This window comes from Rattus norvegicus, chromosome 17 (genome assembly GCF_036323735.1).
Source record: "Rattus norvegicus strain BN/NHsdMcwi chromosome 17, GRCr8, whole genome shotgun sequence".
NCBI classification, from domain to species: domain Eukaryota; kingdom Metazoa; phylum Chordata; class Mammalia; order Rodentia; family Muridae; genus Rattus; species Rattus norvegicus.
This window is the reverse complement of record NC_086035.1, coordinates 47,262,030-47,327,500: the sequence shown is the minus strand read 5'-3', so window position 1 is coordinate 47,327,500 and position 65,471 is coordinate 47,262,030. Positions and strand designations below refer to the sequence as shown.

The window sequence follows — 65,471 nt, the reverse complement described above, 5'->3', positions numbered from 1 at the left end:
TAACCATTCCTTTTTACCTGTGGAAATGGGGACATTTGATGAGCATGTCTCCATTAACTTTAGCTTGTCCTCACTCTAGACTGCCTCTCCATAGATGAGATTAAATGATAAACCCAATTTCAGATGTCTTCCAATTTGGAGCAGAGTCTCCTTCCCTTCAGCCTCTCCAAGTCATTTAATTAAAGTACACTCACCGTCTAGCCCCACAAGACACAAGTTTTTATTCCATTATCCGGTGTGCACTCTTGTTATGAATAAATCATTGTTGGCATGAAAGCATCAACGCTCTCTACACAGTTACTTTCTGTTCTGGAGTTCAGATGCAGGTGTTGGGTTTGCTATGTTCCACAGTTCATGGGACCATTTTCAGTCCATGTAAAAAAATCCCTGACTAGCCTCATTCAGCATGCAACCTAGGCAGACCTTGCGATTGAAGGGATCATCCTGCTCTAACTTCCAAGTACTGAATCATAGATGTGCACACCATCACTACTTGCTCTTAACTGGTTCCTCTTTATTCTCACAATGGACTATCTCTAATCTGTTTCAAAGTCTGTATGAAATATATTTGACGTTTCCATTTGTAACAGAATGTACTACTTCTTACAAAGCACATATTAATGTGACTTTTCTGTGATGATAATTTGTTATATGCTTCATTCTGCTCCTGCATTTACTTTCTCTTTTTTAATATTTATCCATAGGGTTAAATTTAGATACAATCCTTTTAAATACTGCATAATACTTTGGCACAAAATACATCCTGACTGCATACAAAATCCTTGAGTCTCCAAGTTTCCTTGAGTGTCTTATAGGACGGTCTCCTCTCTCTCAGAGCTGAATGACCTCCCCAGAACCAGAGTGATCATGTGTTATAATTTGATTGAACCAGAGTGGTCATGTGTTATAACTTGATTGAACCAGAGTGATCATGTGTTATAACTTGATTGAACCAGAGTGGTCATGTGTTATAACTTGATTGAACCAGAGTGATCATGTGTTATAACTTGCTCCCCACCTAGTTCTTTCATCTTCAGAGCCAAATAATTTTACAAAACACATTTTCTGGAGATCACACAACTTTAATTCCAGCACTCAAAGGGGAGAGGCAAGGCTACACAGTAAGATCACCTTTCAAAAGAAAAAAAAAAAAAGCAAACCAACAATCTTCTAATATTGAGAGCTGCAGTCTCAGCTCTGCCATGGCAGTGTGACTGACGGCTTCTCACTCAATGATTGCTCTCACTCTCTCTTACCAGAAATTTGGAACCATCTTTATTTCCTCTGGACAAGAACTAAACTCATAAGCATCAGAAGTTCTTTGTTCTCAGGACACGGAGCTCAACTCAAGGTGATAGCTAGACCAAGTAGAAAGGGCTGAATCATCTCTCAATCTCCAGGAAGAGAACTGAGGTATTTTCTCCTAATGTAAAATTAGAATGAACTAATAATTCTTCCTTTTCCTTTTTTCCCTATAAGGTCTCACTGCCAGTCTAGAACTCACAGTATAGCCCAGGATGGACTTGAATTCACGTAATCCTTCTGCCTCAACTCCACCTCACACCCAAGTGCTATAATTGCAGGCACAGACCACTACAGCTTCTTTCCTTTCACTTTTTTCTCCTTTTTATCATGTGAATGGAGAAACTACAACTTCTCCATCTGCCTGGCAAAGATACTCTTTACTTACTTCCCCTTAAGTTGTGGAAAGAGTAGATTGTTTTCAGTGACAGATTCGAGGGGGCTGAGAAAGTCCAATGTCAGGGGACTCTTTGTGGATCACAAAGCAGCTTGACAGGAAGCAGATGATTGACACCCTGGACTAATAATTGATATTTTCTAAATAAAGCACTGTCACCTCCAAAGATCCTATGGGCAGTACTATGAGCCCCACCCCAAACCTCTAGCTGCAGATCTGAATGGGACTGAGTGAGGGCTGCTGGTCGATAGCCTGAGCAGAAAAGACCCAGACGGCTTCCTAACATTGAAACTTAGAGCCCACTTAAAGGGCATTCAACTTCTGAACGTCCTCAGACGTATCTTTTTTTCTTGTTATGTTCACCTCTACAGCCCTCCTGACCTGTGAAATGAGTTATAGTGTATAGATATACAAACCAGAAAGCACAGGGAGCCTTTGGAATTGTAGTTTGTGGCTGCTGTGCTATACTGTCCCTGGGGAGACATGGACAAAGGTCTACTTACCACAGCACGGGGGGACAGCTCTGGAAACCTGGGAACCTGGGACTGGTTGTATGATTTGGAAGTAGCTATCAGGCTCTACAAGAGCCTCTGTTAAACAGCTCTGCCATCTCTGCTCCTTTCAGACAGCTTGGCGGGTCTGCTTTCTCCCAGGCCTGTCTGAGACTCTTCTAGGCAACTCAGCTTACCTGAGAATTTCTTTCAGTAAGTCTTTTTTTTTCTTTTCTTTTTTTTCTTTTTTTCGGAGCTGGGGACCGAACCCCAGGGCCTTGCGCTTCCTAGGCAAGCGCTCTACCACTGAGCTAAATCCCCAACCCCTCTTTCAGTAAGTCTTACTTAAATTTATAACTATGCTTGAGAAGGACCTATCATATCTGGTCAGATCCAGGGACTTCCTAAGGTCTTCGAGAGGTTTACTTTCTGAGCCAATGACCTTCCCGGCTGAAAACTGAGATTTGAAATTCAGCATTTGAGGTACCCAATAAAGCTAACTTAGAGTCTTCTAATTCTATCTAGAAAACCTTAGTTTACCGCCACTGTGTGTCATTGACCAGTTTATTTAGAATGGAGAAATCTAGGCATGTGGTGCAGACCTGTAACCCTAACTCCTCTGAGGCAGGGGCAGAAGGCTTCAAGGTCAGTGTAGCAATTCAGCTCAGTAGTAGAGTACTTGCCTAGCATGCTTAAGACTCTAGGCTAAACCATCAGTGCTATTGTAGAGTTTATATGCCTTCTCAGTGAGAAATCATGCCAGTGCTTAGATATTAATAAAGCAAACTCTTAACAGTGCACAAGTGGTTGTGGCTCCAGAAACAGAGCAAGTCTCATACAGAAAGCTCTGTCCTCTTATATGGTTTTACAACCCCACGTTCCACTTTGAGCAATTAAGGATCTTACACAAAGACAGAAAACAAGGTTTGGTTGTTCACTGTTATCTAGAGACAGACCAGGACAGTTTTTTGCCAGGCAGCTGTTTACCAGGGTCATTCTGTCTGCCTGGTGGAATTACACTGATAAGAAAACTAGGACTTCACTTTTAAACTCTACTTTGTGTAATTTAATATTCTTAATCATATTCAATAGATTCTACTTTATAACATCAATGTTCTCTGTTTTTAACCACATCGGTAGCAGAAGGAGATAATATGAAATTCAGGTCTTTAAAGTTAAGGTCACCTTAAAGGAATTATACTGCTTTGGTCTGCCAAATGTTGCTATTAGTAATGTTAAATGAACATTACTGTTAACATTAATGGAACATGAGTGAGAAGTTTCATAGCTGTTCTAAGCCAAAGACAAAGAATTAACGAAGTAAGCACAACTTCCAAGTCCGCGTAGAATGATGAAGAGTGTAGTTTTATTCATTTGGTGCTTGATAAAACCGTAGTCGGCAGGACTCGAACCTGCGCGGGGAAACCCCAATGGATTTCAAGTCCATCGCCTTAACCACTCGGCCACGACTACCTCCTTCTTATATGTTTCTGAAGTGTTAAGTAATAGAGAAAGCTTCCAAAGCGCTCTAGTAGTAAAGAATTTCTTAGTATACTTAGAAAAACAACAAAAGACCCCGCAGATTCCATTGCAAGAGAATGAAGGTCCCCCGAAAGCTGAACCCCTCGCTACTGACACATTCTCTGGAATCCGCAGAGAGGGTCTACAGTTCCAAGTCCACTCAAAGTAGCTTTAGGTTAGATCTGCCAAACGCAAGGAACTAGGGGAACTAAGAAGGATGAGGGAGAGACGGACAGAATCATTTTTAAAGTTGAGCTCTAAACCTACAATCCCCCCTGCCTTTAGTCTGCAGAGGGAATGCGGTGCTAGGAAGAAGGGGCGACTTGTGTTCTCAGATCTCCTGAAGTATTTACTCACTGTAGCTAAGACTACGTCCTCAGAGCCTGGATTCCGATGGAGGAAGGAACTTCGTGTAGAATTTCCGAGGATTTTGACTGTGAGCTCACTTCTCTGTCTTACCTAAGGACAAATGATTAAAGAAAGACATGAAAACTTCAACAAGTCAAGTGAAATGAATAGGGCTGACTTCTTATATGTCGGAGACTTGGGCGGTGGTTAGAATGATCATATGAAAAACTGGTATAATTTATTTTACCTCTCTTCACCGACAAGTTAGAAATTTGTATCCTGTGCTTCATCTCGTAATTTCGCGAAATGAAGGTGGTTCTCTAGAATATATGTTTAAACAGTAAACTAAGAGAAGTAACCTCCGTGACACACAGCACAGGGAAGCTTTCCTCACCTCTTGCTCCCCACCCCGTGACGGCCCCCCACTTTTTTTGTTTTTGTTTTTGTTTTTGTTCCTTTATTGTTCAGGTTTCAGGATAGGTTTGACTATAGCAGTCTGGCCTTGACTTTGTTATGAGTTCGTCTGTTCTTCAACTGTATGTCAGGGTCTTCAGAAGCCAGAAAAGGTTGTTGGATTTCGTTGCTGCGGCTGAGGTTATAGGTCGGTAAGAGCCACTGGCTTGGATGCTGGAAACCAATCTCAGATCCTCTGGAAGAGCTAAACCATCTATCTCTCCAACCTCCTTAATCTGGCTTATTTTTGAAGACTCCGGATTGTTGGACTTTTATGGGGAGACGGGGGTTAGGAGGATGGAGATAGAAGACAGTTCTATGAATTCTCTCTCTCTCTCTCTCTCTCTCTCTCTCTCTCTCTCTCTCTGTGTGTGTGTGTGTGTGTGTGTGTGTGTGTGTGTGTGTGTGTGTGTGTGTGTGTTTGTAGGCGTTGAACCTAGAGCCAAAGGAGGCGAATTGGTCACTAGTTAAGTTTTGGAGAGTTACATTACTTGAATTCTACTTGATAATTAGTCTTGCATATATATGCAGAAAAAGAAAGTTCAAAAATATATGGGGTATCCTTAAATCAAATTGTTGTCAGCCCTTTAATTATACAATAATAAAACATGCCCAGGAAATGTTATGATTCTATGTGCTGGGAGTGTAGTTCGTTGGCAGAGCACACCTAACATATGTGAAGCCCTGAGTGAGATCCATGTATGTATGACACTGGCATATTTTGCATGTATTCATTCAGACATCAAATGATACATTATTTCTATTCATGGTGTGATATTCCCAGCCAATAGTGTGTTGCACAGTTGAATTAGCTATGCATATAGAAACGAAAATTATTTTACCTTGAATCACACCCAATTTCCAGAATAAATATAGGAATCTTTTTACAGAAATCCAATCAAAAACGAACATTATTTTTAAAAGCACTTTTAGTAGTTTCAATTAAAATTTACAGAACAAACTCTGGTTAACTCTTTCTGTTTTCTCAACTGTCTGTAACTTAACAAGCATTTGTTGCCCATAGACTGCAAACTGTATCTTTTGCAAGTGGGTAGGGGACATAAACAGTTAATAGTCTTGGCCTGTTATTTGATATTTCCCTGAAGCATATTCCATATTTGCAATTACTCAAATTATAAAAAGCAACAGAGGGGAATGGAGGTCCAGCTTGTGATGCACAACATATGACACAGGTGTCCCCTTTAAAGATTTGATTACCAGTTTAGTTCCGTAAGTATCTGAGGAAAATGTGTAACTCTCCGTGTTTAACCAACCAGAAATGTTGCTGAAGGCACAGACAGTATCCAGGAGCATAAGCAGTAGATACTGCAGAAAGCTAATTCCCCAGTGCCATGTGAACATGGGCTCTTCTCCCTGCCCCTGCCCCCTTGATTAAGACATAAGATTAAGTGACGTCAAAGATTTAAAAGGAGTTATTTTGCAAAATTCAAAGTACATTTTAGTAGCCAGAATTATTTGGTTAAACTGCATCCAGCTGTTCACCTCATCTCAGCAATGTAGACTTATATTTCATTTATTTATTTATGTATGTATGTATGTATGTATGTATGTATGTATGTATGTATGTATTTAGTTTCAGAACTTTTGTAAGTTGGGTTTCCAAAACTTAGATATAATGTTCCGCACTCCCAAAGGATAGCCATTCAGGTTTTCTGAATTGTTTCCATAATTCACAATTCTTTAGATTATACCCCAGTGGTTGGATGTACCACAAGGATTCCCAGTATAGAATCTGACAAAATAGAAAAGCTAGTCTCTGAAAATATCTCTTTTTACCAGAACACCAAGGGTCTTCCCTGCTTTGAGGATGAAGGGCTGCTGCATATCAGTCTGCCACTAAATAATTATTTCTATTTAGGAGATCTCAAGTAGTTGAAGGAGTGGTGTGGGAGATAACAAATGCATCTCTAGTAGAAAAGTTCACCTTTAGAAAAACCAAATCTAAGCCAGGTTACTTATCCTAAATACATAGGTTACTTCCATGTAGTCATGGCCGAGTGGTTAAGGCGATGGATTAGAAATCCATTGGGGTCTCCCGCGCAGGTTCGAATCCTGCTGACTACGACAATCTTATTAAAGGACTGTAATAACCATGATTAACATATTCTTTATGGGGCTTGCTTTCACAACACCAAACAACTCATTACTACCTGAAAGAAATATAAGACTGTTAAAAACAATAGTTCATAGGCTGGGAGGTTTCATTTTCCTGTCGATGATGATAGTAATGTCTAAAGGTTTTATTATTTTGGTTCGAGACAGGTTCTCACACTCTTAGACTGACTTCAATTCACTCTGTGGCCTTGGATGTCTGATCCTCCCACCTCTGTTTCCCTAATGCTGCCTTAATTATCAGCCTTAACTACTGGTGGTATTTTTTGTTTTGCTTTGTTTACTGTTTTATCTTTGGCTATTTGTTTTCTAATTTCTTCTATTGGGATCATAGGTCATCTGTGCTTAGCTTTTCCTCTTATTTATATATTTAAATTAACACATCCATTTCAATACAGCTGAGCAAAGTTGAACAAAAAGTTCCGGAAGCATTAGCCGCAATGTCATTTTTTAAAAGACTTATTGTTATTCTTCGGGTATATGGGTGTTTTGCTACATGTATGTATATGCACCACCTGCTTTTAGTCCCCACAGAGGCTACAAGATGGCAACTGATCCCCTGGGTCAGGACTTACAGTCAAATGTAATCTTTCCAGTCCCAATACCATTCGTTTACAGTAAAATTTGAATTTCCAGAAAAATGGTGATGGTGTACGATATGAAAGGAAAATTGAAACGTGTTCATCCATTATCTTCCATGTCTTGGTATTTGTTTTTTTTTCTCAACTTTTTTGTTTGTTTATTTGTTTTGTGAGATAGGATCTTTTGTAGCCTTCAAACTCGATAATTAGCTGATGATGACCTTGAACTCCTGGTTGCCCTGCACTGAATTTCTGTAGTCCTCCTGCCTCTGCCTCCCAAGTTCTGGGATTACAGACATGCAGTACATGCAAAATTTCATATCTCGGTGGTATACTGTAGAGCTCTTTGTTGGAAAAACATGTTGAGTATTTGTTTTCTTTCTGTCTGGCTAGAAACAGCCAGACAGGGTGCCAGTAGTTCAGGGAGTCATAAAGTGATAGTCACACCAGAGTTTCCAAAATTAATGACCTGGGAGTGGGAGGAGTATTGCTGAGTAGCAGGAAAAGGGTCCAGAGGTTCAAGATCATCATACCCCATTACAGAATTAGCTGAAGGCTAGCCTGGGCTACTATAATGGAGTCAGGCCTGGTGCTACAGGCTTATTATTCTACTTGGGAGCCTGACTGAGAAGGTTTCAAATTTAAGGCTGTCTGAACTCCAGAGTACACCATAGGCAACTTTGTAAAACTTTTGCTCAAGATAAAAGTAAAACCTGGGCTGGAAAATAGTTCAGTGGGCAGAGCATTCACTCAGCAAGCACCAGGTTTGAGGCTCCATCTCCAAGACCACAAAATATAATGGTCACTTGTATAAGAAGAGCTGTTAATAAAGACTGAAAGTTGTTAGAGGACCTTTTCATGGTGCGGTTTCAAATGGGGAAGTCTTCCTTTAGTCCTGAGTTTCCTCTGAACTGGATAAAGTTAATTTCACAGACTGTTTCTGTGCAGGAAAATCAGTCTTCTGTTGTGTTCTGAGTTGTGCAGGTCGATCGCTCTAGAATGTAATCAGGTTCTGGGGCAGCAGAGAGATCCAGCCTTAATCTGAACTGAACTTCGGCTGCCACTCAACAGTATATTTATTGATTATTACACAAAAGTTGTTTTTTAGGTACAAGTTCCTCATACCAAAGCTCCCAATCTAATCTATATGTTTCATGAAGGAAACTGTCACACCTCTGCAACTTTAGTCCTTAATGTACACTGTTCCCAGTACTCAATAATGCAGGAGATTCTAAGTGTTCCACGACCATCTTGTGGCCACAGTCATGCCAAGGCTGTGAAGCTCCTTCAGAAAAACAACTGTATAGAGAACAGATTACAATCACTGTTTTCTACAATGATTTCTACAAGGTACTTAAAGAAAACAGCTATTCATTTGGATGTTTACCTCAGATACAGTGAAAAGCAACTATTTCATTCTAATGTATATCTGAGATACAATGAACTGCACTATCGTCTTCTTCAGCTGCACAAGGGCCATGAAATCCCCTCCACCTCTCTTCTGCATTCAGTTGCTCCCGAATCTCACTTCTTTCTTCTGCACATTCCCTTCATTTTCTCCCTTCTGTGCACCTGCTCACAGGGCTTTGCATTCTTTCCCCTTCTTTGATTTTTGTCTTGTCCTTTTCTCCCCTTATAATCTCTCATTCAAGCCCCCTTCTCCTCATCTTTCTTTCCTCTAAGGCCAAGCAGACTCTCACTACCAGATCTCTGCCCAGTCCACACCTAGAGACACGGAGCACCTATCTAGATAGAAGTGCTTTCCCTCCTTGTTGTCTTGAACTCATTCCATAAAAACACTAAAACTAGGACACTGACGCAGGATTGTCTTGAGTTCAAGGCTATCCTGGACTGAAATGCTTGATAACAAACATCACCACTGAAAGGCAAACACAACTTGGTGGTTGATGTAATAAGGGGTTCCATCAATCAAAGATGTAACAAGGGGTTGGGGATTTAGCTCAGTGGTAGAGTGCTTGCGCTTGCCTAGCAAGCGCAAGGCCCTGGGTTCGGTCCCCAGCTCCGAAAAAAAGAAAAAAGAAGAAGAAAAAAAAAAGAATCTTAAAAAAGATGTAACAAACATCAGCATTTCTATGGAGCAAAGACCTCGGAACTTATACTGTGATCTCAGAATTTTTACTGCGATAAAGTCATGGAAACTCTGAGAGCGAACACTGTTGTAAGAAAAGAGAAATAATTTCATAGCAGAGGATGGTTTCGATCCATCGACCTCTGGGTTATGGGCCCAGCACGCTTCCGCTGCGCCACTCTGCTATTGTGCAAGGGTTTTCTGAAGTTTATGTATAGTTTCTTCAACAGTCGATTCTGTTTTGCTTTAATTCAGTAATTTAGTTTGTCTTTAGTAAATCATTTTTTCACCGTCTTCATACTTTTTAAATTTAGGTTTTGTGATTCACGCCTGCCCGAGATTGCCAATGGGCTCTTCCTGGTTGGAAATCAAGAGCGCGAAGGCTAGATCAAGAATTACTTCCCTGGATTTTGGATTTAGGTTTTCTAAAGTGGTTATCAGCACTCCTCTTTTTGCTCAGGAATGTTGGCTCTCCAGGGAAAGAGTCCTGCAAAGTCTTTCAAATTTTAAACAGTCGCGTCCTTTCCACCAAAGCCACCTCCTCTGGACTGCCGCCTCCTCCTTCTGCAGACACCATTCCCCTCTGTCCTCCGGTGGCCTATTCCCATCAATTGGACACATTTACTACATGTACATACAAGCGCTTCAGCTGAGTCGGTTGGTTCCGGCAAGTAATCTATGTACTCAGAGGCTGAGGTAGGATTGCCTTGAGTCTCAAGCCAGGGTAGTGTACAGAGTAAGACCCTTATGCAAGAGAGAAACAAATGTTTAAATAAATACGTAACCAACAAATGGGATCCATGTCACCATTTAAAGAATCCCTAATATGCAAGAGAAAATAAACTCTACACTAATGATTTAATTATTTATTACCATTCTGGGGATTTGGATCTTTTAGTTTTTCAGTCACCTGGTAGCAAAAAGTATTTACCTTGTAGAATTTACATCTGACACTCCTTACTTGTATTACAAACAGGTTAAGTAAGATTCTAGATCTCCTCTGTAAGAGGGTGATTCCCTGAGCTTCTTCCTGGGAGAGACACAATCCCAGCACCACACTGGGTAAAGAAGGGTGGACCTTAGCATGAGGTTTTTGTTTATAATTGGTCACCTTTCTTTTTTTTTCTTCCTTTCGTTTCTCCTCCCCCCCCCCATCCCAGAAGTTTTCCAAACTTCAGAACATTTTGAATCTAGTTAAGATTTTGTAAATTCTGAATCCTAAATGGATTACTAGTCTATCACCTTAACTGCTCAATCACAACTACACAAATTAAATAAAGTAGCTGTCGTTAAATGTAGATTCCCTTTCAAGGTTTAATCAAGAACTAGAATGTTTACAGACAGCATTCTCTACTTCTTGTTCTTAAGATGCTCTAAACCAGCAGCTACATTGTATCCTCAGGACCAGACTCCAGCAGCCACATTGTATGCTCAGGACCACACTCTTTACCTTGTGGAGCTACTAAAATGAAGCCAGCTAGACAAGTGTGGTAGCCCAAGCTGGCCATCCCAGTTCTTGAGAGATGGAAGCAGGTATATTGGCAAGAGAAAGGAAAGTAGGAGTTCCTAAATGAAACCAACCAACAAGTGAAACAAAAAGAAAAATCCCTTTACCAATAGATTTTTTTAATTTATTTTATTCTATGTATGAGTTACACTGTAGCTGTCTTCACATACACGAGAAGAGGGAATCGGATTCCATTACAGATGGTCATGAGCCACCATGTGGTTGCTGGGAGTTGAACTCAGGACCTATGGAAGAGAAGTCAGTGCTCTTAACCGCTGAGCCATCTCTCCAGCCCTTACCAATAGATTAATAACAATAATAAATACTATTTTTAGAATACATTTTTTCAGATTTTAAAAATTGTTGCTATTTCAGTTACTGTTAAACCCGACTCTGTTGAAGGTGAGACCCATGAGTGAGGGGCTTTCTATTTTGACTTTGCTGGCTAGGATCTCTTCATCCTACCTGTTAAGGCCTAGGTAAAATATTAGGGCCTAGATAACTGTTACCTGGCTAGCCTGCCATTTTGTTCTGTTACTAATAGTATAAGAAAACTGTCTCATATGATGCTTCTGCTTTTACTAGGAAACTTTCTCATTCCAAGTTGATTACACATTCTGTTGTGCTCTGTGCCTTGGAAACCAGTCATGAGAGAAGTTAGTAGAACTGCTTTGTATAGTTACCCACAAAAAGGTTGGCACCTCCTAAACCTGTGTATAAGCTTTGATGGTAATTACTTTTATAAGCTGCCCCTGGGATGGAGCCCAACATAAGCAAGACACCTGTACCAATATAAGAAACTATTTAAAATAAGATTTCTCTGTTGATTAGGGGTTGAGTAAAGTTTAATTTCCTAAGACCTCCCTGAGAACTGAGCAGAAGGAAACATGTGAGCAACCATCCTGGTTGGCAAGTTCAGACTTGAATGGTAAACAAGTCCCATCACCGTTGACAAGTTAAGATATGGATGTTAGGCTCAGCATTTTGGGTCCTGAGGTGAATCCACTTAATTCCACCATTCAACAAATCAAGGGAAACGCTCAACTCAGTCCAGAATTACTACAAGTCTCAGACTGTCTCTTAGGATGAAATCAGTCAATGTGTTCATTACTAGATGGATGAATAAAGGAAATATGGTGCAGAAACACAGTGAAGTTTAATTTATACAATAAATAAACAGGGAATCTTGACTATTGCAGAAAACAAAACTGTAGAAGTTTTAAGAGAAATAACCCATACTCAGAATGACAAAACAGAAATAAAACACAATCTAGTTTTAAATGTGTCCAGGTTTATGAGTGTGTGTGTGTGTGTGTGTGTGTGTGTGTGTGTGTGTGTGTTTATGTCATGATATCAAAGTAGAGAGGGGACCATGGGAGAAAGTAGAGATCTTAGAGGGTAGGTAATAGAATACATGACATGAAAGAAGCAGGAAAGAAGCAGGTGGGTATGTGAAGGAAAGGAGGGATGAGGAAGAGGGATAAATAAGAACAAAGTATAATGAATGGTAGTATAATTTATGAACATTACTTAATGAAATTGATTATTTCATATACTAACTTTGAACATTAACTCAAGGCCCCCAAATTGCATATGTGTGTGTGGGGTAAGCAGTGGAAGCAGTGGGAACCAGCATGTAGAAGAAACAATTCTGTTAGAATTTATAGGGTTAGAGTTTATAACCCGGAATATTTTGTAATTTTTAAATATATTACATAAAGGGAAAAACAAACTAGGTTCCACCGAGATTTGAACTCGGATCACTGGATTCAGAGTCCAGAGTGCTAACCATTACACCATGGAACCCCACGACTTTATGGCCTGAGCTGCTAACTGATGAGGTATATATATTTGCATTGCAGAATTCAGCTTCTTAAGATTCTTAAACTTCCATTTTAGATTTTGTGTTGCTGTGGCACACCTTCCTTTCCAGTTGTGCACTGGGCTTTTCCTGCAAAGTGGAATTGTGAATCGCTCTAGACAGGAAAGACCGACCTGCGTCCCTAGTCTCCACCGCCTCCGGTCTTCCTCCACTGCTCTGCGGACCCAGCAGGACATAGACGGCTTCATCTCAATGTCTGAGACTGCGTGGTGGTCTTTGAGGGTTCCGGAATCTTTGTCTAGTCCCCAATTGAAGGGACAATTGTGGGAGTGTACTTTCATTAAGTACGATCTGTGCACGACTTCTTAGGGTACGGAGATGTCCTTGGAAGGTTCCACCTCTTGGCAAGCTAAGAGTAAACACAATAGAAAGCTCCGATATACAAGTTAGGTGGCACACGTCTGCATGCAGGAGGGTAGTTCAAGATCAGCGAGGCCTAAAGAAAGTTTGACTAAGTGTGTATATCTAGTTCTCTCTGATAAAGCTTGGACTTACTTTTCTGACATTTAACTATGTTTTAATTTTCACTTTCTACAAGGATCAAGGGAGCACCCTATCATGCTTTGACATTCTCTTTTGGAAAATCCACTGAAAAAGTTTGTCTTTCATGGTAATTATGTCTTTTTTTAAAAAAAATTATTTATTTTATGTGAATACACTGTAGCTGTCAGACACATCAGAAGAGGACATCGGATCTCAGATGGTTGTGAGCCACCATGTGGTTGCTGGGAATTGGACTCAGGACCTCTGAAGTGCAGTCAGTGCTCTTAACCGATGAGCCCTAATTATATTTTCTTATTAATTAATCTCTCTAGCCCTAATTATATTTTTTATTCATTTACTTTTTTAAAAAATATATTTCTGTGCCTGCATGTGTATCTCTTGGCACAAATTTTGTTTAGCATACGTAGTGCAATCAATTCTCCAGCACATCTGCAATCTCTTAATGGTCTTTAACAGTGAGAAAATCTACTGATGCCAGTGAAACATTGACATCTTTGCATGGAAATAGTAATTCACAATTCCTGTGCTTTGGAAATGTTGTATAGATAAAGTCGCGGTAGAATTGTATCCAGGTTGCCTTTAAGAGGCATCACTGTGTTACTTGTCATCATTCCAAGTTCATCCCACCTCAGTTTGACTTTGCTGTGATTAATATATTTCTATGCTGACAGTCAGTTGAAACACTCATGAAATACATGAATTTCAGCTTCTTAGTGCAAGGCAGACCATGTGTTTTAAATCAAGGGACTGTATGAGTAGTTCCACTATAGAATGCATTTATTTTCCCCTTACCTGTGGATTTTCCTGAGTAGAAACCACACAGTATTGATCCCTACGGCTTTATGGTAGTTGTTTTCCATTCCGAAAGCTTTTTTTCATTTTTTTTAAATGTACATTTACAAGTGCTTTGCTGGAGACTTCGGGTATTAGAGAACTTGATCAGGTCACCAAGGCCGCTGCATAAATCACACTTGGGTCACACGGTTGTCTTAACTTCAGGTTTGGGGCCTAAAACGCACAGCTTTACATTGTCGGTTCTCACTGTAAACACGAGGCAAGTATCAGACACCTGGTTCTTAACTTCCAAGGTGTTTTCCATTTGAACCTAGATTCCTCTTGTGCTCAGGAAAGCTGTAGTTGTACAAAGATTCACGGTTAAAAGTTTGGCCAAATACTCCCCATAGGGGAATCGAGCCCCAGCCTCCCGCGTGGCAGGCGGGGAATACTCATCACTATACTAACGAGGAGAGCAACAGATATTGCTACTTGTTTATGCCTAATGAAGTTAAATATGGCTATTCTACCAGTATTCTATGTTATTGGAAAGAATAAATCAAAGTTGAAAATATATTTCTAAATATCCCTATGATGTAAAATTCTAGCCTGGGCAAAAGGCTAGGTTTAGTCAAGAATTCCACACGAATTATTTACTTGTTTTTTGTCCTACTGTAATTCAGATATCATAACCAGCCTGAATCAGTAAAAATGTAACTTCAATGTGTAGGAATCGAATCTGCTGCTGAAAAAGCCCAATAACCCAGAGTCCATCACTTTAATTACCTGGCCACAAACACAAAACTTCAGACACTTTTATTGTTACATGATAGAGATGAAGGAGCACAAATCATTTTCAACTGTTGTCTAAACTACAAGGTCAGAGTCATACAATTATTTTAGGGTAAAAGATGATTTGATTATAAAAACACACCCCTCCTTCACTCCAACACACACACACACACACACACACACACACACACTCACACACACACACACACACTCAAGATTTAAGACCTCCACGCCAACGGAACAGCATAAAGCAGTGAAATCAAAGCCTGGTACGGTTTTGAATTCCTGAGGCTAAACTCAGAATAGTATCTGGAGTTCAAGACTAGCTTGGGCTGCAAAACAAGCTTGCTAGAGTTACACTTAAATATCTGCTTTTAAAGATTTTCCTTTTTATTTTTAATTATTCGTACGCATGTATGTACCACGGAGGAGTTGTGACATCAGTGCAGTTGCCCACGATGTTCGGAACACAACATTGGATTCCCCTGGAATTGGAGTTAGAGGCTTTTGCAAGCCCTCCAATGAAGGTTCTGGAAACTTAAGTCAGGTTGTCGCTCCAGCCCTGAATATCTTCTTTAAAAACAAAACACAAACAAGGTGGCACACACCTTTAATCCCAGCACTTGGGAGACAAATGGAGATGGGGGCTTATTTCTGTGACCACGAGACCAGCCTGGTCTACATAGTATTTTTACCATCTAATTTTTCCCTCAACAGGCACTTTGGTTTTAATATATTATTTTATCTTCCCTGTTCTTTGGAAGGAAGGAAGGGTCCCAGGTAAGGTGTTGGATACATTCCTTCACTGTACATTCTCTCTCAGATCTGCCTGAGTATTGGCTGACTGACTTGGTTAGATAGCTTTCGGTTAACGCCGTGGTGCTTAGATCAGACTTTTAAATAGGGCGTCTTAGGGTGGAGTCATTGCAAGCATAGCCTTGAGAAAGAAATCGCAAGGACTTTAGTTTTGTTGAGTTATCTTTATGTCCTCTTAGAATAGAAACTTAGAGGTAGACAGAGACGTTTCCCTCAGAGTAAAGTTTTGTTGTTGTTGTTGGGTTTTGGGGGAGGGGGGCAAAATAAAGCAAAATCGAACATCAAGAACTAACTGGACAAAATATCGCCACTTTGGTAATGCAATGCAATCTCTCAAACGCGTAAGGAAACCCTTCCATGGTTTGGAATATAGCTTCAACTCCTATATAACGTAGGTGCCAAAGAAAACACCCGTAGTCAGCAGGATTCGAACCTGCGCGGGGAAATCCCAATGGATTTCTAGCCCATCGCCTTAACCACTTGGCCACGACTACAAAACATAATAAGCACTCACTTGACGGAGTTTCGAGGCAGATGATTTGTGCAAACTCCGGTGTCGCTTTGTCAAGAGAGGTAGACTGCAGGTTACGGAGTTGAGGGGAGGAGTCTCGCAAGTTCCTAGCAGCAGAACACAGAAGCAAGAACCTCTGCCTCACCCGCAGACACCCAGAGGGTGTCGCCAGGTGTTCTGCCACCAGTCACACGCATCCTGACCATGAGAGGAACTTCTTCCGTGGATTTGTGGATACAGGAGCTGATGTTAGTACACTTTCCCAAAAGTCGTGGAATCCAGATTGGCCACTTCAGAAGGTTTAAACACATTTAGAGGATTTGGTAAATTATCATGAATAAGACAAAGTGTCCAATGGAATACCTGTGTGGGACCAGAAGGGCAAACAGGGAAGTTGAGATCTTATGCGGCTGCAATACCCATGAACTTATGGGGAAGAGATCTTTTACAATAATGGGATACTCAAGTTAATATCCCTGCAATTCCAGGGATATTAAGTGAAGAAATTAGGGGCAATATGGTAGATCCTGGGGAAGATATTGATACTGGTGATGAAGAACAACCACAAGCTGTTCTCGTAACCCAAACCCAGGATAATACAAGGATTGAATTTCCACATTTATAAAAGGGGCGACTGCTGACATACCCACAGCCTTGCCCTTAAAATGGTTATCAAACTGACCTGAATAGCAAGAGCAGGGGTCCATAACAAAAGAAAAATGGCAGGCCCTTCAACAACTGATACAAGAGTAGCTGGAATTTCTGCGTTTATTGTAAAAAAAAAAAGAAAAAGAAAAAGAAATCAAGAAATTGAGGATGATAATGGAAAAATACAAAGAGGAGATTCACTTAGTTACTTGGGTTAAATAAAATCAGTCAACAAAAATTTGATAACAAAAGATACAGATCCATAGAGACCAATTTCGAACACAATGATTTTCAAAAATTAATGGAAGATATTAACAGGCTGAGGCCTACAATTGGATTAAGTATATATGAGTTAAGTAATTTGTTTCAAACAATACAAGGAGATTCTACTTTAAACACTCCAAGATGTCTAACAGATGAAGCAGAAAAAGAATTAACTCTTGTAGAACAAAGATTGCAAGAGGCATATGTAGATCGACTTGATCCTAAACTTTATTGAATTCTGGTCATTCACCTACTGGGCTCATCATGCAAAGGGAAGAAAATATTATGGAATGTATTTTCTTAGCTCATAAACAAAGTACAAATTGAAGACATATCCAGAAAAGATTTCTGGATTGATTATAAAAGGTTGAATAAGATTATGTCAGTTGTCAGGAACACCTCCAGCCAAAATTGTAGTACCTCTTATAGATGCTGAGATTATGTCATTATTGGTGATCAATGAAGATTGGCAAAGAGATTATAGCAACTATGTGAGTGAAAATAATAATAAATAACTGAAAGACAAACAAACAGTTTATAAAAAGATCTAACTGGATTCTTCCACTTATTCTAAAGAGAACCCCAATTCCCAGAGGCATAACTTATTATACTGATGCAAACAAGATGGGAATGGCAGGTCATAAGTCAGATAAAATAAGCACGGTGGTCAAAAGTCCATATCCATCGATTCAAAAATCAGAATTGTATGCTATCAGTATAGTAGTATTAGGTATTCTGAACCTCTTAACGTAATTACAGATTCTTTATATGCAGAAAGTTATTTTGCATATAGAGACTGCTGAATTTGTACCTGATGACTCAGTTAACTTTGGTATTTATACAATTGCAACAGGTTGTCAGACGTAGAAATTATCTATTATATATTACTCATATTCTGTCTCATACAGGTTTGCCTTGTCCATTAGCTCAAGGAAATGAGAAAATCGACCAGTTACTAATAGGAAATGTGTTAGAACTCTCAAATTCTTATGAAAACCATTATGTTAATGGGAAAGGTTTAAAGCAAAAATTTTCCATCCCTTGCCAACAAGCCAAAGAAATAATGAAAACATGTCCTACATGTTCTCCAAACAAACTCCCTTCTCTGCTGGTAGAAACCCTAGGGGTTCAAAAAGAAATGACATCTGGCAGAGGGATGTTTTCCATTCTCAGGATTTGTGTATACACTGAAAGACCACCGGGGTGGGGAAGACCCCCACTCAAATCTAGAGACGACGCAACCCCCAAGAACTCATGAGAAACCGATCTTGATGTAATAAACAGGAGGTGTATTTGAGGAACCAGAGCTCTGGGGATGACACGTATCTCACACAGGAGACAGAGGAGTCGACCCCGAGCCCAATTAGGGGAAGGTATTTATAGGGAAAATTACATAGGCAGTTGGCAACAGTCACACAAAGCAATTTCATTGGTTTGTAACTTGGGCTCAGTTCAACTCTAGGCCACCCTGCTTCTGGGGCAAGTTGACCCTAATTCTCGTTTTTCTCAGGACTGTTGAGTCAGGCCTTATCGAGGCCAGATGATTTGTGGTAGCTATAGTCAGGCTACATCCCCAAAACATGTTATGTTATTCTTTGCTGTGAGGTGCACTTGTCCTCACAGCAGGGTCAGTGGGGGCTAGTTTAAGATCTTTATTCTTTCAACACCATACCACTGGCATGAACTCAGAGTTTCAGTGGGGAACTGTTTTAAGTTCTAAAAAAGCTGATTGTATAATTACACACTTATTAGAAATAAAGGCAATTATGGAAATACTTAGACAAGTTAAAACCAGCCATGCTCTCACATATGTATCCAATAAGTTGAAGCAATTCTTTGCATATTACAATATAAAGCATGCTACTGGCATACCATGCAATCCCACAGGACAAGAAATTATAGAAAGAACCAATCCTACCTCAAAAGAGATGCTTATTAAACAAAAAGGGAAAATAAAAATCCCCCAGGGACAGACTAAATAATGCTGTGTTAACTCTAAATTTTCTTAATGTATGTGGAAAAGGAACAGCAGCTGGGTTATCAAAAAAACTGAGGAACGAGGCCAACCAATATACTCTAAGGGCATGTTGATGTTAGAATGGAAACCTACAATAGTTTTAAGATAGGGACGTAGTTATGCTTATGTATCTATGGGGAATGAAAAAGTGTGTTTACCAATGAAACTTACAAAAATTAAATTTGAGCAGAGGAAACCTCTTGTCATCTGAGACAGGAATGTCTTCACAAAGTAAATTGCCTAGGTGATTCACTCTCACAGACTGTCTCAGTTACTATTTCTCAAAAAAACAAACTTCAAAAGGGTTATTCCACTTGACTGTCACACAAGAACTAGAGGATGCACAGACTGGAGAGACAACAAGGAGACTGGATAAACTCAGAGACTGGTCAACAAATGCTACAGCTAGCTGTAGCTTCTTTCAAATTAACTATTTTCCCCACTTCAGCCCAAACAGGAATTCTTTGCCCCAATTTAGCAGGAAGAAATTATAAGAACCATCATCCAGATTCCTTAAATTGGAATGAATGGTTTTGGTCCTTTGACGCTAGTTATGGTTATCATATGGTTATTACCTATAGGGTAATAGGTTGTTTTGTTTAATTGATAGAAATTTCATGCTGTTTGGTTTATTATTGTATATTGATAGCAATTTAAGGTTGTTTTGTTAGACTATTGTCAGACTGTCTTGTACATAAGCTATTTGTTTAAAGTATGAGGTAAAGTTCTAGTTTTATGGTTCTTATAATTGTTTCTATTGTGTGTAGATTGTTAATGTTAGGGGAAAAGGACTTTTTTTTTTTTAAACAGAAAAAGGGATATGAAGTGGGAATTTCTGGTTTCCTTGGAGATTCAGTTGTGTCATGTGATGATTTTCTGGACCGTCTTATTAGAGGCTGTTTTGCTGAGTGGTATTTTTCTGGAAGCAGCCTGGAAGAGGGGCATGTAAGGTTTTGCTGGAGCAGATGCTTGAGAAGACATGCAATGTTTGGAAAGGGTATAAGTATAACCCAACAGACAGTGGATGATGCTCTGGCATTGCCTTCCTGCTTGACTAGTCTTCATGAGGGTTTGCTGATGCTGGTCTTCATTGACAATGCTGTGGCACTGGTTTTTCTTGCCTTCTTTGCTGATCATTATTTGTTGTGACTTCAAAGAGAGAAATGCACCAAAGAATTTCTCATGATATTCTGGTGGCTTCTTGCCAGTTCTGCAGACTCGGGATGATTGGCAGAGCCCTGTGGTTTCTTCTGGATGGAATTACCATTCCTGACTCAAGAATGGTGTCTATGTGTAGATGGAGCTACTGCTGCTGATTTGTGTGAACTGAACCGCTGATATCCTGACAAGGAAGACTGGAATTGCCCTACAGAACTATTTCTGAACAGGCCCACATCCCCCTTTGCTTTACTATCCTTTTCTTTCTATTACCTCTGGGGGGTGGTGGTCTACAAGGGAGGTTAAAGTGTTTAAGAACCCTTATTAAAGTAGGTTTTGAAAAATCTGAGCCTACATTAACCAACGTCGCCAAAGGTTTTTTTCTTTCTTTTCTTTTTTCTTTTTTTTTAAAGATAGAATCTTACTCTGTAACCCAGAGTGGCCCTCCCCACTTTGCTTCTGGAGTACTGTGATTACTAGCATAAATCCCTTCTCCATTTTCCATGTTAATCTCAGGCACAGTTGTCTTCCCAAAGCTTGAAACTGTGTTTTGTTTTGTTTTGTTTGTCTACTCCACTTGAGTCCTACTTTAAGTTTTTAAAGAAGGTTTGCTGGCAAAAGGGAAGGGAGGAGGGAGGAGAGGAGACAAGGAGACCCAGGACGAAAAACATGGGACTAATAGAGGAGAAGAGGGAAGCAGAAGAGGGATGAAAAGTAGTATGGTGATAAACTGATTAAAGATATTATTTTTCTCTGGAGACAAAACAAGTCTGACAAACCCCAGTGAGTTAATTAAGGAAGTGCACTCTGAAGGAGTGAGGGAGTATTAGAATTTGGAGAGCAGTCTGTTTGACAATCAAAGTTAACTATCAATAAGATAAACATCTTTTAAAAATAGAACACTTGCCTGGGACACTGCACCAGGTTGAGTCCTCAACACCCAAAGAAACCCGTGTTAAATTGTTGACGCAGGCAGAACAGAAGTTAGGGTTAAAAGGAATGCTGATTGGAAGCAGAGGGACAGACTGGCCAACATAGCAAGTTCCAGGCCAGGCAGGGCTACATAGTGAGACCCTGTTACAAACAACACAAAGAAAAGTCCTGTTAGGGTTAAAACCATGAAGTTAGGAGCATAAGGGATGAGAAACAAAGTGCTTGCCACTGACAATGAGACCTGCTAGAAGAAAGAACAGGGTCTGAGCTGTGTTGGAATTGCTGGCTTACCAGAAGCCCCATTTCCTTGAAGTATACTACCATTGCCCTTTAATTCATGTATTCTTGCTTCAATGCAGTTAATTGTAACAGAATAAGTTAAGAATGGCTTCTAAATTGCATGGACCTATTCCAGAAAGGAATTACCCCAGACCATCAGGTAGACAGAGAGCTAAATATGATAACCAAGAAAGATTGCAGCTGTGTCTCAGAAAGCTGTAATAGGAGTTAGTGCCATGCAGAACTGCAAGTTTACATGACTTGTAAACATAAACACAAAAAAAGCACAGTCTGAAAAAAAAAAAGCATAGTTTACCTGCCTGTAGACCCTGCTCTTTGGGGGACTGCACTTAAGACCATCAGAAAACATAGATATTTACATTCTGTCCCTCTCCCCCTCTCCCTTCTCCCCTCCCCCTCACCCCCCTCTCCCTCCCCCTCTCCTCTCTCCCTCTCTGTCTCTCTCTCTCAAAAGTTTTTCAGGCATGGTTTATTTCTGCATTCCTGGCTGTCCCAGAACTCACACCATAGATAGGCTGGCCTCAAACTCAGGTTTGCCTGCCTGCTAGGATTAAAGTGTGATTAAAGGCATGTGCCACCACCTCCTGGCTCTACATAAGAATTCTTGGGGCTGGGGATTTAGCTCAGTGGTAGAGCGCTTGCCTAGGAAGCACAAGGCCCTGGGTTCGGTCCCCAGCTCCGAAAAAAAGACCAAAAAAAAAAAAAAAAAAAAAGAATTCTTAACAGTAGCAAAATTACAGTTATGGATTTGCAAAAAAAATAATTTTATGGTTGTGGGCCACCACAACATGAGGAACTGTATTAAAGAGTTGAAGTGTTAGGAAGGAAGACCAGAAACACCTGCAGGACCAGTAGGGTGAGCAGCTCTGGCTTGGGCTCATAGCTGATAGTCAGTCAAGGTTAACAGCTGACAAAGCAAGTGAAAGATAAGCACGACTACTGACTACTTTCTAAATGACAGCAGGTGCATAAGTCATTGTCTCCCTGTTTCAGTCTTGGAAGATATGCACAGAACATGTGGGACCTGCTCTGGCTCAACCTGTGATAAGCTCAGAAAATCAACCAACTTTAAAAGAAATGACCTCAGTCTTTGTCCAGATTCTGCCATAGTTCCATACAAATTCCTTGTTAATTAGCTCAACCTTTTTTTTCCCCCTCCTGCTTTCTTAGGGGCTTTGCTTTCTTTCCAGAAAGAACGAAAGAGAGAAAGAGAGAAAGAGAGAGAGAAAGAGAAAGAGAGAAAGATAAAGACAGAAAGAACAAGAGAAAGAAAGGGAAAAAGAAAGGGAGGGAAAGAAAAAGAGAAAAAAAGTGAGAAAAAATGAAAGGGAAAAAGAAAGGAAGAAAGGAAGAGAGAGAAAGAAAGAAAAAGAAGGGGACTTTATTCCTCTTTTTCTATGAGGTCTTTTATTTTCTTGCTTGTATTTGTTTTTGAGATGGTCATGACACAGCACTGACTGGCCTCAGACTTATGATGTAGCACTGCCTCCCAAGTGCTAGCATTAAAGGCATGTGCTACCTCAGACTTATGATGTAGCACTGCCTCCCAAGTGCTAGCATTAAAGGCATGTGCTACCTCAGACTTATGATGTAGCACTGCCTCCCAAGTGCTACCATTAAAGGCATGTGCTACCATGCCTATCCCTGCAGTAGGTCTTTCGTCTTTGTCATTTTATTTTTCTTTCTAATAAACACTGCTTTTTCTGCTCACCCTTCTGTGGTCCATGAGTTTTACTATTTTCCTATGAGACAGAAGAATCCAGACTGCAGCCAGTGGCTCAGTCAAAGTTTTGTGTGACCGTAAGCCTCCAGCCCTCTAACTCCTGAGTTATGCCCACTTGGAATGAGAACCTTTGCTCTCAAGGACCATATTTTCTTCTCCGTTTGATTTTGATAGTTAAGGCAAACTAGGCATGGGGCCTGTAGTCCTTAGTCGAGTGACATACAGCGATGACAGGCATATGACATTGTGGTAAACTTCCTCAATCATTACCAGTCACATTAAATAAGCATCTTGGGACTGAGTAGTTTGAATAAGTCCAACTGACCAATTTGGGACACAAGGATCATCCCTTGCTCTTCAGGGTCTGGCCCGAGGTTGATGCAGAGAAATGCCATTTTGGTGTATGTTGAAAAAGATGATTCAGAGTGCAGATTATGAATAGCAAGAGTGTGAGCAACTTTGGACGGAGTTTGATGCTGTGACTAATGGATGCCAAGCCTAAGAAAACATAGTGTGCTCCAACAGTAGTTTACATTTCTTAGTAAGCTTTTCACAATACAGTAAGCAGAATGCTCCTGATTTTGGGCTAGCACACACTGAGAACCAGCGCTCTATAACACCACAACTTCCAGATGTTAAATTAGCTGAACAATCCTTGTCCTCTTGCATTCTTGGAAAACCCCAAATATATCCATGACAATACTTGTGGACACAAAACAAACAGAAATACACCAGAACTCTAGGAATGTCTTGCCCAGGACCCTAACAGCAAGTGTTAGGAAAATGTTTCAAATTTCTAGCCTCCGAGATCCAAGAAGACTCAGTTGAAGGTAGACATGGATGGGTCATGGTAATCTACTGTGCTGTGTACATACTGAAGCTGAAATGTTCTTCCAAAGGGGTCTTCACAAATGTCAGTATTGCCCTGAGTGTGGGCTGACCAGCACCAGCATTGAAAGAAGACCCTCGGGGTTGGGGATTTAGCTCAGCGGTAGAGCGTTTGCCTAGCAAGCGCAAGGCCCTGGGTTCAGTCCCCAGCTCCAAAAAAAAAAAAAAAAAAAAAAAAAAAAAAAGACAAGACCCTCCTATGACACTAGTTTATCAACGATTTCCCCCCAGAAAAGCCTCTCTACCTAGTCATAACACTTGGTTTCTTTTTCACAATAGTCTTGGCTGGCTTGCAGTTTGTGCAGTGTAGACCAGGCTGATCTGGAACTCACACATATACTGCTGTCTCTGCCTGGGATTGAAGGCATTGAGGGTGCACAACACCTCCTTCACCAACACATACTTCCCACCCCAGCCCCCACCCCCAGTATAAAGTTCTTAAAGGCTGGCAAGATAACTCAGAGGATAAAAGGCACCTGCCAGCAAATCTAATGATCTGAGTTTGAGCCCCAGAAGACAACACACCCTTGCGAGTTGTCTTCTGGCCTCCTCATGCATACTGTAACATGGAGTGAATTTTAAAAATAAATAAAGTTTGTTGTAACAAATTAGTTATAACGATTCTGACAGAACTATTTTCTTTTTCTTTAGAGCTGAGAACTGAACCCAGGGCCTTGCGCTTAGTAGGCAAGTGCTCTCTACCTCTGAACTAAATCCCCAACCCCAGAATTGTTTTAATGTAGAACTCCTGAGTACTATTCACAATATTCCTTCTGTTAACAAAACTTAGCTTATTACTGTAGTTTCTTTTCTCTCTCATGTTTTAATAGACATGTATATATTTTTCTGAATTATTTAAGGTATATTGAAGATAGTCCTTAGTACATATGTATTTTATAGGAATGTATTGCCTTAAAACATTGTTATATAGCCATTGAACAATTAACGGAAGGTGGAATTAACAATGATGCATTTAACCAATACACTTTATTCAAACTTCACCACTTACTGCAAAAATGACCTGTATAGCAAGAGAAAGAGGTATAGATCATGTTCCACTGTCAGCTGTGAAACATTCAGTCTTTCTTTGTGCTTTGTAATACTGTTATTGTTAAAATACTGTCAGCTGAAAGAGTCTTGGTTTATTTGATGTTTCCTCTAATTAGCCTACACATTTTGCCAGGAATATTGGCATTGGGCTCTGTTAATACAAAAGCTCACAAGGCACATGAAATTTACTGGTGCGATACTGATCTCTTGGTTACTGTATTTACCTGCCCAATGTACACCCATCTTGGTAAAATTGGTATTTGTGTGTGACTAATCCTTTTGATTTGTATAGCTTACTGTTTTTGTTGTATTTCTTAAGTTTTGAATGAATGTATTAAAGAAAGAAGAACTGGAGTTACGGTGTTACATTTTTGGGAAGGGATTTAAAATAGTGTTCCTTTCTCCGTCGGGGAAATCGAACCCTCGTCTCCGGCGTGACAGGTAGGGATACTCACCACGATACTAACGAGAACGAGATAGGAGTAGCGGTTCAGAGACAGTACAGGAAGTCTCTCAAGTTCCTTTAGCTTCTGTACAGTAGTTTCCGGTATTTACTATACACCACCGATACTCAAGCCTAATAAGGCTTCGTTCGCTGCTCTGGCAACGAGAGCTGCGCCTGCGTGATGGGACGGCTGGCTTAGCGCATTCAATAGGAAAGAAATAGAAAAGGAAAAGAAAAAGAAAGTCCTTGTCTCGTAGCCTTTGTTGTTCACTAGTTCCTGTCCTAAAATGAAATTATAAACTGTGCAGTTCCTGAGGCTTCTAACCAAGCAGGTTGTAAGACAGGAAATAAAGGCTGGACTCGAATTTGCGCTTCCCGGAAGAGAGACTGCGGCGAAGGTGCTACATTAAAAATAAACAAACAAACAAACAAACCAACCCGAGAGCTTCTGGAAATAAAGTGAATCTCGTTGTCGCTAAATAGCCTTGTTGTCATGGAAAGGATAGACATGAAAATCTTCTGGGTAAAGATCAGTATAGAAACATCAAGTTTAAACCCAAATTTAAAATAGCCCGTAGTCGGCAGGATTCGAACCTGCGCGGGGGAACCCCAATGGATTTCTAGTCCATCGCCTTAACCACTCGGCCACGACTACACAACTAGGTTTCTTCTCTTGAAATTCCAGTAGCTGAAAGAGTCAAAGAAAAAGTAATGGGTTGCCAGATTTGTAAGGAAACATTTACAGATTTACAGAAAACATTAAAAGTATGTTTTCAGTAAAGACAAGCCTAGCACAAAACAAATAATATTAATTGCATTAAAGAATGATAAACAGTGATCTGAGGCAGAATTGGGTCTCTTAACTGTCTCACTTGGTATTCTTAGGTAAATATTTAAGCTCATTGCATAACAAATTCTATTTCCCACCCAACAGTATACCGCAGTTAACCAAATGCCTGCTACCTTATCAAAAGGATCGTCATTCCCTTAGCTTCTACTTATCTGTTATTCATTTCTGACCGTAATAAACTACCTATTTAGAAATACACTCACATATTTCTAAATTAAAAGACTTGGGGAGAGGAGGACAAGTTTAGATTTATCGGGGAAAAAATCAGTGAAAAATAGTTTCAGTATACTCCATCTCTCCTCTTTTTCCAATTCCGCTATTGTTAACTTCTCGTATTCCCACGGCAACTTGTTATCACGATAAGCCAGAAATGGTAAGTTATTATTAATACCATATAGTTCACACTAGGGCTTGCTCAGTGCTGTACATTCTTCGGGATCTGACATATTTATATATTTCACTGTCCCCAAAGTCCCCTTTGTTCAAAGTACCCTCCAAATCCCTAGCAGTAGGTGGTTTTTACTTGTTCTTTACTACTCCCTCCCAGTGCTATATAGATGAAATTGTACAGTATGCAGCCTTTTTCAGATTGACTCATTTCACTCAGTAATATACATATTGCATCTATGACTCTAGATCCAAGGGTTCCCGCATCCTTTTCTGGACACGGAAACATGCCCTTTCACATATGTGCCCAAACACAGACACATAAAACAAGTCTTTTTTAAAAACTAAAACACATGACTGCTGTTTGCATTCTCTTTTTATCTAATGTCTTATTGCAAGCATTTCTCTAAGTATAATTCCCTTTCCTTGACTTTTTCATGTATAGCATTATCATTTCTAGGTCTGATGCTTTCAGTTAAGGAGGGGAGCCACTTTAGCACGTCTGTAAATAACCGGGGAGGAACAGAAGCCCTTAGTTGAGTGAGCCCCACCTTTGAAGCAAAAAGCCTATTTGTTGTAGTCTTTTGTGTACGTCAAGGGCACCGATGGATTTGCTTTAAGCGCTACGCAAAGAAAACTGCAGAGAGCACTGCTAAAACGTAAAATACTGTACCACCACCTCCTCCCAGTTTCTTTAGCATTAAAAAAATGTTGAGTCGTTTTTCGAAGACATGAAAACGACAAATATTTTCAAAACGACAAATAACATATAAAAGAGAATGCAGATCAGGTAATAAAAAGTAAGGTTGAACGGTGAAATGTATGCTTGCGTTTTGAAATCCTCAGTGTGGGAGGCCAGATCCTTCGGAGGTGAAGGTGGATCAGGAACATGTACATAGCAAGTTCAAGATCAGCCTGAGGAGATGAGACTCTGCCCCAAGATCTCCGCGCAAAATCCTGCGGGTGTGTGAATATAGGTCACAAACGCTGTATATGACTCCCTCTGCTCACAATCCAAACTACCAGACACAAACGGTAGGCAGGTGCAAACTCCCGAGCCACCAGGAGGAACTATAGCATTAGTAGAAACTTGGGGAAAGTAATTCAGAAGCACTGCGCGCTGCATTCTGGGAATTGTGGTCCTTTGTGCTCCCCGGTGAGGCGTGCGTGTGTATTGAGGAGAAGGAGGGAAAAGAAGGGAAAGGGTCTACCCGACCGGAAGTGACCGCTAAGTCGATTGTGGGCGTGGAAAGGGGTGGGTGTTTGGCTAGATCCACCGTGTAAACCCATTACGAGAGTTTTGGGGAACCAGGATCCTTGGGAGTGCGTCATTAGACTGGAGTCCAGGTATCACCATGGCAACCGCCAGCGCCTTGGGAGTGTGACGTCACCTTGCGGGATCTCGTAATGCGGCCTGCGCGGGAGGAAGCCAGGGAGTCGGAGAAGGGGGCGCGCCTCCCGTCGGCGTTGCCGCGGGTTCCCCAAGGCTTTGTTCCTTTGTTCTGGGCCGGGCTAGCTGAATGCGGGGTAGCCCGCCTTTCTGGTGTGCCCCGCAACTGGTGCGTCTGGTCGCCAGGGGAAGTAGGAGATCGCAGACCCTGTGGAGGGCGGGTGGCCAGACTCTAGGTAGGCGCCCAGTTTCAGCTGCAGCAAGGTAGAGCTGCTCGCTTCCTACACACTTTTTGTTTCTTGTAGTAACCCTCCCAATCCTGTACTTTCCGTTCTTGGACAGGACCTCCTGACTACTCTGTAGGAGTCTGAGGTGCGACTGTAAGACGTGTGCTGTAAAGTGAGTGCATCCTGTATCTGGTAGGCCAATCTCGGAGAGATTAAGATACCACTCTGGAAGGAGAGCTGGACATCCGAGCCCCAAACTGAAGCTGCCTAGGTATCCACGTGTCCCAAGTTCTAGCGGAAAACATAGCGCTCCTGGGATGGCAGGTAATGGGAATTACCAGGGCAGAGAGGACTGGTGTAGGGCGAACTGAAAGGTGGGAAGAGGAAGTAATGTGGCTAGGGGTAAAGTAAAGAAACCTAATTACACCATCGAAAGAGACTTGGAAGAATTAATTCTGAGTTCTGGACGTGAGAATTTGAAAAGGAAAAACAGTTCAGAATATCTGATCCTCTTGACATTTCTCTTTTATTACATTTTCGAATAAAAAACTATAGTAAAAAAAGTGTTCTAATTTTTTAATGCAAAGATTAGTTTCGAAATATTTTGCAGATAGCAATTTTCAAGCTTGTGCCAGTGCAAGTGTGTGTGGCCTTAAACTCACCATTTTGGGTGCAAATGTTTCCTTGTTTTTTAGTTCCTTTTACTAAAAGTGCCTGTTCCCTGTCAAGTAGCCTATGTATGATAGGTCCATATAAGATCGCTGGATTTCTTTGAGCAGTCTTTTCCTAGTTAGCATATTTCTTACATTGCAGTGCCTAAAACTAAGCATAGTTCTTTAAATGTCCTTTTAAAAATTCCTAACAGTATGATCTATTACTATTTTTCCCCTCATCAAATTTTTTTTTTTTTTTTTAGATTTTATGTGTATCAGTGTTTGCTTGCATGTCTTTACTCTCATTAGGTATGTGAGTGTGTCACTAAATAAACTCAGAGACCCACAAGTTTTTTCTTCCTTAGTGCTGGGATTAAAGGCATGCAATATGTTTACTCATGTTTTATGTGCAGCAGAGAAGAGTCAGCAGGAATGTCTTGCTTCATTAATGAGGACCTCACATTTCTCTTTATGAGCCATATGAATAGTTAGGTGTCAAGAGAAAAGCTGAATATTAAGGCAGTGTTTTAGTTTTGTTGTTTGCTTGCTTGTTTGTTTTTTCTTTTCTCCTGAGAAGGCTCAGGATGGTAGAGGCCTCAGTTGAAACTTTTGGGGGTGGGGGTGAGTCGGGGATTCTGACATATAAAGGAAGGGGAGAGACATAGTTGTTATTTCCAGGGAAAAAAGTAAAACCTTTTTCTGGATTGCTGGCAGCAGCAGATCTGGTTCTATTCAGCGTGGCCTCTTTTTCCTCAGGTCTGTCCTTTGCAGACTCTGCCAGTCTCCATGAGGGACATCTTCTACTCCCACCATCTAGTTTTCTGGTAAGTTGAGATTTTCCCAAGTGCCATGTCCCTTCTCAGAGTAATGTATGTTTATTGTCAAATATGTTGACTCACAAATCATTGTTGGCGAGCCTTCTCTGGACTCTCATCTGTCCTGTGATCTCACCTGGACCCTGCTCTGCTTCTGCAGCTTCAGCAAGCATTCACCATTTACCTCTTACCCAGTATCTTCTAACACTGCTGGGGTTGGGGAAGAAGAAACACAACATAAGTCTTTACTTGACAGAGTAAAATGGTCAATAAAAGTCAAAGTAGGTGTACAAAAGGTGAAATGAGTGCTACAGATCCTAGGGAGTGGAGAGAGATGTGTGGTTTGCAGGGGACAGAGAGTTGCATGGACGATGTGGAATTGTATTTTCTCAAGGACAAGCGACATTTGAATATTAGAGTAAGACAGGGGTGAGGAGCACCGGTAATAGATTCAGAAAGATTTGGAGATGACTTATTTTAGAAAATTAAAACAATAAAATTGAGGGCTGGAAAGATGGCTTAGCATTTAAGAGGACTGACTGCTCTTGCAGAGGTCCTGAGTTCAATTTCCAGCAACCACATGGTGACTCACAGTCATCTGAAATAGAATCTGATGCCCTCTTCTGGTGTGTCTGAAGAGAGCTGCAGTGTACTCATAAATAAAAATAAATCTTTAAAAAAATAAAATTGAATGAGGTCAGAATATGAAAGAGCTTGAATATCTAATAAGAAGTGTGAAGACTTTATTCTGAAGGTCATCTGTAAACCATAATAGATTTTAATGTAGGAAAAATTTTCCATTTTTCCATGAGCCTCAAGACATCCCTTTAACAGTTCTTCCCAATTTCAGCTTAAGTGCTTTTTTTTTTTCTTCTTTTTTTCTTTTTTTCGGAGCTGAGGACCGAACTCAGGGCCTTGCGCTTGCTAGGCAAGTGCTCTACCACTGAGCTAAATCCCCAACCCCAGCTTAAGTGCTTTTAGCATCACTTTGTTTTTTTATCGAGGAATATTGTGATAAAAAACTGCATGCATTTAAACTATATTGTCATTCCTCTGTGTGCTAAGGGAATTGGTTTTAGGACCCCTAACAGACACCAAAACATGTAGATCCTCAACCCCCTTCCACAAGATGGCACAGTGTCTGCATATAACCTCTCCACAGTCTCCTGTGTAGTTTAATCATCTCTAGATGCTTACATGTCTGATACATTGGAAATACTGTGCAAATACATTGTAAGTTCTATACAGTTGTTCTGTATCACTTAGGGAGTAGTGACAAGAACAATATCTGTGCATGTTTTTTGAATACTTTATCTACAGTTGATTGAATCCACAGTTGGAGAGAGCCAACTCTTAATTGGATAAGTTTCAACATACATGAAGGTTCATAAAACAATTGTCGTGCTCCAGGTAGTGAGTGAATATATAGTCAGAGATCATACTTCTCCTGACTTGAATCTTTTTAAATTTATTAAAATTCATTTTGACTTTTCTTCTGTTCAGAATATGATCCATCTTATTAATGATCAGAATGTACTGTAAAGGAATGTAAATTAGCTTACATTGGGTGAAGTTGCTCTCTCTCTCTATATATATATATATATATTAGTTTCCTATTGTTATGGTAATTATTTTAAGCTTAGTTTGCTCAAAAACATAGAAGCCAGAAATTCAAAATGAAGCTGGGAAAAGCATAGGCCTTTAACCTAACACTTAGGAGGCAGAGGCCAGCCAGGATTGTATAGCAAGACTGTCACAAACAAACAACACTACAGTGTAATCTTTAAGCAAACAGGAATATTTGTTAATGTTGTAAAGGTATAATGATCTCTATTTCTGTATTCATGTATGTATGTATGTATGTATTAACTAGTAGTTAAACATGATATGATTTACTGATCATTGGATCTTAATTAATTTGAAAACTGCTTAATCCTATCCAGCTCTTAAATGCATGGGCCTATTTTGAGTTCTTTTCTTCTTACTGAGTTTTATTCCACAACATGGTCATGGTGCTGTTTCAGTTCCTTATACTTTGGTGTCCTTTGAAATGTAATAGGGCAGTTGGGTGGTGTTGGCACATGGGTTTAATCTCAGAAGAGGTAGAGGTGCAGAGGCCCATAGGCTCAGAGGCACAGGGAGCCAGAAAGGTAGAGAGAGAGGGAGAGGGAGAGGGAGAAAGAGGGGGGAAGGGAGAGGGAGAGGGAGAGGGGCAGGTGGATCATTAAGTTCAATGCTAGCATGGTCTATCTACAAAGTGAGGTCCAGGATAACCAGTGCTACTCGGAGAAACCCTCTCTCCTCCCTTCCCCCCCTCTTGGAAATAAATATAAATAGAGCAAGTCTGTCATAAAGTATTGGATAGTCTTGCACATTATAGATATTATTATGTTATTGATTATGTCAGTTATAATGTAGTACTTGATATATCTTAGAACTCAGAGGTAAGGAGGAAGAACATGGACAGCATTGGATAATAGACTGAGCACTTACTTAGATGCCTGAATTAAACACTTTACAGGGAAGACGTTTGTTTGTTTGTTTTTATTTTGCTTTTTGACTTTTCTTTTTGGTGCTGATGATTGAACCTAGGGCCTTTCTCATGCTCTGCCAATGAGCTATATTACCCCTCACCACAAGGAACATTTATTTTATTCTTAATACCAATCCTATGGGTAAGGTCTATTTGAAATTTTTCCAAAAGGTGGACATACTAGTACTGCTTTTAGTTTATCACCTGCCTTGCTTTTGTTATTAATTTTACCTATTTTCTCAGGCTAAGCTGTAGAATACTTGGTATTTTAGGAATCAGTGACCTTCAAGGATGTGGTCGTGAACTTCACTCAGGAAGAATGGAAACACTTGGATCCTACACAGAGAGATTTGTTCAGAGATGTGACATTGGAAAATTATACACATCTGGTCTCTATAGGTAAGTGTGATGCCCCCCAAGTTAAAGATCAGGATGTGGAGAGAGGGTACACACCTGATCTCTGTAGTTTAGGGTGACCTTAATTTTATATGGTTTGGGGAGGCAAACACACACCTTGTCACTTTAGGTGAGGGTAGTCCCAAGTTTAGATGGGATATGGGAGGCACATTATTGTGCTTAGATGTGATTGGCATCTTAATTTAGGAACCAGCAATTTTAAATTTTAGAAGTTTCACCTCATTATTAAATGGAGTATCCTCTCCTCAGATGAGCTTCTCAGTTGCCCCATTGTTACGACTTTTGACATGCTGTTCATCACACCAGATTTTTACCCATGTAGAACATCTTAGAGACAGAATCACGGTGAGATTGCGTTCTGATATGGTACTTCTTCCTTAATGCAGACAGATTCCTTCCCCCCCTCCCTCTGAGCAGGGCTCCAGGTTTCCAAACCTGATATGATCTCCCATCTAGAGCAAGGGACAGAGCCATGGATTGAGGAGTCGTGCATTCCTGTTGGTTCCTTGGAAGGTATGTAGTGTGTGGCCACAGAGGACTGCTTTCCTCAGCTGCCAGCCTGTGAGAAGTGACTGTATAAGTGTGCACTCTGCTCTTCAGAGCATGACCTGTGGGGAGAGGAGCACTAGCTCCACATAGAGTCTAGTTTACATTCCCTTTAGAGCCTGCAGCCTTCCTGGTTCTTTTAAAAGCAGATGTCTATACCTACATTCTGCATTCTCTCTCTTCCCACTTTTTTTTTGATCCAGGATTGTCCCATTATTTTCTGTTTGGGGTGCCATTTCCGTTAGTCTGTTAGCATCAAACAGAAACACATGCTAGTTCAAGGTGCTTTCACTCTCTTTGTTCCCGACTAAAGTAAAAAGTGAGTTCCACTCCTGCAGCCCTGGTTTTGTTTTTCTGTTTGTTTTTGTTTTGTTGTTTGTTTTGAAGCACTCATCCCCTTCTTACTTTCATTTGTAGTTTCATCTTCTGTAAGTTTACCATTCTGTCATTGAGGTTTCGGATAATTTTTTTTTTTAAATCATCAATTTCCAACTGCACAAGAAATTTCTTCAAGGACCTGACTCTGGTATAATCTAGTCACTCTGTTGCTGTGCTAGTCACAATAGCCTAGGTGCCCATGAACAAAAGAATAGATGAAGAAAATGTGTTACATCCACACAATCAAATTTTATCCAGCCATAAAGAAAATTAAATCATGACCTTTTCAGGGCCATTATATTCCCTCTAATCCTAGTTTCTTCATTTTTTTGTCATAGAAAAGGGGTATTGAACTTTGTCAAACGCCTTTTCTGCTTTTATTGAGATGACCATGTGATTTTGTTCTTAGTCTATCTATATGTCTTTTTCTTTTTTCTTTTTTTTCGGAGCTGGGGACCGAACCCAGGGCCTTGCGCTTCCTAGGCAAGCGCTCTACCACTGAGCTAAATCCCCAACCCTCTATATGTCTTTTTCATTCATTGTATATCTTAAATCAGCCTTGCATCCCTGTGGTCAAAAAAAAAAAAAAAACCAAAAAAACAAAAAACAAAAAACCATTTTGATGGTTCTGTATGATCTTAATATGTTCTTGAATTTGGCCTGCAGATATTTTGTTGTAAGCTTTATACCTACATCAGGGAAATTAGTCTATACTTTTTGTTGTTGTCCTTACCTGGTTTTGATATGAGAGTAATACTGGCTTTGTAAAATGAGCTTGGTGGTATTTCCCTCCTTTTCTGCTTTTAGAATAGTTTGAGAAGTGAAGGTGTTAGCTCTTCCTTAGACATTTGATAGAATTCAGTAATAAATATATTTGGTCCTTGTACTGGCTGATTTTATGTGTCAACTTGACACAAGCTGAAGTTATCACAGAGAAAGGAGCCTTAGTGGAGGAAATGCCTCCATGAGACCCAACTGTAAGGCATTTTCTTAACTAGAAATCAAGGGAGGAGGACCCAGCCCATTGTGGGTGGTGCTGTCCCTGGGCTGGAAGTCTTGGGTTTTATAAGAAAGTAAGCTGCTTGAGCAAGCTAGGGGAAGTAAGCCAGTAAGTAACATCCCTCCGTGGCCTCTGCATCAGCTCCTGCTTCCTGACCTCCTTGAGTTCCAGTCCTGACTTCCTTTGGTAATGAACAGCAATGTGAATTTGTAAACTGAATAAACCCTTTCCTCCCCAACTTGCTTCTTAGTCATAATGTTTGTGCAGGAAGAAGCCATGACTAAGACAGTCCTGGGCATCTTGTGTGATAAACATAATGACCTAAGCAAGTTGGGAAGGAAAGGGTTTTTTTGGCTTACATTTCCTGGTCACAGTCCATCATTGAGAAGCCAAGGCAGAAAATCAAACAGTGCAGGAACCTGGAGGCAGGAGCTGAAGCAGAGGCCATGGATGAATTCTGCCTACTGACTTGCTCTCTGTAGCTCACTCAGTTCTTACTACAACTCAGGCCTACCTGCCCAGAGGTTGTACCACCCACAGTGGGCTTGATTGACCACAGCTTGCTTTTGTTTTTATGGTTTTTTGAGACAAGGTTTCTCCATGTGTCCTTGATTTCTGTGTGTCCCTGGTTGTCCTTGAACTCTATCTGTAGACCAGACTTGCCTCAAAATCACTGCCTGCCTCTGCTTCCTAAGTGTTGGCATTAAAGCATGTACCAACACCATCTGGCCTCCTTCCTTCCTTCCTTCCTTCCTTCCTTCCTTCCTTCCTTCCTCCCTCCCTCCCTCCCTCCCTCCTTCCCTCCCTCCCTCTCTCTCTCTCTTTCTTTTTCTTTCTTTCTCTCTCTCTTTCTTTCTTTCTTTCTTTCTTTCTTTCTTTCTTTCTTTCTTTCTTTCTTTCTTTTTCATTTTGTTCTAGAACCTTGACGATATGGGCAGGAGAAATGGCTTAGGAGTTAAGAGAACTTGATGCTCTTCCAGAGTACCCAAGCTCAGCTACTAATAGCTGCATAGGGGGTTCACAACCATCCAGATCTAGGGAATCTAATACCTCTGGGCTCTTCTTTCACAGGCACCCATGTGCATATGGCCACATACATAATTTTAAAATTTATATATATATATATATATATATATATATATATATATATTAATTTTAGGTAGGTATGAGTATCTGTGTATCTGTGTGTACACCCACCCCTCTGGTTCTTTTGGGGGGACAGTGGTTAATGTATGCACTTACAGCCATAAATGTAGAATTGCATTAGCTCTAGCCAATAGGTTTTAGTAAATTGTGCTATCATTTTCTTTTGATTCTATGAAGTTCTTTATTTTTTCCTTGATTTCTTCAATGACTCCATTGTTCATTCAGAAGTATATCATTCAGTTTCCAAGAATTTATGTTGATTTTATAGCTTCTCTTGCTTGGTAGTTTCTAGTTTTATTCCATTATGACCTGATGAATTAATTTTAATCCTTTTGTATTTATTAAGGTCTGCTTGTGGCCTCTAAGATAATTTCAAGGGCCACTGAGAAGAGTGTATGTTCTGTATCTGATGGGTAGAATGTTGTGCAAATATTTAAGTCCAACAGATAAATGGTATAATTTAGCTCTGAAATTTCTTTGGTGATTTGTAATTTAGAAGACATATCTGAAGGTGTGTGGGTTATTGAAGTATTTCACTATTACTAATATAAAGACCTATCTGACCTTTCATGCCTTTCAGTGTTTGTTACATGAAATTGGGAACCCAAGCATTGGTTATATCTTCTTAAAAATTGTCCCCTTTGCTAAATGCAGTGGCCTTCTTTATCGAGTCTGACAAGTTTCAGTTTGGGGCCTACTTTATCCAACAGCAGAATAATGTTAGCTTAATGTTAGTTTGTATTTGCTTAGCTGGCAGTGGCTGCTCACACCTTCAATCCCAGCACTGGGTGGCAGAGGCACTTGGATGTGGTCTACACATCAAGTTAAAAGTTTGCATTTGTTTGATAGGTTAATTTCCATCTTTTGGAACCTCAGTTTATGAGAGCCTTTGAAAGGAAACTGTGTTTGTAATACACAACAAATAGTTGGATCTTGTTTCTTAATTCAGTCAGTTTGTGTTTTTATATTGCTGAGTTGAGGCCATTTGCATTTGGGGTTATTATTGAAGAGTTTGTCGTGTCTTATGTTTTCATTGGTTGTTCTGGCTGAGTGGATTTGCTGTAGTTCTTTTTTTTACTTTTTGCTTCCTACTAGTATGAGGAGTTTTTGGTTTACTGTGCTAGACACAGTGAATTTGTTCCTAGCTCCCATTCGCACATCTATTCCTCTTATGAAATAAATGTACTCTCTCATATGTTCTTGTGCAGCTTTCCCTTTTCTTGGGTATAATATCCCTTTAAGTGTGTTCTGCAGTATCAAAGTTGCCTTAGGTTATGCTTGTCTTGAAATGTTTGAAAAGATGACTTTGCTGAGAATAACAATCTTTGGGGGGCGGTGCATTTTGAGGCAGGGTTTATGTATGTATGTATGTAATCCTGGTTGTCCTGGAACTCTCTCTTGTAGACAAGACTGGCTTAAAACTTGGATCCATCTGCCTCTGCCTCCCAAGTGCTGGGACTAAAGGCGTGTGCTACCACTGCCCAGCTAGTTCTTAAATTTTTAATTTTATTATTCTGTGTGTGTATGAGTGTTTTGCCTATATGTATATCTGTGTTCTACATTTATGTACTGACCCTGGAGTCCAGACAAAGTGTTTGATCTTCTGCGACTGGACTTGAAGATAGCTGTGAGCTTCCATGTAGGTTCTAAAGAGCTAACCCAGCACTGTGGAAGAGCAGCCAGTGCTTATAACCACTGGGCTATCTCTAACCTCAGCTGGAGCTACAGATGGTTAACTACCTCATGTGTGTTAGGAATTGAACCTAGATCCTCTGTAAGAGAAAGTGCTTTAAACAACTAACCTACCTAACAACCCCACGTGATTAATTTATTTCCAGGGTTTGAAATATAAGTCTTGCTTTTCTGGATTTTGGAGTCGATGAGAGAGCAGTTATTCTCTGATGTATGTGGTTGGTATTTTTCCCACATGAATGCAGTTTTTAATACTGCTTTTTTGTAATTTTGACATCATGACTGTCTCATGTTACTCATTTTTATTTGCAGCACTATATACTTGTCCTATGTGGATGGAAGTCCTTCTCCCCTTGGAATATTTTCAACTATAATTTCATTAAATGGTGCCTTTAGACTTTATCGCACTTTCTTCTTCAAATTCTTAGATTTTTTTGTGTCTTGAACTTATTCTAGAGTTCAAAGTTCATGGATGATTTGATTATTCTCATTCATTTTCTTTCTCTTGATCTATGTCTGAATGTATTATTGACTCAACCTTGGCCTTTCTCTGAAATATATTACTTTTCTTGGTCTTATCTAGAAATAATACTTCCCACTGTACTTTTAAAAAAACATTTATTATTTATTTGTGTGTGTGTTTGTGTGTGTGTGTGTGTGTGTGTGTGTGTGTGTGAGAGAGAGAGAGAGAGAGAGAGAGAGAGAGAGAGAGAGAAACAGAGAGACAGAGAGTTTTGTCTACATGTGTGTTTCTTACCATACATAGGTACTGACACAGGTCAGAAGAGGGTATCACATCCCCTTGAACTAGAGTTTCAGGTGATTTTCAGCCACTATGTGGATGCTGGAACCAAAGCCAGGTCCTTTGCAAGAGCAGTAAGTGTTCTTAACCAAGCCACCTTTCCAGCCCCCAGTTGCCTCTTTTTTAGAGAGCCGTCCTTTCAGAGAAGTGATCTGTAATCCTGATGAGTGTTTGGTGTGTCACTGGTCTGCCTGCTTTTTGTGCAGCTTGGTTTTGAATACCCTCAATTATTTCTCTACATATTGGGTATAGGAATATGTTATCCATAGATTTTTTTGTATGTAGGAAAGTAGAGATTGCTTTTGGGAGAGAGGTGATAGTAGTCAACATATTCTCGAACTTTCTCTAATCCTTCACGTCCTTCATTCTTTGCCAGGTAATTCTCTTAGTCATTGAACAGAGAATATGACATTGTGTGGACATTGGTTATGGTTAATATCACTTTGCCTTCATATGATTCATATTTGTGGCTAGTCACTTCCAAACATCTTTTCTCTCTTTTTTTTTTTTTTTAACAGCGCACGTCTTTATAGCCCTCATGCCCTTACCCCTACAGTACACTCAGGAGATATTCATTATTGCCTTAATTTTACTTGTGTATTGGCTGGGTGCATGCATTTATATGAAGTCAGAGGACGACTCAATAGTCAATTCCCTCATTGCATGTGGGCCATAAGGATTGAACTCAGGCCCAGCAGTAGCAAACACCTTTGCCACCTAAGCCATTTCACCAGCCTCAGAGGATATTTTTTTATGATTATTTGCTGTATAAACCTATTTCTCTGGGTATTACTCCCATTGGTGTAAACATACCTCAGAAACACATGACCTTCTTCTCCCTGGAGAATTTCTGCTATTTATGAGGCTGCCTACACTGGCACATGCTATTCCATAATCTGTGGAGACATGGGCAGGAGATGATGGGCAGCTTGGGGTTTGCCATTCTGTTCATGATTACAGTGATTATGTCTAGACTCATAATGTGAGGTCTTTTCTTACCTTCCTGTTCCAGTAGGAAAGTGTTGTCTTCTATTCTATCACCCTTGAGGTTGTCTTCACCACTGCCCTTTTCATATGTACATTCCTATGGCTTCAACTATTGTCTTTCCTTGTAAGCTGGAATTTCATATTTTAGACATAAACATTCCGTTATGCTGCTTTTGGCATCTTCCACTCCTACACACCTATAGTTTAGCCCTTTGTTTCTTTTCCAAATTCTGAAATGATAGACTTGAATTTGCTATCATTTCTCCTCCTAATTTTTAGCAAAGATGGAATTTTTACTTCAGAGTTCTAGGCTAAACCTCTCCTATTTGTCCTGAATTTAAATCACCATTCTTAATTTTTTTCTGTGCTGTTTACTAACAAGGAATCTCAATTCAGACTTCATCCTTCAGTCAGTCCTTTTCTTTGTACCCTTAGTAGTCTCAGGGTTTTTGTTTAACCCATGGTTTATTTGCCTGCCTCACCTTGCAGGCCACTTCTTGTGAGAAGAAGTGTCCATTGTTGTATACTGCTTTGCTGCAGCTGAGTCCACAGGAGGAAATTATGACTTGGGGAGCCATAAGATCAAAAACGTGAGCAGAAGTTCAGTCCCTCTCCATTTGAGGTTCTTTTCTCCTTTGTCATGGCAGGTGTTTCAATAGTGAACAGTGCCAGTGACCATGTAGCCATCCTGCAAGGTGAAGCACCGGCCTTTCTCTAAGAACATGGGCTGCCACAAGCTTAGGCTAAGGTTCAGGTCCTCTCCAGGCATGGCAAGTTCTTTACCTGGATAACATGATAGGCCATGTGCCACGTCAGGGAGAACATGGTAGGCACAAAATAAGACACCCTCCTCCTTGCCTAGGATGTAAAGCTGGACATCCACCCTTTGGTGTGGTTGGATAGACTCTGGCTTAACCATGAGCAAACCATGCCTTGAAGCTTTCCATTTTTAACCTTATACCAGAGCACCCAGGTTATCCCCTGCCTAAGTCCTCTCCAGGAACTCAGGCATATATGTGGAAGGTCTCTGTCCCTCTCAGCACAGTGCTAATGTTCTTGCTATCTCCCAGCAGCTCACACTTCAAAATGCCATGCTCTAGTGTACCTGTCACCACTATGTTCCAGCCAGGAACAGAGTAAATGGACTACAGGTAGCACAAAGGGCTTCTTCAAGCCCTGCTGAGCACTGGGATGTAAGTAAGTGTCCACAGCATCCAGCAGCTTCTGTACTGACCTAGATCAGGATGCCACTGCTCAAGGGCACAGAGAGAAGAGCCTATAATGGCAGCAGTCTCCTCTCCTTCATAGCCAAACTAATTGAGCAGTTCCTGGATCTCCAGTTCTGCTAGTTCCCACCATATCTGAGTCCGGGATAGTATCTGCTCCAGGCTGTTTAGCCACTCTGCTCTAGTATCTGGAGCATGGAGCCAGCATCAGCTGCTACCACCTGAAAACAGCCACCCAGAAGGGCAGTGCTATGATAATGCTTTTAAAGTAATTTGCATGACTGGGGCAGTCCACGGGCACAGTGGCAAGCAGCAGTGCTGTTCTCCACATAGGCTGCATGGATGGTGATGCCTTAAACTCTCTCCTCTGGGACACTGTTTGTTTATGACCTCGTACTTCTTGAACTTAGCCCCACCTCCCTTGTCTAGAATTTTTGTGGACAGTGATAAGGGTAGTCTTTCCTCTGATTTCATGTTGTCAATACTACTCAAATTCACATGGGGTTTGTCATACACAAAGATCTTCAGGCCTTCAATGGCTACAGCCAACCTTATAGCAGTGGAGTCAAGCTGGTACAGAGACCTCTGAAGAAGGGTGTCACTTGTAATAGGGTTGGGGCTGCCATTGCCGTAGTACTACATCAGCCTTCAGGTGCTGAGAATAAGGATGTATAATAACGCATCCAGCTTACCTCTTAAATTTAACTATCACTTTAAATATCATTCTTATTTGTCCTTAGAGATCATCTATGAAACTGAAATAAGCATTCTCTTCCTAGTTCAGTTTATTCTCCTTAGCTTCTTCCTCTTTCTCCACAAATGTTTAACATTTGTTATATATTTGAGAATATATATTTGAGAATCTTCAAAGAATTAGATAATCTCCAACAAGGGCAGTTTTCTTTTTCTCTGTCCAGAAAATACTGGCATTTTATTTTCTTTCAGACTGGAAGATAAGACCTGAAAATAGTGTGTCACCCCTAGAACTTGACATTTCTGAAGAACATCTGTCCTCAGAGACAGTAGTAACCAACAGCAAAAGGGATGATGGGAGTTTAGAGAAGCTTCAAGCAAACCAACAGACGCTGCCAAGGGAAGTCAAAATAACTGAGAAAACAATGAGACCCTCTTATGAAAAAGATCTTGGTGTGAGCGCAGGCCTCCTAACACAAACAGATATAGCTGTAGATCAGACTTCCACTAACACAAGAGCCAAGCAGAGTTCACGCCCAGGTCAGAAAGAGAAGCTGTGTAAGTGCAATGAATGTGGGAAAGCTTTCACTTACTGCTCTGCTCTCATTCGACATCAGAGAACGCACACTGGGGAGAAACCCTATAAATGTAATGATTGCAACAAAGCTTTCAGCAGAAATGAAAACCTTATAAACCATCAGAGAATCCATACGGGAGACAAACCATACAAATGTGACCAGTGTGGAAAGGGTTTCATTGAGGGTCCATCTCTCACTCAGCATCAAAGAATTCACACTGGAGAAAAGCCCTATAAATGTGATGAATGTGGAAAAGCCTTTAGTCAGAGGACCCATCTTGTTCAGCATCAGAGAATTCACACTGGTGAAAAACCATATACTTGCAATGAGTGTGGGAAATCCTTCAGCCAGAGAGGTCACTTTATGGAGCACCAGAAGATTCATACAGGAGAGAAACCTTTCAAATGTGAGGAATGTGAAAAAACCTTCACCAGGAGTACACACCTCACTCAGCATCAAAAAATTCACACTGGAGAGAAAACCTACAAGTGTAATGAATGTGGGAAGGCCTTCAACGGCCCATCAACGTTTATCCGTCACCATATGATTCATACTGGAGAAAAGCCTTATGAGTGCAATGAATGTGGCAAAGCCTTCAGCCAGCACTCCAACCTGACTCAGCATCAAAAAACACACACTGGGGAAAAACCCTATGACTGTGCAGAATGTGGGAAAGCCTTTAGTTACTGGTCATCCCTTGCTCAGCATCTGAAAATTCATACAGGAGAGAAGCCCTACAAGTGCAGCGATTGCGGAAAGGCCTTCAGTTACTGCTCATCCCTTACTCAGCATCGGAGAATTCACACCCGAGAGAAGCCCTTTGAGTGCAGTGAGTGTGGAAAGGCTTTCAGTTATCTGTCAAACCTTAATCAGCATCAGAAAACTCACACCCAGGAGAAAGCCTATGAATGTAAGGAATGTGGGAAAGCCTTTATTCGGAGTTCCTCTCTTGCTAAGCATGAAAGAATTCATACTGGAGAGAAGCCTTATCAGTGTCTTGAATGTGGGAAAACCTTCAGCTATGGCTCTTCCCTTATTCAGCATAAGAAAATCCACACTGGTGAAAGACCTTACAAGTGTAATGAATGTGAGAGAGCCTTCAACCAGAAAATACACCTTACACAACACAAGAGAATTCATACAGGAGTAAAGCCGTATGCCTGTCCCAAGTGTGGCAAGACCTTTCGACACTGTTCATCTCTTGCTCAACATCAAAAAACTCACACAGAAGGAAAACACTACCAGTGTAACAAATGTGAAAAAACCTTTAGCCAGAAGTCCCATCTGACTCAGCATCAACAAGTTCATATGGGAGAGAAGCCCTATAAGTGCAATGACTGTGACAGATGCTTTACCCAGAGCACGCACCTGACTGAACATCAGAGTATTCACACTGGAGAGAAACCTTACAGCTCTAATGTGTGCCCACAGACTTTCAACCAGAACACATATCTCACTCAGCATCAGAAGATTCATTCAGGAGAGAAGAGTTTTGTGTGTGAGGACTGCGGAAAAGCCTTCCAGTATCGCTCTGCTCTCACCAAACACCAGAGATTGCACCCTGCCATGGCTGCTATAGGAACATCATTAACATAGTTGCCCTGTTCACTTTGGTTGTGCAGTAATGAATAAGAGTGGGATGAGGAACCCCTTAAAATATCTAAAACTTTATCATATGATGGGACAGAGAGCCCATTGGGCTGAGCTAATCCAAGTATGTTATTAAAACAGCATTGTGACCAGCTGCTTTAAGTTTCTTTTGTGAATGAGGTGAAACAAACGATTCAGAGATGACTTGAACAGTAGCTTGGAGTTTTATGCCATTTTGTATATTTATAATATATTCATAAATAGTTACACTATACAGCCACATTTTTGTCTTAGATCTACAATGTGTGTGGGTTTTTTTTTTGTTTTATTTTTTTTTTTTGCATGTTTTGCTAGTAGAAGAAATTTACTTCAGTAACTAGGAATTTGTTTTGCTCCTGTTCTAATGCACTTACATTATTCAGGTAATTGGTCCTTAATTAAAACTAATTTAAAATACAATCAAATTCACTTGCTGCTGACTATTAAAATTGGGTAGCAGGCTCATTGCTCTGCACCTGTGTTTCTAGCCTTTAGGCTGAGTAGGAGGGACTCTGAAGTAGATTGGACAGCACAATGCATCCTTATCTCAAAAATCAGCATCTCCTCTTCTAACTTTAAATTAATTTTTCTGAGAGTTACAACTAGAGACTCTGCTTTTACAGAGTGAACTGCTATTTAACCCAAGCTATACATAGTGTCGTGCTTGGGGCTGCAGTAACAAATATACTATGGTTTAAATAGCAGATCTGTAATTCTCACCGTTCCGGAGGTCACAGTCTGGAAAGGGCCCGTTTTCTGGCTGAGTCAGTTGTGTTATGGCCTTACATGGCAGAAAACAGAAAGAAAAAGGTTTTTTATAAAGTCCTGTTCTTGAGTGTTCTGTGCTTGAATCTTTCAGACCCTCATTCCTAATAGCACCATATTAGGGAGTAAGTTTTCAGTTTATGAATTTGAAAATCTTTTCAGTCCTAACAACTGAACAACAAAATTCTCTTGCCAAGGCTCTGCTTAAGACTCATTCCTGGGGCTGAAGGGATGGCTCAGTGGTTAAGAGCACTGACTGCTCTTCCTGAGTTCAGTTCCTAGCAACCACATGGTGGCTCACCACCATCTGTAATGGGACCCAATTCCCTCTTCTGGTATATCTGAAGAGAGCAGGCAACAGTGTACTCATATAAATAAAATAAATATATATTTAAAAAAAAAAAGACTCATTTAGTTGCCCAGGCATTGGCCCAGACGTCCGATTGTTTTTCTTCAAAAAAAAAATTTTTTTTTAACCAACATCTGTCTTCACCTTTTCATGATCTGTTATGTCGCCCTGGCTGTCCTAGAACTCATTTTCTAGACCAGGCTAGTCTTGAACTCAGATTATTTGCCTCCCTTAAGTGCTGGGATTAAAAGCATGTGCCACTACACTTAGCTGTTCAACTTCTAATTTGTACCTTAGAAAGAACAATTGACCTAGACGTCAGTACCCACTCCTTTAGTTAGTTGTTTCTCCCTTTGGCTGTTCACAGATTGTTCAGTCCACATGATGGAGCTTCTGAGGGTCATCCTGTTGATATAGATTCTCTTGAGCTCTGAGAGGGAGGTCGATTTGTTTTTTCACCAAAGGGAAAAACCAAGCCACAGCTTCTTTCACTTATTCTTGCTTTCCTTGTATCAGAATCAGATGACAGTGTTTTATACATTTTATGGAATGATCTACATTAGCCGTGCTTGTTTTCAGTGAGTGAATTCACTAAGTAAGCAAGCAAAAGGATGTATAAGGGACCAGGACTATTTCCTCTGTACTGTTCCAATTTTAGTCTATTTGTTGCCAAAGTGAAAAGTTTTTTAAAATTTACTTTTATGTTTGTGTATCTGTGTTAGTGAATGGCATATGTGTGTAGGTGCCCTAGAAGGCCAGAAAAGGGTCTGGAACAGGCAGCTATGCACTGCCCACAGTGGGTGCTGAACCCCTTCCCTGGACCATACTTTAGATGATTAGGTGAGGACATCCTCTGCTATGACCATTCACCAACCAGTCTTTGAGTTCCTTAAGAGCCCAGCTCAGGTTTTCAACTGGAAACCATCATGCTTTAGGCATTAGAAATCACAACTGTTAGCTGGGCAGTGGCTGTTACACATCTTTAATCCTAGCCCTTGGGAGGTAGAGGCCGGTAGATGACTGAGCTTGAGGCCAGGCTGGTCTACAGATTGTTTTTCTTTAGGATTTCTGGCTTTGCTATAAATGACATGGATGCCTCCTGGAGCAAATGAAGAAATGCTATTAAACACCACAAAATTATTGACCTTCCATCCTCTAGTCTATTAGTGCTAGAAGATGTTTAAGAAATCTGGCAGAACAAGTTAATGTTGAGGGAAAATTAGTGGAATTTTCCCTCTTTTAGACTGCTATTATGGGGCTGGAGAGATGGCTCAGTGGTTAAGAATATGTGTTGCTCTTCCAGAGGGTCCTAGTTTGGTTCTCAGTATCTACAAGGCTCACATCTATGTGTAACATCAGTTCCAGGGGTTCTAGTGCAGGAGAACACATAAAATAATCAAGCTGAATGTGGCTAAAGAAGTTTATCTTCTATAGGAATCTGATGTGGAAGGAGGACAGAAGGCGCAGGGGAACACGGGCTATCTCACAGTCTCTGGATCCTCTCTTGGACACATCCTCTCTCTCAGATAGGCTTCCAGAGGCCATGGAATTTCCAAAACAGGATTCATCCTTACCCCAGCCTCTAAGAAACATAGCTCTGAAAACAAGTCCATGGTGAAGGGATTCTAGAACTCTCTACTCCTGAGGATTTGACAGCCCTAGTGTTGGCCAAGAAATCAGTTGCTGTTGGTGAAGGAAGGTGTGTTTGGTGTCTCATTTTTATCTAGGCAGAGCTCAGCAAGGAACTGATAGCAAACCCAAGCAGTTTAATTGAAGAAAACACAACCTAATGGATGTGAAGCATGAACACCTAGCAGTTTTAGAAAACTTACCACACCTTAGCCTGAAAAAACAAGTTTAGTCCACATTCGTGACTTATTCGTAGATTTATCCTTGTAGTTCTGGAGTTTGGGTCTGAAATCTTATTTCTCTGGGCCAAAGTCCAAGTGCTGGCAAACTCTGAAAGACAATATTCCTTTCCTGTCCCTGTACTGGTTGCATTCCTTGGTTTGAGGCTGTATCCTTCAATTCAGCAGCCACTGACTCCTCTTCTGAGCATTGTCACCTTTCCTTCTGTCTCACTCTAATAGTGACATCAGATTTCATAGAAGGCCCACCGGGAGTATTTGTTTCATATTTTCATTGCAAGATCTTTGGTCACATCTACAAAATACTTGGTGTACAGAAGCTAATTATTCAGTTATAGGAATAGTGTAACCAAACCTCTTAGGGATAAAATTGTCATCCCTTGTCTCTGTGCCCTTGTTAAAGTAGTTCAGAACATGTCTCTCAAGCAAGCTACTCTAGTGGGTTGACGATTTTGAGTTAGAGGTCATGCCAACATAACTTAAAAGCAGAAGAAATTCCCTCATTAAAGGTCACCTTCTTTGAAATCATTTTTTTCAGGAAGCACTTTTGCTTGAGCACATTCTCACTGTTTAACACTCTGTTTTAGGCTTTTATGGCTGTGAAGAGATACCATGACAGCTCTTAAAAAGGACAACATTGGAGCTTATTTACAGTTTAGAGGTTTGGTACATTATCATGGGAAGCATGGCAGCACACAGGCAGAGAGGGTGCTAGAAAAAGCTGAGAGTTTATCTTTGCATTGCCAGGCAGCAGGAAGTGAACTGAGACACCATTCCTCCAGCAAGGCCATATGTCCACACTCGCTATGGATCTATTGGGGCCATTTTTATTCAAACCATGGCACTTTTCAACACAATACGTATGTGTTCAGTGAGGTTTCTACAAATCTTCATTTTCTCATTTCTACAAATCTTTATTTTCTCGTGTAGACTCCTGCGCCCGCCAGTGGGGACCCAGTTATTTGTGGGGGTCGAGGGGGACCCATACCTGCGGGAGAATGGGCGAGAAAGAGGAGCAAGACCAAGCGGTGTCCTTGTCAAGGTCTGTTTATTGAGAGGAATGTACAGCATTTAAAGCTCTGAAGCAGGAATTGAAGCAGGAACTGAAGCTTAGGGCGGGGGGGGGGGGGGGGGTACTGGGAAGTGCCCAAGGACATAAGGTGAATCACTAAACTGCAAGATATACTCCTTAGACAAAGAGGCAACAGTCTTCCAGGGACATGTTCCTTTTTTGAAAAGGTTAAGTCCTTCTCAGGAATCTGCTCAGGGCAGGGTGCCTAGTCCGGCAGTCCGGTCCTGGTCCCCAACATCTCCACCTTTCCTTAACTATCAGTGGGAGGAAGGTCTATCTATATGGTGTGCATCCACAACCAGCACCTGGTCGGTGAAGTCCCATGTCTTAGTCTACACCGGTTGCCCCCACGTCTGGCACTCTCACTTAGGTTTCATTATTTCCGCCAGGGTGGAAGTAGTGGTCTAAGATAGATCAGACATGCCTCACAGAGTGCCCAGCTTGGCCATGGCGAGCCACTCTTGCAGTTAGGACTGCACCCCAATGGCTAGGAACAATCTTTTTTTTTTTTTTTTTTTTGTTCTTTTTTTCGGAGCTGGGGACCGAACCCAGGGCCTTGTGCTTCCTAGGTAAGCGCTCTACCACTGAGCTAAATCCCCAGCCCCCGGCTAGGAACAATCTTATGCTAACACACCGTTAGCATAAGATAATGGGTAGAAGAGTGGTGAGCAGGGGAGAGGTAGAAAACCAGTTTTTATACCAGGCTTCACTCTTTTCCCTTTCTCTTTGTCTCTTTTGTAGACTTTCTCTAGCTTTTTGTAGTCTGTTTTCTACTAATCCTGTCTTATCAGCATAAAAGCAACACTCCTCCTTGAGGGCCTCACAGAGCCCTCCCTGTTGGAAAAAGAGAAGATCTAATCCCCTTCTATTTTGTAGAACAACCTCAGCCAAGGAAGTGACTGAATCTTTAAGATAGGTTATTCCTTGTTGAAGCTCACTGATGTCCCTGTCTATGGTGGCACTGAGCTGATGATAACTCTGTTGGGAGGTAATCAGGGAGACAACCCCAGTTCCTGTCCCCACAGCTGACAGGCCTAGGAGTACTGCAGGAGTCACGGCAGTGATGGGTTCTCTGTACGTGTGGAGGTGCCTCTTTCCCAGAACTGCAGGAACTCAAGATTGGGCCAGGGAACTCGTGCAGCGGTGGTGGAGTTGGCAGACACCACATCTCTGGTGCCATTAAGAATCACCCAGGTATAGTTGAAGATCTGGTGAGGAGATGTAGCAAGGGCAGACGTGATGATGCTTCCAGGGATCCAGATGAAGGGGAACATGGTCAGCATGATCTGTAATTAAGCATAGTTAGACTTTTCCTCAGGGTTGTCCCCTGGGTAGGTTAAAGGCCTTAACAAGGCGCTCGGGTAGCCAACAGGCACCCCTAGTCTTTGAATCATAAATGCAGGCTGATCCACGTCCCTAAATGAGGACTGGATCAGGGCCATACCATTGGGATGTTAATGGGTCCTTCCATAGGACTGGTGCATAGTCATAAGGATTATGGGGGTGCCACAGGCAGTCTGCTGCAGTTTTTCAATCCTTGTCCATGACAAGGTAGTTAAGGACAAAGAGTGCATGATTTATTAAATTTTTGTGATTACCGAGGAGGGGGAATAATATTCCCCCATTTGACTGTAGTTTATGGATCATATTTTTAAGGGTTTGGTGAGCTCTTTCAACTATACCCTGTCCCTGAGGATTATAAGGAATGCCTGTGACATGTTTAATTCCGAGTTGGAAACAAAAGTCTTTAAAATTAGAACTAGTATATCCAGGTCCATTATCTGTTTTAACAATCTTAGGTTGAGGTAAAACTGTGAGGCAAGCCAGAACATGACTTATAACATGTTTGGTGGGTCCCCTGTCTGCAGGGATGTATAGATAAAGCTGCTAAGGGTATCAATGGTGACATGAATATATTTTAATTTACCAAAGGAGGGAAGATGGGTGACATCCATTTGCCAGAGCTCTCCAGGAACCAGCCCATGGGAGTTGACCCCTAAGTGGGGGTCAGGCAGTAGGGTCACGCAGCCTTTGCAATTACGTACTATTTGGCGAGCCTGTTCATGGGTGATCTTATATTTAATCCTAAGGATTTGTGCATTAAGGTGATATAAGTCATGTGCTTTTTGGGCAAGTGTAAGGGGTGTAGAGAAGGCCCCCTGGGCCAAGGCCATGAGTGGGTAAGGTGATCAATGGCATCATTATTATCAGCCAAGGGCCAGGCAATTTGGTACATACTCAGATGTGTCCCACAAAGAAGGGGCAAGAATGCCTCTGAATATACTTTTGTAAGGTGGCAAACAGGGGGGCAGCATTGGTGTTCGGCTGAATATAGGGCACTGTTTCTAACAGTGGGATAGAAAAGGCAAGATATCAGCTATCTGTATATAGGTTAAAGGGTTCATCAGTCAGCACACGAAATACTGCGAGAATAGCTTGAAGCTCTACCAGCTGAGCGGAATCTAAAGGAGTAGAGAACTGTTGTATTTGACCATCAATGGAAAATGCGGCTTGTCCATTAGAGGAGCCGTCTGTAGAGACAAGGTGAACTCCCAACATAGGGCAATCACGTATTACCTTTGGAAAGACTACTGGGACTGTAATTTTGTGAAAAAACTGTATCAACTTACCTGAGGGGTAATGATTATCTATCTTACCCTGAAAGGCAATGCAGCTAATTGTCCATTCGTCTACCTGTTGTCTACCTGTTGACTGAGCCAAGAGACCTGGGAGGGGCTATAGGGTAATATTAAAGCATCGGATCCCTTCCAAAGAGCTTATGGGACTGTTCTCTTCCAAGACGTATGATTTGTGCCACCAGCAAGGGATAGGTGCGAAGGACCCTAGTTGAGGAGGCAGATGAATGTATCCAGTAAAGAGGATATTGCTGCCAAAAAACTGCTGTTGGGGAAAAGGGGGTAGGAAGGACATCATTGGAAAATGTCGAGAATACCAGTGAAAAATCACAAGGAGGAGCTTCCTGTTTCTCAAGATTATTTAACTTTATGGTCTGCTAGTTCCTGGGAGAAGCTTCCTGCTTCTCAAGATTGTTCTCTAAGATTTTAATCTAACTTTATGGTCAGCTAGTTCCTGGGAGAGAGTTGTCGAACCGGCTGATGTAAATTACCCATTCTATTGTCCTAGGAGAAGCTTCCTGGAACATACAATTCTGGGGCCTAACCTGTTTCTTCTGCTCTAAACTTTGTGTCTAGGGGGGCAACTTTAAAACTTTTACCTTTCATCCCCCACATCTTCTAGTGGCTAGTTCTAATCATAGAACTAAATTAAAACATGATATTGCTGACATAATATCAAAACCTGAATAGCACTTACTCTTTCTCTAATGAAGGTAACTAGCTTATTTAACACACATGGACTTATAATCAGAAACAGAAGCAAAATTAAGAAGGGTCCCATAAGGGAAGATATCAGAATAGTCATCCAAGGAGATCTACTAAACCAGCTCTCGAATCATCCCTGATGGTCTCTGTCTCTCTGTCTTTTGTCTAACCTTTTTTTTAAGTTTACTCATGGAGTCTTTAATTACTCCTGAATAGTCTACATAAAAGCAACATTCTTCTTTTAGTGTAGCACGCAGACCTCCTTCTTTAAGGAATATCAGGTCTAATCTTCTCTTATTCTGAAGGACTACCTCTGAGAGGGAGGTTAGGGATTTTTGGAGGTCAGCTAAAAAGCCTTTTTTACTCTTTCTATATCTAAGTCAATGGCAGTTCTGAATTCTCCATAAGCCTTGTGTTGCAGGGCAACAGCAGATGTCCTTGTAGCTGCCCTTGCAGCACCTAGACTCAGTCTTAAGATAGCCCTAAGTAATTCTCAACTCTCTTTTGTGTCTTACTAAGTCTTTAGCATCAGGATTCCAATCTGGACACTATCTGAACCTACACACAAAGGTCATGACTGCCTTTTAGAACTTCTAAACTTATACAGGTTGTGATCCCTGAGGCACAGTCCCAAAAAGTGTTAGGAGTACTAACATATGCAATGTTACATCATTTTGCAATAGAAATGAAGCCTATCCCCACACCTATCCCGGTGGAACCCAGGGCAAACCTGAAATTCTTGTTTTTAAAGCACACTCCTCAAGTGAGCATATAGATTTCCTCTAACAGCTATTAACAAGCATCTCAAGTGGGATGGTGAGAAAACAATAAGAGAGCCCATAAGATAGAGGTCCGCTGAAAAGGACAAAAGCATTCAGTCACACAGAAAGACAATCCAAAGATTAACAGAGGAAAAAAAAAAAAAACAAACTAAACAAAAGTGAGCACAAAAACAAAAAACAAGTGGCCTCTGCAAGGTTGCCACAAAACCGAACTGATTCAGATGGGAGCTTCCATGAGCTCACCAAAGACAGATGAAGGGGAATGGATTCCACATCACTCCTCCTTCCCAACCAGAATCTTCCCATTGTCAAAGTCACAAGTAACACAAAACAAAGACCTAAGACACACAAAGACCACTCTGGAAATACAGACGGCCAGGAAGGCAGGTCTTTTCACCAATACAAGAGAATCACCGAATCCTCACCAGCACCCAGACCAGAATATCCTAGGCGTCCCTGGGGTCCCTTCTCACCTCCTGGGATGTCTCCCAGGGCAGCGCAGTCAGTGAGCCCCTGGCACATCTACCGCTCTGTCAGAGCCTCCTGGGTCCCCTGCAATGTTTCACCCCACTTGTCAGACCCTTCTGAGTCTCTTGCAGGGTTTGACCCCCGCTAAGCCCTGCTGATGCATGTGGAAGCCTTTTGTTCCTAACAAAGGAGCAGTCTGGCCTGGTACCTGTTTGTTCCTGCCTTTTGTCTTCTCGGTCTTTGTCTTTAAGATTTAGGCTGGCCTTCCTGGATATTTCCTTCCTGGATATTTCCCTAGTTTATTCAGGTCACGTAGTCGGTCTTTTGTTACCGAAGTCTCGAGCCAGGGTTTCCCACTGTGCTTCCCAGATATTTTCTACCTGGTGTACTTGGGGTATATATTTTGGTAAATAAAGTTACAGGAGGCCCTTCCTCTTCTGGCTTGACACAAATAACCTGTGTGTGTGTGTGTGTGTGTGTGTGTGTGTGTGTGTGTGTGTGTGTGTGTGTGTGTGTTTCTTTAATCCCACAGGCTTTCGCCTGATTCTCGGTACCGTGTCGGTGCAGGCGCCGACAACTGGAGGTTCCACCGAGATTTGAACTTTGAATCCAGCGATCCAAGATCGGGAAGACAAGGTCTCCTGATGGGACGTCCCGGGAAGCTGGCGCAGAAGCAGGGATGTATTGGGGTAAGATGGGCTAGAAAAGGCCTCGATGATTTGGGCTAGTGTGAGTAAAACTTGTAATAAGAAAGGGACAAGGTAATGGTAAAGTGTTTTTGTGTATGCGTTCTTTTAGAGTTATGTTTTAGTCTTTGGACCCCGACTAGAGATAGTTTGCACCCTAGACATGAGAGAGAATGAATGGGCTTGGGAAAAAACAGTCCTCCCGGACTCTCCGCAGATGCTTTGGAGAAAGAGAAAAACTTTGTAGAGCTCTCCTAGGAACAGATGGAAGGCAGGAGACGTCCTGCCTCTCTGCTGGCTCCTATTGGAGAAATGCTTATTTCTGGTTCTGGGTTCCATAGGTAGGATATCTGGGTCCCTTCGGTGGGACACCATCTAGTTTTTTCTTTCTATGTCTATTGTCTGTCCTTGGTGCACCAAGCTGTCCATGTCTGTCAGTTTATGTCTGTGGTTTTTGTTTCTCGTTGCTTAAATGTTTTATGTTTCATGTTCAAAAGAAAAAATGGTAAAAATTTTATCTGCCAGTCGTTTACACCTTGACTTGGTTTTAACTTGTTTCAAGAAGGGAACAATGAATAAAAAGCAGTTTCAATCGGCCTTTGGAGCCCTGCACCTGTAGCTAGGAGCCTAGGTCAGCTGGAGAAGCTGCCCGGGGGTGAGCGTCTGCATGAGTTGATCTTAAAGGCACCAGTAGCTCCTCAGCTTCTATGGTAAGGGATCTGATGGCTGTTTCTCTTAGAAAAATCCCTGACTTATTACTAGACTTAGCAGGTGACAAGGTGCTTCTCTTAAAATCACAGCTAGAAAAGTAAAAATGGTGTTTGGTCTAAATATTAAATATATGTGTAGCCACTTCAATTTTGTTTCTGATTGGTTTTAAATGTATAAATATGCTCTACATGCCTTGGTTATGGACTATTGGCTTTTAAGTTATTGGATATGGTTAAAAAAAGAGGGGGGTGTAACATTGGTAACAGAAAGTTGGCTTAAAACTGTAATTTGGATGAAGTCATTCTAGACAACATGTGGCATGAGCCAACCTAGGGAAACAGATGTAAATTGAGATAATATTTTTATGGAATTCTTTTTTTTTTTTTTTTCGGAGCTGGGGACCGAACCCAGGGCCTTCTGCTTGCTAGGCAAGCGCTCTACCACTGAGCTAAATCCCCAACCCTTGGAATTCTTATTCTAGAAACCAGGCTTCTAAAAGACTTTAGGGCAATGTCTCTTTGTTGAGGTATTGGAGACCGCACCATCGTGCGTTCATATGTAGGAATTGGCAGTCAAACTTTGTAGCATGAAGGACAGACTCGGTGTTTTGGAGACTGGATTTTGGAGACTAGGTTGTTGGAGGTTGAGTTTTGCTTTCCAAAGTTGTGGTTTGCCCTGAAGTTACTGTATTTTGATGCTAAATTCTACTGCCCCAAGGACAGCTGCCTAGTCACGTACTCAGAACTCAGGTGACTTCCCAAAGTTGTGGTTGTGCTCTGGTGTTACAAAGAGAACTTAAGGATTGTGATTAAGGATTGCCAGTGTTACATTGACTAACTCAAACTTATTTGTAATTGAGAAAAAATCAAACAGGTAGAGATTGTTACAGGATTTACAAAGGATTGATGAGGTTTTTAGAACTTATGAGAGCATTACAGCCTGTTTGTTTACTCCAACTGCCATTTCAAGATAGATTTAGAGGATTGATTTTATACAATTTGTTTACGTCCCGGCGATTGTGAGGAGTTTTCATTTCGTGAGTTTGCTTATAATTTTAGAGAGCCCATGAAGTGATATCATTAAAAAATTTTACAAAAGAATGGCTAATAGCCTTATATTATGTAACTTTGTCACTTCTTCAATGTAAGAAGTTAGAACTTTGAATCTTCCAGTGTATATGGAAATTTTTACTACAAACCTTTACTCTCACAATGAGCTTTAATATTTGGGGAGTAACTGTTGCTCCAGAAAAGATTCAATATTCCTTTTTAATATTTGAAACTAATTTTAAGCTTCTAAGGATATGTTAATTGCCTAAATACCTCACCTTACCAGAGGACTTAAGCCTTTGTTATCCTCATTGGAGATAAAGCTTTTGTCTATTAGTATAGAATTGTAGGCTAGAGTCATGGAAGTATTTTAAAAAGAAACCTGGTGAAACATACCTTATTCCAAACAGCAATTAAATTGGTTATTATAAAATACTGATATTTGGCCTATCACATATACAAATTTTTCAGGCAAAATTGATAATTTTACTCTTTGCATGCTTTTGTATTTCCTGCAAATTTGTGCATGCAACCCATAGAAAATGTGCTTACTGTATTTATAGGTGGTTCATCTAATGAAAATGCTACATATGATTGGACCACTAGTTTATTCTCTAGAGTTTCCCCTTGTTCAGCACAGATTATTGAATTATGTGCTGTAGATGCTGTTTTCTAAATGTTAAAAAATCAAGCTTTCAATTCATATACTGATAGCCAATGTGTGGCTTATGGTTTACAATTGATTAAAAAGTTTTCCTTTTTTTTTTTTTTTTTTTTTTTTTTATTAACTTGAGTATTTCTTATATACATTTCGAGTGTTATTCCCTTTCCCGGTTTCCGGGCAAACATCCCCCTCCCCCCTCCCCTTCCTTATGGGTGTTCCCCTCCCAACCCTCCCCCCATTGCCGCCCTCCCCCCATAGACTAGTTCACTGGGGGTTCAGTCTTAGCAGGACCCAGGGCTTCCCCTTCCACTGGTGCTCTTACTAGGATATTCATTGCTACCTATGGGGTCAGAGTCCAGGGTCAGTCCATGTATAATCTTTAGGTAGTGGCTTAGTCCCTGGAAGCTCTGGTTGATTGGCATTGTTGTACTTTTGGGGTCTCGAGCCCCTTCAAGCTCTTCCAGTTCTTTCTCTGATTCCTTCAATAGGGGACCTATTCTCAGTTCAGTGGTTTGCTGCTGGCATTCGCCTCTGTATTTGCTGTATTCTGGCTGTGTCTCTCAGGAGCGATCTACATCCGGCTCCTGTCGGTCTGCACTTCTTTGCTTCATCCATCTTGTCTAATTGGGTGGCTGTATATGTATGGGCCAAATGTGGGGCAGGCTCTGAATGGGTGTTCCTTCAGTCTCTGTTTTAATCTTTGCCTCTCCCTTCCCTGCCAAGGGTATTCTTTTTCCTCATTTAAAGAAGGAGTGAAGCATTCACATTTTGATCATCTGTCTTGAGTTTCGTTTGTTCTAGGGATCTAGGGTAATTCAAGCATTTGGGCTAATAGCCACTTATCAATGAGTGCATACCGTGTATGTCTTTCTGTGATTGGGTTAGCTCACTCAGGATGATATTTTCCAGTTCCAACCATTTGCCTACGAATTTCATAAACTCGTTGTTTTTGATAGCTGAGTAATATTCCATTGTGTAGATGTACCACATTTTCTGTCCATTCCTCTGTTGAAGGGCATCTGGGTTCTTTCCATTTTCTGGCTATTATAAATAAGGCTGCGATGAACATAGTGGAGCACGTGTCTCTTTTATATGTTGAGGCATCTTTTGGGTATATGCCCAAGAGAGGTATAGCTGGATCCTCAGGCAGTTCAATGTCCAATTTTCTGAGGAACCTCCAGACTGATTTCCAGAATGGTTGTACCAGTCTGCAATCCCACCAACAATGGAGGAGTGTTCCTCTTTCTCCGCATCCTCGCCAGCATCTGCTGTCACCTGAGTTTTTGATCTTAGCCATTCTGACTGGTGTGAGGTGAAATCTCAGGGTTGTTTTGATTTGCATTTCCCTTATGACTAAAGATGTTGAACATTTCTTTAGGTGTTTCTCAGCCATTCGGCATTCCTCAGCTGTGAATTCTTTGTTTAGCTCTGAACCCCATTTTTTAATAGGGTTATTTGTTTCCCTGCGGTCTAACTTCTTGAGTTCTTTGTATATTTTGGATATAAGGCCTCTATCTGTTGTAGGATTGGTAAAGATCTTTTCCCAATCTGTTGGTTGCCGTTTTGTCCTAACCACAGTGTCCTTTGCCTTACAGAAGCTTTGCAGTTTTATGAGATCCCATTTGTCGATTCTTGATCTTAGAGCATAAGCCATTGGTGTTTTGTTCAGGAAATTTTTTCCAGTGTCCATGTGTTCCAGATGCTTCCCTAGTTTTTCTTCTATTAGTTTGAGTGTGTCTGGTTTGATGTGGAGGTCCTTGATCCACTTGGACTTAAGCTTTGTACAGGGTGATAAGCATGGATCGATCTGCATTCTTCTACATGTTGCCCTCCAGTTGAACCAGCGCCATTTGCTGAAAATGCTATCTTTTTTCCATTGGATGGTTTTGGCTCCTTTGTCAAAAATCAAGTGACCATAGGTGTGTGGGTTCATTTCTGGGTCTTCAATTCTATTCCATTGGTCTATCTGTCTGTCTCTGTACCAATACCATGCAGTTTTTATCACTATTGCTCTGTAATACTGCTTGAGTTCAGGGATAGTGATTCCCCCTGAAGTCCTTTTATTGTTGAGGATAGCTTTAGCTATCCTGGGTTTTTTGTTATTCCAGATGAATTTGCAAATTGTTCTGTCTAACTCTTTGAAGAATTGGATTGGTATTTTGATGGGGATTGCATTGAATCTGTAGATTGCTTTTGGTAAAATGGCCATTTTTACTATATTAATCCTGCCAATCCATGAGCATGGGAGATCTTTCCATCTTCTGAGGTCTTCTTCAATTTCTTTCCTCAGTGTCTTGAAGTTCTTATTGTACAGATCTTTTACTTGCTTGGTTAAAGTCACACCGAGGTACTTTATATTATTTGGGTCTATTATGAAGGGTGTCGTTTCCCTAATTTCTTTCTCGGCTTGTTTCTCTTTTGTATAGAGGAAGGCAACTGATTTATTTGAGTTAATTTTATACCCAGCCACTTTGCTGAAGTTGTTTATCAGCTTTAGTAGTTCTCTGGTGGAACTTTTGGGATCACTTAAATATACTATCATGTCATCTGCAAATAGTGATATTTTGACCTCTTCTTTTCCGATCTGTATCCCTTTGATCTCCTTTTGTTGTCTGATTGCTCTGGCTAGAACTTCAAGAACTATATTGAATAAGTAGGGAGAGAGTGGGCAGCCTTGTCTAGTCCCTGATTTTAGTGGGATTGCTTCAAGTTTCTCTCCATTTAGTTTAATGTTAGCAACTGGTTTGCTGTATATGGCTTTTACTATGTTCAGGTATGGGCCTTGAATTCCTATTCTTTCCAGGACTTTTATCATGAAGGGGTGTTGAATTTTGTCAAATGCTTTCTCAGCATCTAATGAAATGATCATGTGGTTCTGTTCTTTCAGTTTGTTTATATAATGGATCACGTTGATGGTTTTGCGTATATTAAACCATCCCTGCATGCCTGGGATGAAGCCTACTTGATCATGGTGGATGATTGTTTTGATGTGCTCTTGAATTCGGTTTGCCAGAATTTTATTGAGTATTTTTGCGTCGATATTCATAAGGGAAATTGGTCTGAAGTTCTCTTTCTTTGTTGTGTCTTTGTTTGGTTTAGGTATAAGAGTAATTGTGGCTTCGTAGAAGGTATTCGGTAGTGATCCATCTGTTTCAATTTTGTGGAATAGTTTGGATAATATTGGTATGAGGTCTTCTATGAAGGGCTGATAGAATTCTGCACTAAACCTGTCTGGACCTGGGCTCTTTTTGGTTGGGAGACCTTTAATGACTGCTTCTATTTCCTTAGGAGTTATGGGGTTGTTTAACTGATTTATCTGTTCCTGATTTAACTTCGGTACCTGGTATCTGTCTAGGAAATTGTCCATTTCCTGAAGATTTTCAAGTTTTGTTGAATATAGGTTTTTATAGTAAGATCTGATGATTTTTTGAATTTCCTCTGAATCTGTTGTTATGTCTCCCTTTTCATTTCTGATTTTGTTAATTTGCATGCACTCTCTGTGTCCTCTTGTTAGTCTGGCTAAGGGTTTATCTATCTTGTTGATTTTCTCAAAGAACCAACTTTTGGTTCTGTTGATTCTTTCTATGGTCCTTTTTGTTTCTACTTGGTTGATTTCAGCTCTGAGTTTGATTATTTCCTGCCTTCTACTCCTCCTGGGTGTATTTGCTTCTTTTTGTTCTAGAGCTTTTAGGTGTGCTGTCAAGCTGCTGACATATATCTCTCCTGTTTCTTTCTGCAGGCACTCAGAGCTATGACTTTTCCTCTTAGCCCAGCTTTCATTGTGCCCCATAAGTTTGGGTATGTTGTATCTTCATTTTCATTAAATTCTAAAAAGTTTTTAATTTCTTTCTTTATTTCTTCCTTGACCAGGTTATCATTGAGTAGAGCATTGTTCAATTTCCAAGTATATGTGGGCATTCTTCCTTGATTGTTATTGAAGACCAGTTTTAGGCTGTCGTGGTCCGATAGCACGCATGGGATTATTTCTATCTTTCTGTACCTGTTGAGGCCCGTTTTTTGACCAATTATATGGTCAATTTTGGAGAAAGTACCATGAGGAGCTGAGAAGAAGGTATATCCTTTTGCTTTAGGATAGAATGTTCTATAAATATCCGTTAAGTCCATTTGGCTCATGACTTCTCTTAGTCTGTCGACAGCACTGTTTAATTTCTGTTTCCATGATCTGTCCATTGATGAGAGTGGGGTGTTGAAATCTTCCACTATTATTGTGTGAGGTGCAATGTGTGTTTTGAGCTTTAGTAAGGTTTCTTTTACGTATGTAGGTGCCCTTGTATTTGGGGCATAGATATTTAGGATTGAGAGTTCATCTTGGTGGATTTTTCCTTTGATGAATATGAAGTGTCCTTCCTTATCTTTTTTGATGACTTTTAGTTGGAAATTGATTTTATTTGATATTAGAATGGCTACTCCAGCTTGCTTCTTCTGACCATTTGCTTGGAAAGTTGTTTTCCAGCCTTTCACTCTGAGGTAGTGTCTGTCTTTGTCTCTGAGGTGTGTTTCCTGTAGGCAGCAGAATGCAGGGTCCTCGTTGCCTATCCAGTTTGTTAATCTATGTCTTTTTATTGGGGAGTTGAGGCCATTGATATTGAGAGATATTAAGGAATAGTGATTATTGTTTCCCTTTATATTCATATTTGGATGTGAGGTTATGTTTGTGTGCTTTCATTCTCTTTGTTTTGTTGCCAAGACGATTAGTTTCTTGCTTCTTCTAGGGTATAGCTTGCCTCCTTATGTTGGGCTTTACCATTTATTATCCTTTGTAGTGCTGGATTTGTAGAAAGATATTGTGTAAATTTGGTTTTGTCATGGAATATCTTGGTTTCTCCATCAATGTTAATTGAGAGTTTTGCTGGATACAGTAACCTGGGCTGGCATTTGTGTTCTCTTAGGGTCTGTATGACATCAGTCCAGGATCTGCTGGCCTTCATAGTTTCTGGCGAGAAGTCTGGTGTGATTCTGATAGGTCTCCCTTTATATGTTACTTGACCTTTTTCCCTTACTGCTTTTAATATTCTTTCTTTATTTTGTGCGTTTGGTGTTTTGACAATTATGTGACGGGAGGTGTTTCTTTTCTGGTCCAATCTATTTGGAGTTCTGTAGGCTTCTTGTATGTCTATGGGTATCTCTTTTTTTAGGTTAGGGAAGTTTTCTTCAATGATTTTGTTGAAGATATTTACTGGTCCTTTGAGCTGGGAGTCTTCACTCTCTTCTATACCTATTATCCTTAGGTTTGATCTTCTCATTGAGTCCTGGATTTCCTGTATGTTTTGGACCAGTAGCTTTTTCCGCTTTACATTATCTTTGACAGTTGAGTCAATGATTTCTATGGAATCTTCTGCTCCTGAGATTCTCTCTTCCATCTCTTGTATTCTGTTGGTGAAGCTTGTATCTACAGCTCCTTGTCTCTTCTTTTGGTTTTCTATATCTAGGGTTGTTTCCATGTGTTCTTTCTTGATTGCTTCTATTTCTTTTTTAATTCCTTCAACTGTTTGATTGTGTTTTCCTGGAATTCTTTCAGGGATTTTTGCGATTCCTCTCTGTAGGCTTCTACTTGTTTATTAATGTTTTTTTGTGTTTCCCTAAGTGTGTTCATGTCTTTCTTGAAGTCCTCCAGCATCATGATCAAATATGATTTTGAAACTAGATCTTGCTTTTCTGGTGTGTTTGGATATTCCATGTTTGTTTTGGTGGGAGAATTGGGCTCCGATGATGGCATGTAGTCTTGGTTTCTGTTGCTTGGGTTCCTGCGCTTGCCTCTCGCCATCAGATTATCTCTAGTGTTACTTTGTTCTGCTATTTCTGACAGTGGCTAGACTGTCCTATAAGCCTGTGTGTCAGGAGTGCTGTAGACCTGTTTTCCTCTCTTTCAGTCAGTTATGGGGACAGTGTGTTCTGCTTTCGGGCGTGTAGTTTTTCCTCTCTACAGGTCTTCAGCTGTTCCTGTGGGCCTGTGTCTTGAGTTCACCAGGCAGCTTTCTTGCAGCAGAAAATTTGGTCTTACCTGTGGTCCCGAGGCTCAGGTTCGCTCGTGGGGTGCTGCCCAGGGGCTCTCTGCAGCGGCAGCAACCAGGAAGACCTGTGCCGCCCCTTCCGGGAGCTTCAGTGCACCAGGGTTCCAGATGGTCTTTGGCTTTTTCCTCTGGCGTCCAAGATGTGTGTGCAGGAAGCAGTCTCTTCTGGTTTCCCAGGCTTGTCTGCCTCTCTGAAGGTTTAGCTCTCCCTCCCACGGGATTTGGGTGCAGAGAACTGTTTATCCAGTCTGTTTCTTTCAGGTTCCGGGGGTGTCTGAGGCAGGTGTCCTGCCGCTCCTGGGCCCTCCCCCACGGGAGCCCAGAGGCCTTATACAGTTTCCTCTTGGGCCAGGGATGTGGGCAGGGGTGAGCAGTGTTGGTGGTCTCTTCCGCTCTGCAGCCTCAGGAGTGCCCACCTGACCAGGCGGTTAGGTCTCTCTCTCACCGGGTCTGGGAGCAGAGAGCTGCTGCGGGCCGGGATCCGAGGGTGTGGGACTTCCGGTCTTTTTTTTTTTTTTTTTGATACTACTAATGAAAGGAGAATTATACAAATTCTAGGTTTAGAAATATAAAATTAAAAGAGTAAGCCCCAAAAGCCACAAACTCAGGGCTAAGCCCTGCTGAGGCCATAAAGATAAAGAAAAGGAATGCAAAAACCAGCTCAGGCTATCGAGGACTGACCCATAAACCATCCAAAGACATCCCCCCGGCTTACTCAGAGTCATACTTTAACCAGATGTCCTCCAGACCCTGATAAGCCCCTACTTGTGCTTTTCAGCCATTGTGTCCTGCAGAGAGCACTCCAGGAAACCGGGCAGCCCAAGCCTAACCAGAGGTGTTTCAAATACAGATGCTTCATCAATTTTGACAAACTTTTAAAAATAATGAGGACCTGAAGACCCTACCCTTCTCCTGATTTAGTAGCTCTGTTCCAGGAACCAGGGGGCCATAAAACCTTCTGGCGTCCCCTTATCTCCTGGAGCCATAAAACAATCTTGTAACTTGTGGTACATTCCCCTTTGACATCCCCCATCCCCTGGTGCTCACAGCCTCTGCCTTTAAATACTCTTTTTCCCAGCCTCTCGGGGCCGACACCTCTGTCTCCTGCGCGGGATACGTGTCGGCCCGGAGATCTCTGTAATAGGTCTCCGTAATAAACCTCGCCTTTGCTTATTACATCCAAAATGGTCTCTCTGTGTCTGGGTTCCGCGATTTCCCAAGACTTGAGTAAGGGTCTCTCTGCGTGGGATCTTTCACTAACCCTCAAATTTTACAATTACTTAATGCTTTATCGGAGGCAAGTTTTCTACATGAAATCAGTGAGTCATGATTTCAGTGTGAATTGTCTGACAACTCACTGTCCTTTCAGTGCTCTGGCTCAGACAACTAAACAAAACCATAGACCCAGCTCTTTGATGGGGCTGGAGAGATGGCTCAGTGGTTAAGAGCACTGACTGCTCTTCCAGAGGTCCTGAGTTCAATTCCCAGCAACCACATGGTGGCTCACAACCATCTGTATGGGATCCGATGCCCTCTTCTGGGGTGTCTGAAGACAGTAACAGTGACATATATAAAAAATAAATAAATCTTGAAAATGGTAATGGAGTTGATAGCACACCCTCATGAAAAGAGGAAGACTCCATTTGCTTACTCTCAACTCCCAGCCTTGCCCTGCCAGCTCAGGGATTTCTAGTAAGGCTGAATCTGGACAATATTTACAAGATTTGGCATTTCTAATTAATGCTTCTGTTTAGATAAATAAAGTTTGTGAGGTGCTGGAGAGATGGCTTAGTGGTTAAGAGCACTAAGTACTGTTCTTTTATAGGCCATTTAAGAACTCAAACTGGATTGCCTGGATCCCTTAGCAAGAGAGGACAATGATACCAGGCAGATTATAGGCCTTACATAGGAACAATTAGTCAAAAAATCTCATTCTTTATATCACCAAAACAATAATGCTGGAGACAATAATTTGGTATACAAGTCAATTTATAAATACAAGTGCTCAGTGTCCTCAATTTAATCCTTGAGGACTTATCTTAATAAATAATATCTTAACAATATCTTAATAAATAAAAAGGGGGAGTTATATCCCTGTATGCTATACAATTATTTAATAATACTCCTTTTATTTCCAATTTTAAAATTTGCATGCCAAGGAACACTCTGAGTGTTTATGGCACCCTACAACTAGGCATACTTCTGCCTAGGTGAAATAGAAAGATTCACGTATTGGCATGATCCTGTTCAGATATTTTATATGGGGAAGAGAGAATGTTTGTGTTTTTCCTACAGGATGCTACAGGAGTATGCCAGCTGCCAGAGGTGGTTGGTGAGACTTGCTGATCCTGATTACATGAAGATTCAGCTCTCCTGGTTCGGGTCCCTGGAGTCATTCCTCTGCCCTTAGAGGAAGATGGAGGATTCCCCCTCATCTTTTGTCATCACAGAGATTTTGGCGTTGCTGCAGTCAGTGTTACCACTGCGTGTGTCCCATCCCACTGTGGCCTAGACTCAGACCTTCTGTGCACTGCTGCTTGCTGTCGAAGACTGGACTCCAGCCGTTACCCTTGACCCCCTTATTCCCCTGGCGACTCTTGCTGCCTTAACTGGTGTTGTCATTTTAGTCTGTAGCTTCACAGGAATGCCATCTGTGTGAAGCTGCTGTGGACTGGGGAACTCTGCCCTGGTTGTGCGGATCTCAGACAAGGTTCCATTGCCTGCCAGTTGTTCCAGAGAAGAATGGCCGCTCCTGAACTGTCCTGAGAAAGACTTTGGCATTTTCGCTGCTATTGTAGCAGCCATTACTGCTGCAGCCATTGTGTCTGCAGTGTCTGGAGTTACCCTCCCCCAATCTATTGTTTGGCAAGCACAGTGGGTGAACTTTCTGGAGTAGTTGCTAAATTTTATTACAGGAGCCGCTTGAAGGCCCTAGGTGTTATGGCCCTCCGAGTTTGGCCCTAGGGCCCTTGTGCTTCTTATCACATGCACAAACAACACTTCCAGTCCTGGGCAACAACTAAGCAGGTGTTGTTCTCCTTGATAGGAGACGAACCTTCTGCCCAAATTGGGTTCAGCCTTTATGATAGCTGACAACGATAGCTGACAACGGACAATTCTTTGGGACCAGGCTTTGCCTAAGGCAGGACATTCTGAGGCTGGCAGAATATATTCCAATGACGGGAAAGAAGCTTGTTATCTCAAAGCGACCTAAGACAGGCTACTGCTTGATATTAATATAGGGGGACTTGCTTAATAAAAAAAATACAATAGGGGGACTTGTCAGAGCCTCCTGGGTCCCCTGCAATGTTTCACCCCACTTGTCAGACCCTTCTGGGTCTCTTGCAGGGTTTGACCCCCGCTAAGCCCTGCTGATGCATGTGGAAGCCTTTTGTTCCTAACAAAGGAGCAGTCTGGCCTGGTACACACACCTGGGTGATGGTCAATTTGTTCCTGCCTTTTGTCTTCTCGGTCTTTGTCTTTAAGATTTAGGCTGGCCTTCCTGGATATTTCCCTAGTTTATTCAGGTCGCGTAGTCGGTCTTTTGTTACCGAAGTCTCGAGCCAGGGTTTCCCACTGTGCTTTCCAGATATTTTCTACCTGGTGTACTTGGGGTATATATTTTGGTAAATAAAGTTACAGGAGGCCCTTCCTCTTCTGGCTTGACACGAATAACCTGTGTGTGTGTGTGTGTGTGTGTGTGTGTGTGTGTGTGTGTGTGTGTGTGTGTGTTTCTTTAATCCCACAGGCTTTCGCCTGATTCTTGGTACCGTGTCGGTGCAGGCACTGACACCGCTCACATTCACGTCTCTCCTGAGACATGAGCCTCCCTCTCAGCCTGAGATGGGAGCAACTGCAAAACCAGAACTCCAGAACTCTCGAGCAAATACAGACCCAGAGTAGTAAATAAAGACCCAGAGTTTAGCCGGCACAAAACATAAAGACACAAAAGCACAGACGCTATCTCCTGAATCGGAACCGCCTCAGATCCTTTTTCTTACAATAAGTCATTTCAACACTTTTCAACCTTGTCCCAACTATAGGAGCTAATTTCTGGTCCTTCAATAATAAAACCAAGGACAAGTTTCTGACAAAAAGACGAAAAAATTTAACGAGATCCTTTTTCTTAATTCTTACTCCCCTTTCCCTGAGAGAAGCCTTAAGGTCTTTGATAAAGACCGCTTCCTTAGACATTTTTTGCCCATTCT

The 65,471-nt window shown here is 41.2% G+C and overlaps 1 protein-coding gene, 1 long non-coding RNA gene, 6 other non-coding genes and 1 pseudogene across 20 annotated transcripts in view; 2 read left to right on the top strand and 7 right to left on the bottom strand.

Annotated features, from left to right (window-relative positions):
• Positions 1 to 21,838, bottom strand: part of LOC102555506 (uncharacterized) — a 29,333-nt gene extending 7,495 nt beyond the window's left edge. The window contains exons 1-5 of one of the 3 annotated variants that reach the window (XR_010059185.1): positions 16,784 to 21,829; positions 16,105 to 16,464; positions 14,001 to 14,339; positions 12,818 to 13,053; positions 4,836 to 11,067 (exon numbers count right to left, since the gene is read on the bottom strand). This is a non-coding gene — a long non-coding RNA (uncharacterized LOC102555506). Of the gene's footprint in view, positions 1 to 4,068; positions 11,068 to 12,817; positions 13,054 to 14,000; positions 15,348 to 16,104 lie in introns of those variants that run through there. The other 2 variants (XR_596799.4, XR_001841994.3) reach the window with 2 other exon arrangements.
• On the bottom strand, positions 3,582 to 3,663 carry Trnas-uga3 (transfer RNA serine (anticodon UGA) 3). The gene has a single exon. It is a non-coding gene; the product is annotated as a tRNA-Ser (tRNA).
• On the top strand, positions 6,517 to 6,597 carry Trnas-aga9 (transfer RNA serine (anticodon AGA) 9). Its single transcript has one exon. It is a non-coding gene; the product is annotated as a tRNA-Ser (tRNA).
• On the bottom strand, positions 9,429 to 9,500 carry Trnam-cau8 (transfer RNA methionine (anticodon CAU) 8). Its single transcript has one exon. It is a non-coding gene; the product is annotated as a tRNA-Met (tRNA).
• Positions 12,557 to 12,628, bottom strand: Trnaq-cug8 (transfer RNA glutamine (anticodon CUG) 8). Its single transcript has one exon. It is a non-coding gene; the product is annotated as a tRNA-Gln (tRNA).
• Trnas-aga8 (transfer RNA serine (anticodon AGA) 8) lies at positions 16,003 to 16,084 on the bottom strand. Its single transcript has one exon. It is a non-coding gene; the product is annotated as a tRNA-Ser (tRNA).
• Positions 21,839 to 26,100: 4,262 nt separating the features above from the next.
• Positions 26,101 to 26,182, bottom strand: Trnas-aga7 (transfer RNA serine (anticodon AGA) 7). The gene has a single exon. It is a non-coding gene; the product is annotated as a tRNA-Ser (tRNA).
• Positions 26,183 to 27,825: 1,643 nt separating this feature from the next.
• Positions 27,826 to 64,935, top strand: Zfp184 (zinc finger protein 184). Of its 11 annotated transcripts, XM_063276446.1 has the most exons (8): positions 28,123 to 28,390; positions 28,497 to 28,705; positions 29,791 to 29,858; positions 32,655 to 32,781; positions 33,217 to 33,312; positions 47,389 to 47,500; positions 52,654 to 52,810; positions 62,042 to 64,935. In XM_063276446.1, the coding sequence occupies exons 2-8, from the start codon at positions 28,699 to 28,701 to the stop codon at positions 62,090 to 62,092; spliced, it is 618 nt and encodes a 205-aa protein (XP_063132516.1). In that variant the 5' UTR covers positions 28,123 to 28,390; positions 28,497 to 28,698; the 3' UTR covers positions 62,093 to 64,935. The 11 variants fall into 11 exon arrangements, with proteins under 11 accessions (XP_038952091.1, XP_063132513.1, XP_063132514.1 ...); XM_039096163.2 differs by lacking the exons at positions 28,123 to 28,390; positions 47,389 to 47,500; positions 52,654 to 52,810; positions 62,042 to 64,935 and adding exons at positions 27,826 to 27,920; positions 41,522 to 43,592; XM_063276443.1 differs by lacking the exons at positions 28,123 to 28,390; positions 47,389 to 47,500; positions 52,654 to 52,810; positions 62,042 to 64,935 and adding exons at positions 27,978 to 28,111; positions 41,522 to 43,592 and having other exon boundaries at positions 33,256 to 33,312.
• On the bottom strand, positions 40,003 to 41,300 carry Tufm-ps3 (Tu translation elongation factor, mitochondrial, pseudogene 3; annotated as a pseudogene).
• Positions 64,936 to 65,471: the final 536 nt, after the last annotated feature.

Coding starts and splice junctions, on each gene's coding strand:
- Zfp184 (XM_039096163.2), top strand. Junction 29,859..32,654: donor TCCCACCATCTAGTTTTCTG/GTAAGTTGAGAT, acceptor TTGGTATTTTAG/GAATCAGTGACCTTCAAGGA. Junction 33,313..41,521: donor TCCTGTTGGTTCCTTGGAAG/GTATGTAGTGTG, acceptor ATTTTCTTTCAG/ACTGGAAGATAAGACCTGAA.